This window comes from Bombina bombina, chromosome 6 (assembly GCF_027579735.1).
Source record: "Bombina bombina isolate aBomBom1 chromosome 6, aBomBom1.pri, whole genome shotgun sequence".
Classification (NCBI taxonomy): domain Eukaryota; kingdom Metazoa; phylum Chordata; class Amphibia; order Anura; family Bombinatoridae; genus Bombina; species Bombina bombina.
Window position 1 is genome coordinate 578,444,292 of NC_069504.1, and position 72,089 is coordinate 578,516,380.

The window sequence follows — 72,089 nt, forward strand, 5'->3', positions numbered from 1 at the left end:
GTTTGTAGAGTTGACGAAGAATATCTCTGGAAATTGGTGCATTTTTCTTTGCCTTAATAAACTTTTAAACCTTTTATAACTTATTTTCACAAAGTTGATTCTCTGGTCTCTATTTATTAGGCAGCAAATGCAGCTTCAGATCACCATCATTTAATGTCCATCTGAAACGGAAGTTAAGAAGCAAAGGTCGTAAGACAGCTTCTCCACCACCTACTGAAATTATCCCAATCCAAACGGGATGATTGATGGCCCCTGCTAGCGACCAACTGGCCACCAGATATGCTTGTGCAATGTTAAATGCTGACAACATATGCTGTCTGCATTTAGAGTGGTCGAGCAGACATGATTCACTACAGCGAATCATGTCCGCTCGCCTTTTAATAAATCTACCCCTTTGTTTTTTCACACCTCTTAAAGGGTCAGTATACTATAAAATTCGGATTATTATAGCCTTGGTGACTAAATAATCTAGATTTTATTTAAGACAGGAGGTGAATATTTTATGCACAATCTTTACTGACTTCCAAAACAGCAGCAAAGAACAAATAACATTGAAACAAAAACAATCAATCAGCTACAAGTAGATAATATAATCCCACAGCAACAGTAAATATCTTCCTCTTTTCACTGCCGAACAGAAGAAAGTTCTCAACATAAACAGGAGACGGACACCAAGAATCCATCGAAGATCTGTCTGATGTCAGTGACAAAATGGAAGGTAGGAGGCCTTTTACACTGAAAAAAGACAGTGGTATCACTGCCACTAAAAGGGCATGAATTTTTTTTAATTTATATATATATATATATATATATATATATATATATATATATATATATATATATATATATATATATATATATATATATATATATATAATGGGATGGGAAGAGGAGGGAAAATATTTGCCACCTGTCTTTAATAAAATCTAGATTATTTAGTCACCAAGGCTATAATAATCCAAATTTTATGGCAAATTCAGGAGGCTTCATATTTTATGCATTTTTAACGCCCAGAAAGGACAGACAGGAATGTGTGAGAAACTGGATTAAAATAGAACTGAGAAAAAGTAGAGGCAGAAGACCAATCTGCCACTGACAATAAATCCTGAAGATTGCAACCAGACACAAAGGCACAGGAAGTTGCAGCTCCTCTGACAGAGTGAGCTCCAAAAGAGGAGGAAACTCCTGCCTCCGTCATAATCCATCGAACCCATCTCGCCAAGGCAGGGGAAGAGACAGGACGAAGGGGAGGAACAAAAGAGGGCCCGACAAGGATCCACGAAGACTCTCAGTTTTGGACAAATATGCTTTAAGGCATAGGGCCACACAAAGTTGGGGTTCAGACAGAAAATACGGGTAAAACAAAGATTTTGAGGATGACTTTGTCCTGCGGGAAATGGAAAAGGAAATTCCTTCAGGGGAAAAAGAGATGGAATGAATATCCAGAGCCCTGATGTCAGAGACCCGACGAAAAGAAATCAAACAAAGCAACATGGTCATTTTCACAGATAATTGCTTAAGGGAAAGCAAAGTGTTATCAGGCTAATCTCTAAGAAAATATAAAACCAGATTGACATCCCAAAAGCTTGAATAACGAGATTGGGGAGGATTCTTAAGATGAATGGCCTTAAGAAGACAACAGACTAAATGGAGTTTGCCTGCAGGGATACTTTCAAACGGAAGATGACCCGCAGAAATGGCTGACCAAAAAAGATTAATAGTGCGGTAAGCCTTGCCCTGCGAAAAAAGTTCAGTTAGAAAATTTACAATCATGGGAGGAGAAGAAGAAAAGGGATCGACATCCCGCCCCATGCACCAATGAACCCAGATTACCCAGCCTCAAGCATAAGATTTCCTAGTACCTGGGGCCCAAGATTCATGCAAGAGGAGGGAATCGCGAAAGGCCCTTGGAAGACCAGGATCCCCTGAAATCTGCAAAGCCAGAAGGTTCAGGTGGCCCTGGATCAAGAGGGAATGCGGAGGATCCTGGGCATCCACAAGGAGATTGGGGAGGTTTGGAAGAATCCTGCGTTCCAAACAAAACCAATAAAAATGGGACGTTAAGTCTGAAAAAGCTTTCGAGCGAGTCCCACTTAGTTAGTTGATATAATGGACAGCCGAAAAGTTGTCCATACGTAACAGAATGCAACAATCAGTCATATTTTTCAAAAAACTGCGAACGGCAAAGAAGCCGGCTAATAATTCCAAGCAATTTATGTTAAGGTTGGATTCCTTCACTGTCCAAGGGACAACGGTAGAGGATGTACCACAAGAGGCACCCCAGCCTAAAAGGCTTGCAACGGAAGAGAGAATGAAATCTGGGGAAGATCCGAAAATCACTCTCCCATTCCAGGCCTCCATGTGTTGCAGCCACCTAGACATCTCCGATTGAAATTTGTTCATCAGAAATATCTGTTGTTGGTAGGAACGGAACTCTCAAAAACATTGAATCTTCAACCGCTGCATGACACGGTAGAGAAGGGGAGCCGGAAATATGGCCTGGATCAAGGATAGGAGTCCAATGATCCTCACCAATTGGTGGATGGAGATGGAAGCGACTCTTAGAGCTGATTAAATCTCTGCTTTGATACAATCTATCTTCTCTTGAGGAAGGAGAAGATGACCAAGGGTAGCGTCTATGAAGAATTCCAGAAACTCTACAAGTTGTAGAGGGGAAAGGCTCGAAACATAATATCTCATAATAGTGAGAAAGGGATCTCCAAATGATAGGCCTTTGGCTTGAGAGCCTGCCTCTTCCGTTGCTAGAACAGCCAATTTGGGGTCAATGTGTAGTAACGCAGCTCTGCTTCTCTCACTGGAGAAAGCCGCATTGGTGTTACCCAGTAAATAAAAAGCTTTAAAATCCCAATCCCTGACCATGGAAGGATCCAAAGAGGAACTGGAAAGATGGGCATTGTCGGCAAGAAGAAGAATCTGAGCCAAAGGGCCAGAAATGTCCAGGAGTTTATCCTGAGCCCCACAAAGGATCTCTCCAGTCCCTTCCTTGGATCCTTACTTTTCCTAGTCAGAAAGGTTACCAGCTAAGGGTAAACCTTGGGGGTGGTAGATTCTCTGCCTGGGAGCAAAGGTCTATGGCATTCTGCTCTGAGGAGAGCTCTTGATCTAAAGTTTGGCGAAGATGTCTCTGCAGGAACCTAGACAGGGAGAGACCACCCAGAAGAGGGGGATGCCTGATATGTTTGGGATTAAAAATGGGATTCCCAGCTGGATCCAAAAGATCCCCATCTGCATCTTCATATGTAAGAGTCCTCCCAGAGGGGCCTTTTTTGGCTTGAGGATGGGCTATAGGGGGATCTCCATCAGAGGGACTGCTCGAATCCCAATCGAGTTCCGGGCAACAATCCCTCTGATCCAGGTCCCTCCAATCAAACATTTCAGAATCTGTGTCCAGAGTTCCCTGATAAAAATCCTCAGGGTTATGGATTCTTTTACCCCGATTTACCTTTGGGGATGAGGTTCTGACGCCCCTATTGTTTTGCCCGGGGGAAGGGCTTTCATTTTGCGTGCTGGGTCCTTCCCTTTTTTAGAGGGAGGAATAGATTGGGAACACCACCGTCTTTTACGGTCTTGAGGGCACTCTTCCTTTGAATCAGAGGAAAGGGAAGAGTTCACAGGAGATTTTTGTCTAACGGGAATATATATAAACTACATTTCTGATTTAAATTACATGAGAAGAGAAAACATCGCCTGCTGACTGGAAGGCAGCAAAGAAAAGAGGAAGATATTTACTGTTACTGTGGGATTATATTATCTGCTTGTTGCTGATTGGTTGTTTTTGTTTCAATGTTATTTGTTCTTTGCTGCTGTTTTGTAAGTCAGTAAAGATTAAGCATAAAATATGAAGCCTCCTGTCTTGCCATAAAATTGTTTTTCCCTTAATGTGTTTCCAATTACTTTTTTTACCAGCTGCTGAGAATAAAATGTATGAGATTTGCTTTTTAAGGTTTATTTGTGTATATGAATTAGCTGATTTTGTGTTTTGAAGCCACAACCTAATAAAATGGGTTGAGCTTGTAGGTATAATCAGATCGTATTACTTTATCACATTGTGTACATATACCTGCTTCTTTATCTTATATCTGTCCATAAACCAATCACCAATACTGGGAGAGAACAATGGAAAATTAACATTTTATTAGCTTATCTCTTCTATAACCCACTGGGAGTGCAATTTTTTCTACTGGCTGTGTTTACACAGCTTGACCTTGAGGCCAAAAACTTCCAGGATGGGTGGGGATACCACAGGCTAAATAAACTATTACAAATGCCAATAGAAGGGTAATGCAAATACTTGTAAACAATTTAATACACTCCAGCAGGTAAAGTGGATAATTGGGAACAAATAAAAGGGGAGACATTTTTCGAGTAAACTGTCCCTTTAAGTATGCATGCTTTTTGGTTTGAAGTTTGAGGAAGTATAGCCATGAAAGTCCATGGTATCAGATGTAATGCAAATCGTTTCTTTATCTGAATATTGGTGAGTGTAATGCAACACAAAAAGTACCCTAACTTGTTTCTAAATGCATGTCACTCATTTGTAAACAACTATGCATGAGGTTATTATTAACCCTTTAAAAGAAAGTCAGAACTGCAATGTATAACAAGGAGAAATATTATTTGCAAACATCATAAACTTATAATTTCAAAGAAACCTTCAGTTTTTACTTTTTTTGCGAAAATGTACAAATTATTAGATGAAGACTAACCTTTTGAGAAGGCACAAGTGTTTGGTGTGAAAGATAATTTTAAAGACTTACAATTCTTTAAAATGAATTGATATATAACATTAATCTATTTTTAACATTTGCAGATGAGATGAGGGACGAGATCCTGGATGTTTAAGCTGAGCCTACATAATCTGATGCGTGTACAGAGACTGAACCAAATATTATAAATATGCAAGAAATGTTTGTTGAGAACATGTACCACTTAAAGGAACATTCCAGGCAAAATTGGAATCCATGTGGATGCATTTCAGTGAATAGAACCATTTGTGTAATTTACATTTATTAGCAAAAATGCTTCTAACAAAAGCTATAGCTGTTTCAAAAGTGTATTTAAATATGCACTGTGCTCCAGGGGGTCCATCCGATAAAAATCGTCGCCCGCAAAAGCCGGCGACGCCAATATTTGCGCGGGTTTGGTATCACATATACGGCGTAACCTAGAAGTTACGCGCGTATATTTCTGCCGTCGCCCGTAGTTTTTTGGGCTATAGGCAGGTATACCAAACCAGCGCAGTTTGGTATCCAATATGCAGCGTAAGGACTTACGTGGCGAAAATGGAGAAAACTTACTCCATTTTCACCTCGCCACAAAAAGCAGCCGTAAGAAGCCTTACGCTGACTATTGGAGCCCCGTAACTCCCTAAACTGGCTGCTAAAATAAACCTAACACCTAACGCATGCGCAATGTCTATCTCCCTGTCAACCGCGATCTTCTAAAATAAACCTAACACCTAACGCATGCGCAATGTCTATCTCCCTGTCAACCGCGATCTTCTAAAATAAACCTAACACCTAACGCATGCGCAATGTCTATCTACCTGTCAACCGCGATCCCCCCCCCCCCCCGAAATCCCTAATAAAGTTATTAACCCCTAAACCACCGCTCCCGGACCCCGCCGCCATCTACATAAACTAACCCCCTACTGTGAGCCCCTAAAACCGCCGCCATCTACCTTATCTATCCCCTAATTAGAACCCCTTACACCGCTGTCATCTACCTTATCTATCCCCTAATCTGACCCCTTACACCGCCGCCACCTATATAAAAATTATTAACCCCTAATCTAGTCCCCCTATACCGCCGCCAGCTATATTAATATTATTAACCCCTAATGTTAGCCCCTTACACCGCCGCCATCTCTATTAAAATGATTAACCCCTAATTTAATCTACCTACCCCGCCGCCAGCTATATTATCTATATTAACCCTAAGTATATTATAGTTAATATAGGTATTACATTATATATATTAACTATATTAACCCTAATTATATTAGGGTTAATATAGTTAATATAGTTACTATAGTATTTATATTAAATATATTAACTCTATCTAACCCTAACACCCCTAACTAAATTTATATTAAATTAATCTAATTCATTTATAAACTAAAATATTCCTATTTAAATCTAAATACTTACCTATAAAATAAACCCTAAGATAGCTACAATATAATTAATAATTACATTGTAGCTATGTTAGGGTTAATATTTATTTTACAGGTAAATTGTTAATTATTTTAACTAGGTATAATAGCTATTAAATAGTTATTAACTATTTAATATCTACCTAGTTAAAATAATTACCCAATTACCTGTAAAATAAATCCTAACCTAAGTTACAAATACACCTACACTATCAATAAATTAAATAAACTACAAACATCTATCTAAAAATACAATTAAATTAACTAAACTAAATTACAAAAAAAAACAAACACTAAATTACAAAAAATAAAAAAAAGATTACAAGATTTTTAAGCTAATTACACCTATTCTAAGCCCCCTAATAAAATAATAAACCCCCAAAATAAAAAAAATTCCCTGCCCTATTCTAAATTAAATAAATTTCAAAGCTCTTTACCTTACCAGCCCTTAAAAGGGCCTTTTGTGGGGCATGCCCCAAAGAATTCAGCTCTTTTGCATACAAATACAATACCCCCCCCATTACAACCCACCACCCACATACCCCTATTCTAAAACCACCCAAACCCCCCTTAAAAAAAGCCTAACACTACCCCCCTGAAGATCTCCCTACCTTGTCTTCACCACACCGGGCCGAACTCCTGATCCGATCCGGGCGATGTCTTCCTCCAAGCGGCAAAGAAGAATTCTTCCTCCGGCGATGTCTTCCTCCAAGCGGCAAAGAAGAATTCTTCCTCCGGCGACGTCTTCCTCCAAGCGGCAGCAAAGTCTTCATTCTTCCGGCGGCATCTTCAATCTTCTTTCTTGGCTCCGCCGCCGCGGAGCATCCATCCCGGACGACTACTGAACGACGAATGAGGTACCTTTAAATGACGTCATCCAAGATGGCATCCACCGAATTCCGATTGGCTGATAGGATTCTATCAGCCAATCGGAATTAAGTTAGAAAAATCTGATTGGCTGATTGAATCAGCCAATCAGATTCAAGTTCAATCCGATTGGCTGATCCAATCAGCCAATCAGATTGAGCTCGCATTCTATTGGCTGTTCCGATCAGCCAATAGAATGCGAGCTCAATCTGATTGGCTGATTGGATCAGCCAATCGGATTGAACTTGAATCTGATTGGCTGATTCAATCAGCCAATCAGATTTTTCTAACTTAATTCCGATTGGCTGATAGAATCCTATCAGCCAATCAGAATTCGGCGGACGCCATCTTGGATGACATCATTTAAAGGTACCTCATTCGTCGTTCAGTAGTCGTCCGGGATGGATGCTCCGCGGCGGCGGAGCCAAGAAAGAAGATTGAAGATGCCGCCGGAAGAATGAAGACTTTGCTGCCGCTTGGAGGAAGACGTCGCCGGAGGAAGAATTCTTCTTTGCCGCTTGGAGGAAGACATCGCCGGAGGAAGAATTCTTCTTTGCCGCTTGGAGGAAGACATCGCCCGGATCGGATCAGGAGTTCGGCCCGGTGTGGTGAAGACAAGGTAGGGAGATCTTCAGGGGGGTAGTGTTAGGCTTTTTTTAAGGGGGGTTTGGGTGGTTTTAGAATAGGGGTATGTGGGTGGTGGGTTGTAATGGGGGGGGTATTGTATTTGTATGCAAAAGAGCTGAATTCTTTGGGGCATGCCCCACAAAAGGCCCTTTTAAGGGCTGGTAAGGTAAAGAGCTTTGAAACTTTTTTAATTTAAAATAGGGCAGGGAATTTTTTTTATTTTGGGGGTTTATTATTTTATTAGGGGGCTTAGAATAGGTGTAATTAGCTTAAAAATCTTGTAATCTTTTTTTTATTTTTTGTAATTTAGTGTTTTTTTTTTTTTGTAATTTAGTTTAGTTGATTTAATTGTATTTTTAGATAGATGTTTGTAGTTTATTTAATTTATTGATAGTGTAGGTGTATTTGTAACTTAGGTTAGGATTTATTTTACAGGTAATTGGGCAATTATTTTAACTAGGTAGATATTAAATAGTTAATAACTATTTAATAGCTTTTATAGCTAGTTAAAATAATTAACAATTTACCTGTAAAATAAATATTAACCCTAACATAGCTACAATGTAATTATTAATTATATTGTAGCTATCTTAGGGTTTATTTTATAGGTAAGTATTTAGATTGAAATAGGAATATTTTAGTTTATAAATTAATTAGATTAATTTAATATAAATTTAATTAGGGGTGTTAGGGTTAGATAGAGTTAATATAGTTAATATAAATACTATAGTAACTATATTAACTATATTAACCCTAATATAATTAGGGTTAATATAGTTAATATATATAATGTAATACCTATATTAACTATAATATACTTAGGGTTAATATAGATAATATAGCTGGCGGCGGGGTAGGTAGATTAAATTAGGGGTTAATCATTTTAATAGAGATGGCGGCGGTGTAAGGGGCTTACATTAGGGGTTAATAATTTTAATATAGATGGCGGCGGTGTTAGGGGCTCACTTTAGGGGGTTATAGATATAATATAGCTGGCGGCGGGGTACGGGAGCGACGGTTTTGGGGTTAATAACTTTATTAGGTTGCGGCGGGGTACGGGAGCGGCGGTTTAGGGGTTAATAGCTTTTTTATTGTTAGGATAGTGAGGGGGGATAGCGGATAGAGGGTTAGACGTGTCGGGCTATGTTAGGGAGGCGTGTTAGACTTGTCGGGCTATGTTAGGGAGGCGTGTTAGACAGTGCGGGTGATTTAGACTTTAGTCAGGTTTTATAGGCGCCGGCAGTTTCTAATGTGGCGCAAGTCACTGGCGACTCCAAAAATCTGTACTTACGCAGATTTCTGGACATCGCTGGTTTGTGAGACTTGCGCCACTTTAGCAAGTGACGGCGCCGCATATTGGATGGCTCGAGTTGCGAGCTGAAACTGCGGGCGACGTGGGTTCCCTCCCTTGCGCCGCAAACTGCGATCTATATCGGATCGCGCCCCAGGATTTTAAACACAGCACTTGCTCAGGGAGTCTAATGGGCTTGTACCATCTGGTAATGACTCAATTTGTTAAATGCTGACATGATTCAAACCCCACTGTTGCTCTGAACAGCTGCAGTATTTAAAAACTTGCACACTGAGAATATCTAGCTATGCTTCACATGCACATGCAGAGAAAAATGTCAACACTAAAACAGTGATAACCTTTACTAGAAGCATTTTTGCCTATACATGTAAATTGCAACTATGTTTCTATTCAAAGATGTAATTCATCTATGTTCATTTAAATTGTGTTACCTTTAGGGTAAGCTAGGTACCCTCCTTAAGGAGCTATAGGTGTTTAACACTTAGCACTGGTGTTATTATACTGTTTCTTCATTTAACCCCTTAATGACAACTGACGTACCAGGTACGTCATGCAAAAACTAACTGTTAATGACAATAGACGTACCTGGTACGTCAGTTGTCTAACAGAGTGCTGGAAGTGATCACAATCACTTCCAGCAGCTCTGAGGGTATTGCAGTGATGCCTCGATATGGAGGCATCCTGCAATACCCCTTTACAAGCCTCCGATGCAGAGAGAGCCACTCTGTGGCCCTCTCTGCACCGGTAGTGATGGTGCCGATGGTGCCTTTGTCCGGTGGGAGGAGGGAGCGCGTGCGCGCGCGTGCACGTGCACAGGTGCGCGTGTGCACGTGGGTGCATGTGCGCGCATTAGCCACACTGACACCAATGAAGGAAGGGGGGAAAAAAAAAGTTACATATATTTTACATATAAAAGGATCTGGGAGGGTGAGGGGGTGGGGGTATTGTGGGGGGGGGCTGCTACACTACAGAAATAATTAAAAATACAAATAAAAGTTATAAATAAAATTAAAATAGTTTGGTTTGTGGGGCCAAACTGGGTACTGGCAGACAGCTGCCAGTACCCAAGATGGCGGTAATTAGGTAGGGGAGAGGGTTAGAGAGCTGGAGGGGGGATCAGGGAGGTTGGTGCTAAGGCAGGGGTCCATCACAACTAAAATATTTTATAATTTTTATTTAAAAAAAAAAAAAAAAACCTCTTTTATTTAGTACTGGCAGACTTTCTGCCAGTACTTAAGATGGCGGTAACAATTGTGGGGTGGGGGAGGGAAGAGAGCTGTTTGGGAGGGATCAGGGGGTGGGATGTGTCAGCTGGGAGGCTGATCTCTAAAATTAACCCTGCAAGCTCCCTACAAGCTACCTAATTTAACCCCTTCACTGCTGGGCATAATTAACGTGTGGTGCGCAGCAGCATTTAGCGGCCTTCTAATTACCAAACAGCAACGCCAAAGCCATATAAGTCTGCTATTTTTGAACAAAGGGGATCCCAGAGAAGCTTTTACAACAATTTCTGCCATTATAGCACAAGCTGTTTGTAAATAATTTCAGTGAGAAACCTAAAATTGTGAAAAATGTAAAGTTTTTTTTGCTCGCATTTGGCGGTGAAATGGTGGCATAAAATATACCAAAATGGGCCTAGATCAATACTTGGGGTTGTCTACTACACTACACTAAAGCTAAAATTAACCCTACAAGCTCCCTAATTAACCCCTTCACTCCTGGGCATAAAACATGTGTGGTGCGCAGCGGCATTTAGCGGCCTTCTAATTACTAAAAAGCAACCACAAAGCCATATAAGTCTGTTATTTCTGAAAAAGGGGATCCCAGAGAAGCATTTACAACCATTTGTGCCATAATTGCAGAAGCTGTTTGTAAATAATTTCAGTGGGAAAACTAAAGTTTGTGACAAAATTTGTGAAAAAGTGAACTTTTTTTTTTTTTTATCGCATTTGGCGGTTAAATTGTGGCATTAAATATACCAAAATGGGCCTAGATCAATACTTTGGGATGTCTTCTGAAACAAAATATATACATGTCAAGGGATATTCAGGTATTCCTGACAGATATCAGGGTTCCAAAGTAACTAGCGCTCATTTTGAAAAAAAGTGGTTTGGAAATAGCAAAGTGCTACTTGTATTTATTGCCCCATAAATTGCAAAAAAAGCAAAGAACATGTAAACATTGGGTATTTCTAAACTCAGGACAAAATGTATAAACTATTTAGCATGGGTGTTTTTTGGTGATTGTAGATGTGTAACAGATTTTGGGGGTCAAAGTTAGAAAAAGTGAGTTTTTTTCCATTTTTTCCTCATATTTTATCATTTGTTTTTTTAGTAAATTATAAGATATGATGAAAATAATGGTATCTTTAGAAAGTCCATTTAATGGTGAGAAAAACAGTATATAATATGTGTGGGTACAGTAAACGAGTAAGAGGAAAATTACAGCTAAACGCAAACACTGCAGAAATGTAAAAATAGCCATTGTCATTAAGGGTAGAAAATTGAAAAATGGTCCGGTCATTAAGGGGTTAAGTTTTGACCAGACTGTCCCTTTAAGGAAATGTGTTCATAATAATTTCAAAAGAATTATTGTATTGTGTGTATTGGATAATGTTCAATCCTCCAGGGCATTTATTAAAAAGGAAGTTTATGGACGATTTGCAGTAGATTTGTTCCTTTTAGAAAATGTAAATCATAACGTGTTTATGTAGAATTATGTTTTTTTGTTTTTTAAATGTTGTTATACTTTAAAGGGAAAGTCTAGTCAAAATTTAACTTTCATGATTCAGATGGGGCATGCAATTGTAAACAACTTTCCAATTTACTTTCATTTTTAAATTTGCTTTGCCCATTTGGTATTCTTTGTGGAAAGCTAAACCTAGGTAGACTCATAATTAATTTCTAAGCCCTTGAAGACCGCCTTTAATCTCAGTTCATAGTGACAGTTTTTTACAGCTACACAGCTCTAGTTCATCTAAGCCATATAGATAACGTTGTGCTCACTCATGTAAAGGTACCTAGGAGTCAGCACTGATTGGTTAAAATGGAAGTCTATCAAAAGAACTGAAATAAGGGAGCAGTCTGCAGAGGCTTGGATACAATTACAGAGGTAAAACGTATTTTAATATAATAGTGTTGGTTATACAAAACCGGGGAAAGGGTAATATAGGTATTATGTATATTTTTAAACAATAACAATTCTGAAGAAAACTGTTCCTTTAAGCCTTTTAGCCAAAAAATGATTCATTCTTTCATTGGAATAACTTATATATGGGAGATTTATGGGCGATTCTGGAAAAAAAAAAGAACTATGTCATGCAACACATTTTAATTTTACAAAGACACCTGTTATTTTTGTTTTTTCTTGTGCTAGCTGTACATATGAGTCACTGGGTTATGCAGGGCTAAATTTATCAGTCCCAAAAATATATTCATTGGAGACTAAGGCGCTGGTCTTGGTTAGCCTGCACACCAGCATATTTGCCAACCCTTTACAAGGGGTTACCTTGGTGCTGGTATACTCCTTATTTTTCAGGGCTAAAATTATACTCTGTCTTATACTAATTTTATGAAGAACATTTACCTTTTAGTTGTCCCAAAAGATGTTTTCCAAAGATTATCCAAATCTGCTTGATACGTTTCAATCAGTAATAGGATCCATTTCAGATTATCTCAGTGAATATCTTTCCACCAAAGGCTGACCTTAATTAAAAAGTACATGTGACGTAGTCGAGAATGGCCGCACAACTTTAGTGCTCCAGCTTAACCGTCCTCTGTGTGGCAATTTATAAAGCTTTTCTATGTCTTAAATTAAGATTATTTAAACTTGTGCAAAACCAACTAAACATCCGTTCATAAACTCTGCTAAACTTCTTGCTGAACAAAGTACAACTACAGAAGCTGCACTCAAAGAAAAAACACCTGTGGACAGGCAGGTTTCGCACCTGTGTAAAGCAACCGGCACTCCTCCATGGTATTAACGTTGCAGGAGGAGGAGGGGAGCAAAGAGCACCTTGCACAGCAGAAGGAAAGAAGCGAAGCTTACGCTGTATGGAGCTACACCCGCTGTGTGTTTGGTAGTAATTAAAGGAACAGAGACCTTAACACAGTCCTGGCCGTAGCCCTCAGGGAGTGATATAAGGCAAGAATTGGAGATATACCGCATGCGAAGCGGTCCTGCAGTTTGCAGCAGGAGGTAGTGGAGTACAGGTCCGGCGGTATACAGCAGGAGGAGGAGAGGATCCTCCGATCATAGAACTTTGCTACCGGCACGCTGCGTAAGGCTTCACAGTAGAAGCTGCACCTGTGGATAAAGAAACATGCTTGCGGACAGGCAGTACGTGGCATAACTAGAGACTTTACTACCATCACACAGCATTTACCCTCGCACCGGGGGAACGCAGGAAGGCAAGCCCCGGAGGTACACCAACAGTGAAGCGGTCCAGGGACAAACAGCAGAGTGCCCCCTAAGCAAGCCTCTGAACCGTACTTCCCATAAAGTGGACTCGGAAGGTGTACCATAAGGACTCGCGACCGAGAGCAGGGGCAGGAGAAAAAGGCAGCGGGAGGAATACGGATCCAGAGTAGAGAGGAATAGCAGACACTGAGACCCTCCGCACAGATAGCGGCACCCGGCACCCCAGTCAAGAAGGAAAACAGTCCACAAGATCCAGGTGAATCGAGTGGTCTTCTCACGATACCTTATTGGATTACAATTAACTAGAGCGGCATTAAGGCAGACAAAAGCCTAAAGTGGTCTATCTAAGCCGCAGAGGAGATACAGTCTTCTTCTTTCTGCCTGGTTTGGGAAGAGAGAGGACAAGGAGAGTGAGAAAGGGAAGGAAGAAGGAAAGAAAAAGGGAAAAAAAGAGGGTAAGGAAGTAAAGAGAAGAAAGGTAATGTTATCTTTTTCTTTGTTTCTTTGTACCTCTTCATCCTGGGACTGTTAAAACCCTATTAGACTTGAACTACTGCAGATTTGGGACATTACAGGCAGCAGAGTGGCCTAGAGTGGGGAATATATAAGACTGCTTAAGGGGCCCTTCTATTGATCTCAGCAGCATTTGTATTAGTTCCACTGCACTGGAATCAACACCCTCCTAGTGGGGGAAAGCTATCACAGATTAATACAAATTAAATTGCCTATAGCACTCTTAAAGCCTCAGGTATAAGTGTCCCATATACTTTCAGACTCCCAGGTGACACATAATAAATAGGGTCCAGAATGGCCTCAAAGAAAGCAGCTAAACAGGACAAAAATGGGAAATCTAATTCAGCTCATGCATCAAAGGTAGATTCTTTTTTTAAAGCTACTGAACTTTCCTTATTGAATCAATCCTCAGAACGGGTTTCACCTAATATTTCTATATGGTCTCCTGAACCCAATATACCCCTTTTAACAAAAGCTGATTTGCAAGGACTACCTACAAAAGCGGACATTCAAATTCTGCTGGAAGAAATCAGTCAGGTGAAATTATGTATCAAAACTGAATTCACTGCAATAAAAAAAGATATAGGGGAAATAGGGAATAGAGTAGCCCATTTGGAAGAAGACAAAGATGTATGGGCTAACCATATAGACACTATGTCTCAACAGATTCAGCAACAAGGAGAAGTTATCACGTCCCTACAAAATCAGATAGAGGACATGGAGAATAGGCAGAGGAGGTCTAATTTAAGGATCAGGGGGATATCAGAAGATATACACCCAGCAGACCTAGAAACATTCCTGTTAAAATTCTTCACTTCCCTAACAGGGGATGAAACATACTCAGATAGGACAATGGAAAGGTGTCATAGAGCTTTAAAACCGAGGCAAAATAAAGGCAAGCCCCCCAGAGACGTAATAATTAAATTTGCACACTTTAAGGATAAAGAGGCCATATCACAAGCGGCTAGACAACATCAAAATATCATGTATGAGGGTCATCACATTCACATTTTTACTGACATCTCCCCAAAGACTCTACAAAAAAGAAAAGAGCTTAGATTTCTTACTCTGCACCTTAATAACCTAAAAATTCCCTATAGATGGGGATTCCCCTTTGGACTAAGAGCCATAGTGGATGGGAAATCTGCGACCCTAAATTCCCTGCAAGATCTTAGAACTTTCTGTGATACCTTAGGAATCAGTACCCCAGTATCGGACAGATTAAACCAGGAGAGCGGGGAGAATACCATTCTATCTAATTTAAGGGTAGCACAGAGTCTAAAGGGTCAACAATGGATAAAAGTCCCAGTCAGGAGAAAACAGCCGGAAAAGACCAATACTCATGAAGAGTTAATTCCTAAATAACTGTGTTGTGATATCTCCAAATTCTAATACGTGATGACACAAATATTTAAGTTTGCTGCTAAGTGTTTTTTATAACATGTGACCCCTTTTTAAATACAAGGGGTTTCCCCCCTTTCCCCCCCCTTTTTTTTTTTTTTTTTTTTCTCATTTAGGTTTCACGTTAAGTGTATGTATAAATGAATAACATGGTGCACAGAATTTTGTACTTGGGGGTGCCCCTCCCTCCCTCCCCCCTTTGGGGGGGCAGGCGGGGAGGGACACCTTTGATATTTGCACAAGAAAAAGGGAAAGGAAAAATTTTGTCATTTTTGGATATGTATACACACGGGTAGTACAATGTTGTTTGTATTAAAATATGTTTTACGGCCTTAGAAGGGTATTCTCACAGGTAGGAATTTAGATTACAGGGTTAATATTTGGGCTTTGTCAGGTTCAGTTATAAATATGTAGTACAACGTACTGTAGTGTGATTTTTAGAATACCCTCCCCCCCCCCTTTTCGCCTTATGGAGGAGAGGACGAGGAGGGGTATTAGGGTATTTTGCACAAAAACTTTGTTTCATTGAAGTTGTTCACTTGAGATATGGAATTTGCATTTTAGCACCTAATGGGTTTAGTAGTAATTATAATAAGATGTATGGTTAAATTGGGCTTACATAGGCAGCACTATAATGTCAGGGTTTTTTTTTTTTTTTTCTTTTTCCTTTCACTTAGGTTTCACGTTAAGTGTTTGTATAATTGAATTACATAGTACACATAATTTTGTGCTTAAGTGTGCCCCCCCCCTCCCCCTTTTGGGCGACGGGCGGGGCGGGACACTATGATATTTGCACAGAAAATTTTGTCATGATGGACATGAATATACACGGGTAGTATAATGTTGTTTGTATTAAAATATGTCTTACTGCCTTGAAAGGGCATTATCACAGGTAGGAATCTGGATTACATTATTAATATTTGGGGCCATGTTAGGTTTAGTTATAAATATGTAGTACAATGTATAGTGGTGAGGTTTCTAGAATATCCTCCCCCCCTCTCGCCTCATGGAGGGGGGGATGGGGAGGGGTATCAGGGCATTTTGCTCTGAGACTTTGTTTTATTGAAATTACTCACTCTGGATACGGAATCTGTATTTTAACACCTAATGGGCTTAGAAGTAATTATAACTAAAGGTATGTTTAAAATGGGTTTATACGGGTAGCACAATATTGTAAGGGTTTTTTTTTTTTTTTTTTTTCTCTCATTTGAGTTAGAAGGCGATTTATGATTTATGTCCTTAGTAGGACATTCTCATAGAAAGGAATTTAGATCAGTAATTTAATATTGGGTTGTTATGGTCTGGGTAGCTATAAACATGCTGAAGAATGTATTTTTAGTTAGGCCTTTAGCATATCCCTCGCCCCCCCTCACACCTTAGCGGTGAGGGTGGAGAGGGGTTCTAAGGCCCTAGGGTATCCACACAAAAGCCTTGTCTTATAGAAACTACCTATATAGGATATGGAATTTGCATATAAACCCCTAACGGTAGTTATATTAGAGGTATGCCTAAATGGACATACATGGGCAACACAATATGGTTGACAATGTTGGCTTTTTTTTTTTTTTTTTTTCTCCGGGGAGGGGGGTTTTATGGACCTAATATAGCACTCTCGCTAGTTAAAGATATTTGTATAACTTGCTAGTTAAGAGTTTTATAATTAAAAGTATCAGTTATAGTAAGAAATCTGGTAGGGAGGCCCTAATCTCGCCATCCTGTAGGGATGAGATGGGACCAGAAGGCTCTAATCAATAGGGGGTAGCCTAGAGACATAGAATTTTTTTTTTTTAATAACGATAATTTTTCTGCATATTTGCCACAAGGGGAAATCCATCTGTCGGTTTAATTTTCCCTAAAATTAGGTTGTGGGTAAGGTGTGAATGGACTGTGTGTGTGAGTGCCCCCCCTTTTTTTTTTTTCCCTGCTTCCCTCTCTCCTCCTCTTTCTTTTCCTGCCCCTGTCTCCCTGGCACCCCTTTCTTCTGTACCTTTCTTCATATACATTCGCTGGAATTTTGCATTTACTTAAAGAATTAAGTTAGATAAAAGAAAGATTAGCCTATTATCCCAAAACGTGAAAGGTCTTAATAGCCCACAGAAACGTAATAAAGCCCTTCATAGCTTTCTTAAAGAAAAGGGAGATATTGTCTTTGTGCAAGAATCTCATTTCAATAAAAACAAAACACCCAATTTCACAAATAATTATTACCCTACCATTTACCAGAGTTCTAATAATTTAAAGAAAAATGGAGTCTGTATATTATTTCACAGAGATTCTCCATTCCAACTTATCCAAATGGATAAGGATGAAGAAGGGAGATTTATCTGTTTGGTGGGACTATTGTACAACAGACCAGTCACACTAGTTAATATCTATGCCCCAAACAGACGGCAGAAACTATTTTTTAAGAAGATGCATAATCGGATTCTGGATATACAGAAAGGTACCTTAATTATCGGGGGTGATTTTAATATACCAATGGAACCGGGGGAGGATTGCTCTAAATCCAATAGTAATATTTCCAAACATATCATTAACTCAGTTAAATCGAATCTTCTTTCTCTGTCATTAATAGATGTATGGAGGACACTTCATCCAACTATTAGAGATTACACTTATTATTCTCCACCCCAAAAATCTTATACACGTATCGATTATTTTTGGATTGACCAAAATAATTACACCTTAGTTCAAGAGGCCAAAATCCATAATATTACTTGGTCAGACCACTCTCTTATATCTATGCAGCTACGATGGCCCCAGAAACCAACAATTCCTTATCAATGGCGTTTAGATGATAATCTTTTAAAAGACTTTCAAATAAGACAGTCCATATTAAAATCTATAGAATCTTACTTTGACATTAACGTTATAGAAGATACCTCTCCAAGTACCTGGTGGGCCGCGCACAAAGCGGTAATAAGGGGTGAACTCATAAAACATAAAGCGAGAATAAATAGACAAACTAGAGAACACTATGCACAGTTAATGGATTCACTTTCCAGGGCAGAATACAAACATAAGAGGGACCCATATAATAAACAATTGTCTGATTCTCTTAAAAAAGATCGAGAAAAGTTGAATAGTTTCCTGGATAAAGGAGTGCAACGTAGAGCTCTACAGCTTAAAAAGGTATTCTTTAATGGAGGCAATAAAGCCGGCAGACTATTAGCTCGAGCATTAAAAAAAAGAACGCTACAAACATATGTATCTAAAATAAAAGACGGGAAGGGAACCCTTAAATCAGGGAGCCAGGACATCGCCAATGTATTTCAGAGTTATTATCAACAACTATACAACTTGGATACACAAAAGGAAGACAAAAAGTTATTAATAGATAAAGCCAAATACATTAATGAAACAAAGATACCTACTATAACGGACCCCCCAAAAAAAATGTTAGACGAACCTTTCACTTTAGAAGAAATTACACAGACCATTAAAAAATTTGCTTTGGGGAAAAGTCCAGGAATAGATGGATTTACCTCTATTTATTATAAAACATTAATGGAGACTCTTGCCCCAAAGCTTTTACTATACTTTAACTCAGCAAGTTCAGAACCACTTCTATCTAAAGAAATGCTTGAAGCTAAGATTATAGTCTTACATAAACCAGGTAAAGATCCTAATATTCCAACAAGCTATAGACCTATTTCATTATTGAATAATGATGTTAAAATTTATGCTAAACTCATAGCGAACAGAATTAATAAAATTCTACCGGAAATTATTAACATAGATCAAGTAGGCTTTGTGCCGTGTAGAGAAGCAAGAGATAATACCATCAAGGCACTATATTTAATAAAGTATGTTAAAATACATAAGATCCCTGCGCTTATGCTCTCACTAGACGCAGAAAAGGCCTTTGACCGGCTGGACTGGTCTTTCTTACGATTAACACTCAGTAAATTTGGTCTTGGGGAGAAAATTATACAACGTATCTTTCATCTTTATGTATTACCATCGGCTAGAGTAAAAATTAATGGAGTACTCTCAAAGTCCTTTAAGATTACAAATGGAACGAGACAGGGTTGTCCTCTGTCTCCGATATTATTTGTCCTCTCCATGGAGATTCTAGCTGCGAGAATCCGCTCTGATGTAAATATTTACAGGTATAAAAATAAGGGATCGTGATTTTAAGATATCTTTATACGCGGATGACGTATTACTAACAATATCAGACCCAGACAGGTCCATTAAAAAATTAGATCTGACATTGCAAGAATTCGGAAGCTATTCGAATTTCCTTATTAATAAGGAAAAGTCAGAAGCACTTAAGCTTGGAATTTCATTAAAAGTTTACCGTGAATGTAAGGCGAATAGTACATATGTATGGAGGGATGTCTCTCTAAAATACTTAGGGGTTCAACTGGCTGCCGACGATACACGCCTCTTCTCGGAAAATTACTCTAAATTAGCCGTTAAAATTCAAGAAGATCTTAGTTTATGGAGGTCTAAAATGATATCCTGGCTAGGTCGAATTCACACAGTAAAAATGAATATTCTCCCACGCATTTTATATTTGTTTCAGACTATCCCTATCAATATCCCCTATACTTATTGTCTCAACCTTCAGAAAATTATAAATTCTTTTATTTGGAATCAAACTAAACCAAGAATTAAAGCTTCTATACTCTATAAACCAAGAACAGAAGGAGGGTTAGGCGTACCAAACATCAGAAACTACCATAGAGCAATTACTTTACAAAGGATAATAGATTGGCATACAAATTACAAGAATAAAGCCTGGGTCCAATTAGAAAATAATATAACACCATTCCAACCAATGAATAAATTAATATGGTCCCCAAGTAAAAGTAGACCCCAAAAAATTTTGCAATTCCCAATGATTAAGCATATTTTTTCAACTTGGGGGAAAATTATAACAGAGTACCCCCATATCTCAACTACCCCTTCACCTCTTCTCCCAATAACTAATAACGTGGAGTTCCAGGGGGGGCATATAGCTAGTTATCCTAGTTCACAAAATTTAAATCAAGCCACACCGATATGCCAACTTTTAGAAAATGGGAAGCTCAAACCCCAACAGGAGCTGTTGAACTTAGCTAATGGCACTTTTGGTAAATGGTTAAAATATTTACAATTACAAAACTTTGTGGCACTTCACCCAGAGAAAGCTAAACTGGTCAGAAGTCTAACTAACTTTGAAAAAATCTGCCATAATGAGATTCCAATAAAGAATACTGTCTCATTTAGCTATAAACTTCTAAACACCTCAACAGATTTTACAAAACTTAGTTATATGCAAAAATGGGAATTAGAGACAGGGCGACAAATAGATGACTCAGAGTGGCGGTTAATATGCACTAATGTTGCAAGATCCTCCTCGTCTTCCAATATCCAGGAATTAAACTATAAGATTCTCACTAGATGGTACCTAACGCCAGTCAGATTGCACAGTATATATCCTAACGCTTCCAACCATTGTTGGAGAGGATGCGGCGGGTTGGGCAGCATGCAACATATATGGTGGGAGTGCCCCGGGGTAAAAAGGATGTGGGAACTAATAACAGGATATATCCAGCAGTTGAGTGGGAAGGAAGATTTCGAATTGGATTTATACACAGCTTTATTAAATAAACCCATTAAAGGCTTATGTAAAATAAGAGCCAAACTAATAACGTATATATTAAATGGTTTCAAATCTTTACTGGCTAGAAACTGGAAAAAACCACATGTCCCGGATAGGGAAATGTTAATTTCAAGAATTAATGAGTTATTAGTACTGGAAGGATATACTTATTTAAGAACTAACAGAGAAGAGGTCTTTCAGTCGATACAATTCTACTGGGAAGAATTAAAAAATACAAACCAAATTTAGGGAAGTGGGATGGTAGGGCGTAGGGGGTGTTTGGAGAGGAGGGGACGGGAATCTACGTATAACAACAAATCCTTTTTTTTTTTTTTTTTTCCTCTCCTGCTCATTCTTTATCTTTTATAGTGTTATGTGGGGTGTCTGAGTCTGGGATGTCTGCAGTAATTGTTGTTTTGTCAGGTATGTCTGGGTATAAAATCCAGATAGAGATGATATGTTTATAAAGATGATCCATAGATGCGTAAGATTGATGTAATCTCAGTTTTTTTTAAGTCTTTCTATAGAATCTATGTATCAATATTAAGCAAGTGTTGTTTTTCTTTTTGTTGTTTCTGTATGTTTTTTCTGTATTAAGTCTGAATTTATAATAAAAATTAAAAAAAAAAAAAAAAAGTACATGTGAAAATGAATGTACCTTCCAATACTAAGCACCAAGTCCCTAAACTACTGGGCTCAGTTCCTTTGTCTGCCTATGTCATGTCATTAACAAAAGTAGCATGCGTGTGAAACACATAAATAGAGTATGCTTATCCTCTAAAGGTCTTTGGCTCAATGAAGATGAAGTCAACACTCTTCAGGTGTGTTAGTGTCCTATGTTTGGAGTTTTCCCTGTGAGATCCCGCTACTGTTGCCTTCTGTGCTGTCAGCGATTGAGAGGATTTTTGGCGCACAGAGTGTTGAAATACCTCTCTTGCCCTGTCATGCGCAGACTTCTTTTGTCAGTACACAGGCCTACATAATCCCTGCAGCTGTGCTGCAGAGGAAGTGACAAGGAACACTACATGGCAGTGTGCTTATTGATGTAGAGAACATCAGAGACATTTAAAATATAAAAATAAACCGTAGTTGGCACATTTGTCTAAGTGCATTTATAAGGGACCTCCAATCATGTACTGTCCATTGTAAATGTATGTATGTGTGCTGGGCATTAGTACTGAACACTGACCCATTTGTGATGCCACTTTGTGGCCTCCAACTGTGGCCATACAGACAAGTGTCGGAGGATATGTTAGTTGTGTATAGATCCAGGATACTATGCAAACATGTTCAAAATGTGCATGTTGCCATTGCACACAAAGTGGACTTTGATAGAATGAAAGTGTTAACGGATCTGATATGCCATTTGGTGTTCCACGGTGGCTGCAGAGCAATATGGGTGTATTGCATTGTTCCCCACATGTAAGGTATGCCCCTATATTCTATTAGTTCCTCTTGAGATCAATTCAAGTGTCCTCTGTGTGAGGGAATCCTATGACAGGATGTCACTTGTTGAGGATGGCATTCATAAACTTCCCGATTACACTAGTGAAAGTGTCTTGAGTTATCCTTTATGACATGGTATAAACTAATAATGTGCTGTGTTTAGATACTCTAGATGTCATAAACCTCAGCATCCATTAGTGCACACACTCTGCACGTGTGGGTAAGACGATGGTCACATATGATTGTGCTGAGATAGAGTTGTCCAAGAGCAAGGGAACATGCAAATTTGGGATCCATTTTTGCAAAGCCAAATAGCAAAGTCAATGAGGCCTACTTATCAAGCCGTCAACTGTGCTGCATTCGACGGCACCAATGCGCTCGCCTTACATCACCTAACATCACGGCCGCTGACCTGAATACGCTCTCCATATTTATAAAAAAAACTGTCAAAAAGCCACGCGCCAAGTAAGGGGCTATGAGCAGCGAACTGTTGTTAACTAACAGTCATCAATCTCGCTGCTATTCGGCTTTTTCCCAGGTTTATTTATTGCCCGTCACTAAACACCACCACTATACTAAAATGTTTAACCCCTATCCTGCCGCTCCCGGACCCCGCCGCAACTAAATAAAGTATTAACCAATATCCCGCCACTCCCGGAGCCCACCGCAACTACATAAATATATCAACCCCTAAACCCCTGGCCTCCCACATCACTACTACTTACCAAACCTATTAACCCCTAAACCGCCAGCCCCCCCCACATCGCCATAAACTAAATTAATCTAATAACCCCTTAACCTAACAACCCGCTAACTTTACATTAAATATTAACTCATCTCTATCTTATAATAAATTTAAACTTACCTTTAGAATTAAATTAAACTATATTAAACTACTAATTAACCTACCCTAACTATTATACTAAAATTACATTAAACTATATTAAACTATTAATTAACCTACCCTAACTATTATACTAAAATTACATTAAACTATATTAAACTAATAATTAATCAGGGCATGTCCGGACTAGCGCCTAAGATGGCCACTTTCTTAGGGGCTCTAATCTTAAGAGCTACTATCCGTCAAAAAATCTAAATTATTTCACACCTTCAAGTATTGGGATTCTTCTCCTGCACTGAAGGACACCTATATCATATTTATAAGAGCTCCGTCCTGAACCGGACGACTGGACCTTTTCACAGAAACCTAGAAGGACACATCCTAGCACTCCTCCCCGGTTATCGGGTACACAAAGATCACTCTCTCATCTCCAGCCACTCTACGCATCCCAACTATGGAGAACTCTAACAATGAAATACTAGCCCTCTTAACAGAGTTTGATAGACTGATGTTGCGTCAATTTCATAGCCTGATCACAATGTTATGCCCTGAACATGAGCACATACCTACTTCAAACATGGCGGAGATGGAGGAGTCAGCTGAACGACATGCACAACCTAAGAATAGTGCCTCTACTCATGATCCGCAACAATCATGAAACTCTCATGTTCGCTCTCCTCCTGTCCCAGAGGATGCGGCCGGCCCTGGGGGAGGGGGGGAGAGTAGATTGTCGATCTCTAAAAAGCACTCTTCAGAAGCTAACACGGAAAAGCAGGCCCCAGTCTCTAATGGCATCGAAAGTAACTGGAAAACCTTAGTAACCTATAGTCTCTCCTCGAGCTGGCTAGATGACTGTGATAGTTGACTGTTTAGCAGGAAACAACGAAAATCTCCCCCTCACATAACTACCCAACAGCACATACAGCCTATTCTGCACCTGAGATTGGCGCAAGTATCGGATACTGAAGTTTGGCCTATACCTACTGTATGCACAGTGTATCCATGGTTCAAGGGGCTCAGTGTTTTCATGTTTGCTGCTTCTCATCAAAGGGCCGATCGTGGTCAGTACAAGACTTCCACTTGCTCCAGCAGAGGAGTTGGCTAGCAGCATTAGGTGTTTAATTTAGAGAGTCGGTACAGCCAAGAACGTTTGTCAACAGGCTATTTAGACACTCTCTCTGAGCTCATTCATTGGGACTTACAGTTAAGTTCTCTGTTTAATATTTTCGTTCTCTGGGACACTTTTATACTAAAGAACCAACCGTGATGAGGGTTGAGTGTGGGACTATGACTCTCTCCTGATAGGTTCCCCCCTTGCTTATATTGTTGCTGTTGTTCTATCAGTTAGAAGTGTACCTTGTTGGTTTTAAATTTTATCCCAGAGTTATCAGAGGTTTAGCCGTACCTTACTGACTTCATATGAGAGACCAATACAAATGTTCTTATTAGCATTTTATCACTCAGCTAACATCTTTACTAAAGAATATATAACCTCTGTTGATGTTTTAGTGGTATACTTAGCATGTACTTAATGTTGTACCTAGGTTTCTTATACATTCTCTCACACATAGGCATAATCCCTTCTAACATTACCCCCTACTCATTTTGATCTCACAGTCATTCTGCTGCAGCTCCAATGACAAGAGACTAGCACTGCCCCTTTCTTAACAACATAGTACCTAAGTAGTTTGCAAAGGTTCCTTCATCACCCATCTAGATATAGCTAACACTATACAGAAGACAGCACCTTCCCCCACCCAATTGCTCAGACTACAATTTAGCTTGTCCCCCATATTTCCCTAAAAGGGGGATAAGATGATTCAACTACAAGTCTGAAGCAGATTACTCTTTGTATTAAGTGCCTATTGATTCTCTTATGGTTACCCAGTCCTATGTTTCATGACTTGACAACTTGCTGACCCATCCAGGTTTCTCATTATTAGACAGTGCTTATGTTGTTTACAAAGTGATACCTTTACTATAGATAGTTACAAAGCTCCCCTAGATATTATAGAGGTCCGATCTGCATTATGAGGTTCCTAACCTGTCTCATTAACTGTGTTAAACAGCAGAATTCTTTCTGGCATCAATTATAGAAAGCCACATCTGGGTCGTGTATGCACATCCACTAAGCACAACTAACTAACATACGGCTAGATTTAGAGTTTTGTCGGTAAGGACCCGCGTAGCTAACGCCCGCTTTTTTCTGGCCGCACCATAAAAATAACTCTGGTATTGAGAGTCCACATAAAGGCTGCGTTAGGCTCCAAAAAAGGAGCGTAGAGCATTTTTAACGCAGCTTCAACTCTCGATACTAGAGTTGCTTACACAAGCGGCCAGCCTCAAAAATGTGCTCGTGCACGATTCCCCCATAGGAAACAATGGGGCTGTTTGAGCTGAAAAAAAACCTAACACCTGCAAAAAAGTCGCGTTCAGCTCCTAACGCAGCCCCATTGTTTGCTATGCGTAAACACTTCCTAAGTCTGCACCTAACACCCTAACATGTACCCGAGTCTAAACACCCCTAACCTTACACTTATTAACCCCTATTCTGCCGCCCCCGCTATCGCTGACCCCTGCATATTATTATTAACCCCTAATCTACCGCTCCGGACACCATCGCTACTTACATTATCCCTATGTACCTCTAATCTGCTGCCCTAACATCGCCAACCCCTATATTATATTTATTAACCCCTAATCTGTCCCCCACAACGTCGCCTCCACCTGCCTACACTTATTAACCCCTAATCTGCCGAGCGGACCTGAGCGCTACTATAATAAAGTTATTAACCCCTAATCTGCCTCACTAACCCTATAATAAATAGTATTAACCCCTAATCTGCCCTCCCTAACATCGCCGACACCTAACTTCAATTATTAACCCCTAATCTGCCGACCGGAGCTCACCGCTATTCTAATAAATGTATTAACCCCTAAAGCTAAGTCTAACCCTAACACTAACACCCCCCTAAGTTAAATATAATTTAGATCTAACGAAATTAATTAACTCTTATTAAATAAATTATTCCTATTTAAAGATAAATACTTACCTGTAAAATAAATCCTAATATAGCTACAATATAAATTATAATTACATTGTAGCTATTTTAGGATTAATATTTATTTTACAGGCAACTTTGTAATTATTTTAACCAGGTACAATAGCTATTAAATAGTTAAGAACTATTTAATAGTTACCTAGTTAAAATAATTACAAAATTACCTGTAAAATAAATCCTAACCTAAGTTACAATTAAACCTAACACTATACTATCATTAAATTAATTAAATAAAATACCTACAATTACCTACAATTAAACCTAACACTACACTATCAATAAATTAATTAAATACAATACCTACAATTACCTACAATTAAACCTAACACTACACTATCAATACATTAATTAAATACAAAACCTACAAATAACTACAATGAAATAAACTAACTAAAGTATAAAAAATAAAAAAGAACTAAGTTACAAAAAATAAAATAATATCTACAAACATAAGAAAAATATTACAACAATTTTAAACTAATTACACCTACTCTAAGCCCCATAATAAAACAACAAAGCCCCCCAAAATAAAAAATGCCCTACCCTATTCTAAATTACTAAAGTTAAAATCTCTTTTACCTTACCAGCCCTGAACAGGGCCCTTTGCGGGGCATGCCCCAAGAAGTTAAGCTCTTTTGCCTGTAAAAAAAAAACATACAATACCCCCCCCCAACATTACGACCCACCACCCACATACCCCTAATCTAACCCAAACCCTCCTTAAATAAACCTAACACTAAGCCCCTGAAGATCTTCCTACCTTGTCTTCACCATACCAGGTTCACCGATCGGTCATGAAGAGCTCCTCCGATGTCCTGATCCAAGCCCAAGCGGGGGGCTGAAGATGTCCATGATCCGGTAGAAGTCTTCATCCAAGCGGGGCAGAAGAGGTCTTCCATCCGATTGAAGTCTTCATCCAGGCGGCATCTTCTATCGACATCCATCTGGAACGGAGCGGCAGCATCCTGAAGACCTCCGACGCGGAACATCCATCCTGGCCGACGACTGAATGACGAATGACGGTTCCTTTAAATGACGTCATCCAAGATGGCGTCCCTCGAATTCCGATTGTTCCGATCAGCCAATAGAATGCGAGCTAAATCTGATTGGCTGATTCCATCAGCCAATCAGAATATTCCTACCTTAATTCCGATTGGCTGATAGAATCCTATCAGCCAATCGGAATTCGAGGGACACCATCTTGGATTACAGGCAAAAGAGCTGAACTTCTTGGGGCATGCCCCGCAAAGGGCCCTGTTCAGGGCTGGTAAGGTAAAAGAGCTTTTAACTTTAGTAATTTAGAATAGGGTAGGGCATTTTTTATTTTGGGGGGCTTTGTTGTTTTATTAGGGGGCTTAGAGTAGGTGTAATTAGTTTAAAATTGTTGTAATATTTTCTTATGTTTGTAGATATTTTTTTATTTTTTGTAACTTAGTTCTTTTTTATTTTTTGTACTTTAGTTAGTTTATTTCATTGTAGTTATTTGTAGGTTTTGTATTTAATTAATGTATTGATAGTGTAGTGTTAGGTTTAATTGTAGGTAATTGTAGGTATTGTATTTAATTAATTTATTGATAGTGTAGTGTTAGGTTTAATTGTAGGTAATTGTAGGTATTTTATTTATTTAATTAATTTAATGATAGTATAGTGTTAGGTTTAATTGTAACTTAGGTTAGGATTTATTTTACAGGTAATTTTGTAATTATTTTAACTAGGTAACTATTAAATAGTTCTTAACTATTTAATAGCTATTGTACCTGGTTAAAATAATTACAAAGTTGCCTGTAAAATAAATATTAATCCTAAAATAGCTACAATTTAATTATAATTTATATTGTAGCTATATTAGGATTTATTTTACAGGTAAGTATTTAGCTTTAAATATGAATAATTTATTTAATAAGAGTTAATTAATTTTGTTAGATGTAAATTATATTTAACTTAGGGGGGTGTTAGTGTTAGGGTTAGACTTAGCTTTAGGGGTTAATACATTTATTAGAATAGCGGTGAGCTCCGGTCGGCAGATTAGGGGTTAATGTTTGAAGTTAGGTGTCGGCGATGTTAGGGAGGGCAGATTAGGGGTTAATACTATTTATTATAGGGTTAGTGAGGTGGGTTAGGGGTTAATAACTTTATTATAATAGCGGTGCGGTCTGGTCGGCAGATTAGGGGTTAATAAGTGTAGGCAGGTGGAGGCGACGTTGTGGGGGGCAGATTAGGGGTTAATAAATATAATATAGGGGTCGGCGGTGTTAGGGGCAGCAGATTAGGGGTACATAAGGATAGCTTAAGTAGCGGCGCTTTGCGGTCGGCAGATTAGGGGTTAATAAGTGTAGGTAGCTGGCGGCGACATTGTGGGGGGCAGGTTAGGGGTTACTAAATATAATATAGGGGTCGGCGGTGTTAGGGGCAGCAGATTAGGGGTACATAAGGATAACGTAGGTGGCGGTCGGCAGATTAGGGGTTAAAAAAATTTAATCGAGTGTCGGCGATGTGGTAGGACCTCGGTTTAGGGGTACATAGGTAGTTTATGGGTGTTAGTGTACTTTAGAGCACAGTAGTTAAGAGCTTTATAAACCGGCGTTAGCCCAGAAAGCTCTTAACTACTGACTTTTTTCCTGCGGCTGGAGTTTTGTCGTTAGAGTTCTAACGCTCACTTCAGCCACGACTCTAAATACCGGAGTTAGAAAAATCCCATTGAAAAGATAGGATACGCAATTTACGTAAGGGGATCTGCGATATGGAAAAGTCGCGGCTGAAAAGTGAGCGTTAGACCCTTTTTTGAGTGACTCCAAATACCAGAGTTAGCCTAAAACCAGCGTTAGGAGCCTCTAACGCTGGTTTTCACGGCTAACGCCAAACTCCAAATCTAGGCCATAATTTGGGGGTATGTGAATATGTACACATTCTTTGGTTTTAAGGTTTACATGGCTATGAATAATACTTCTCATGCTCTACATCCAACTACTTATAAGGTATTCACATTATCCTATCCACAAGAGAACTAGCTTTTTCATTTAAATTAATGTGGTATAACCTTACATTTTGCCCTCAGATTGATGCTATAATAGCTTAACTCTCATTCTCTAGGAGGGAGTTGGATGTACGTGGCTGGTCTCTGCCATTACTATATTTCACACCTATTGTTGTCGCCATAGAGTTAGTCCTGTGTACAGTGATGTAGTTCCTAAATTTACCCCAGATTGCTTTCACTTTATTAGTAGATATTAAAGGAATATATATGGTGTAAGGTTCGAAAATCTTGGGAATACCATATGAGCATAGCTTAAATGGTTAATTTCTTTGGCACTCTCATTGAAGCCCCATTTAACATAACATTTGTCCTGGAATATTATGTACCATAACTGTTTTTAAGTAGGTATTATAATTGGTTAACTCAGAGAAAGGTTCATTGATCGTATTTATTTATGCTATGGGCTCTGGGTAACTCTTCTTCACAAATTGTTAGTATACATATTACTAATTTCATGCACTTATACACTCATATTTGTTTGATGTGTTTTCATGGTGGACCTAAGGTAGATAACAGAGATGTATTTTTGGAGTTTTACTATTCAACTCAAGGATCATTAAGGATTCATATATATTCCACATTATCTTGCTATATCAATATCCCACAATATTCTGTTCATTTCCATCATATGAGGCTAATTTTTATGGGGGTTCTCAAGAAAATCTCTATATGGCATACCCCCTTTCCAGCTTTCAAATATTTGTAAACCCTCTTTTATCACAGTTCATTGGCTTTATCATGCACCTAAGAAAAATCCACTACTAATGTACTACATTATATCGATGTTGCTATTTTATAAAATCCCTCCGGACACACACCCCCCTTCCCCCTTCCCTTTTTAATTTTTAAGTAGCTATTCTTCGTTTGAATGATTCGTCCCCCCTTCCCACCTATTTTGAACGGCTCTCGCCCGTTGATCCTCCCTTCCCCCCTTATGTGCTATGGTCCAAAAGTGGCCAAGTTGAAAGCTTACCCCCAACATCTAGACATCACATAATAGACTAAAGAGGATCTCTTTTTATAGATGTGGGGCACATTTCCCATATTATATATTATAAATTGAAGTTCCATTTTATTGAGTCCAAACCTTCTTCCCTACATTTTGTAAAAGCATTATGTGTGATTCCATTTTAATATATGGACCTCACACTATAGATCTCATCACCTCCGCTCCAAAAATTAACATATGAGACTTACTTTATACCCCTTGATTGTGGTAACTTTTATCTATCCCTAGTATCACATCTTTACCATTTCATGTGCATACTTTTTTGTTTGAACATTAAATGGGGTTATGAAGACGCAATCTTGATCTTATTTGATATTCTCTATGTGAGTGTAATATATATTCTGCTTTGATGTAAATTTTTGTTCATGGACGATCTTTGTACGTTACCTTTTGTTTCTCACAACTTCAATAAAAAAATTTGTTTAAAAAACAAACAAACTAATAATTAATCTACCCTAACTATTATACTAAAATTACATTAAACTACAAATTAAATTAACTATATTACAAATTTAAACACCTAACCCTACTCAAGTTATTTAAATCTACTATTAAATATTACTAAGTTACAAAAAACTAACAACTAAGTTACACAAAATAAAAAATACTAAGTTACAAACAAAAAATAAACACTGTTACACAAAATAAAAAATAAATTATAAAATATTTTAACTAATTACACCTAATCTAAGAGCCCTATGAAAATAAATAGCCCCCCCAAAATAAACCCCCCAGCTTACAATAAACTACCAATGGCCCTTAAAAGGGCCTTTTGCGGGGCATTGCCCCAAAGAAATCAGCTCTTTTACCTGTAAATAAAAATACAAACACCCCACAACAGTAAAACCCACCACCCACACAACCAAACCCTCCAAATAAAAACCTAATCCAAAAAACCTAAGCTCCCCATTGCCCTGAAAAGGACATTTGGATGGGCATTGCCCTTAAAAGGGCATTTAGCTCTTTCTCAGCCCAAACCCCTAATCTAAAATTAAAACCCACCCAATAAACCCTTAAAAAAAACTAACACTAACCCCCAAAGATCCACTTACAGTTTTTGAAGACCTGACATCCATCCTCAACAAAGCGGCAGAAGTCCTCAGCGAAGCCGGCAGAAGTCTTCATCCAAGCGGGCCGAAGTCTTAATCCAAGTGGGCAGAAGTCTTCATCCAGACGGCATTTTCTATCTTCATCCATCCGGCGCGGAGAATCCTCTTCAATCGACGTCTTCTGGAACAATGAAGTTTCCCTTTAAATGACATCATCCAAGATGGCGTCCCTTCAATTCCAATTGGCTGATAGAATTCTATCAGCCAATCGGAATTAAGGTTAAAAAAATCCTATTGGCTGTTGCAATCAGCCAATAGGATTGAGCTTTGATCCTATTGGCTGATCCAATCAGTCAATAGAATGCAAGCTCAATCCTTTTGGCTGATTGGATCAACCTTAATTCCGATTGGCTGATATAATTCTATCAGCCAATTGGAATCTAAGGAATGCCATCTTGGATGACGTAATTTAAAGTGAAACTTCATTGTTCCAGAATACGTCATAAGGAGAGGATGCTCCGCGCCAGATGTCTTGAAGATGTGAGCCGCTCCGCGCCAGATGGATGAAGATAGAAGATGCCGTCTGGATGAAGACTTCAGCCCGCTTGGATGAAGACTTCTGCTGGCTTTACTGAGGACTTCTGCCGCTTCGTTGAGGATGGATGTCGGGTCTTCAAAATCTGTAAGTTTTTTTAAAGGGTTTATTGGGTAAGTTTTAATTTTAGGTTAGGGACTTTGGGTAGAAAAAGAGCTAAATGCCCTTTTAAGGTCAATTCCCATCCAGATGCCCTTTTCAGGGCAATGGGAAGCTTAGGTTTTTTAGATAGGTTTTTATTTGGGGGGTTTGGTTGTGTGGGTGGTGGTTTTTACTGTTGGGGGGTATTTATATTTTTATTTACAGGTAAAAGAGCTGATTTCTTTGGGGCAATGCCCCGCAAAAGGCCATTTTGAGGGCCATTGGTAGTTTATTGTAGGATAGAGTTTTTTATTTGGGGGGGGGCTTTTTTATTTTCATAGGGCTCTTAGGTTAGGTGTAATTGGTTTAAATATTTTATAATTTATTTTTTATTTTGTGCAATTTAGTGTTTTGTTTTTTTGTAACTTAGTGTTTTTTATTTTGTGTAACTTAGTTTTTTGTAATTTAGGCCTTGATTTGGAGTTTGGCGGTAGATGGGCTGTTAACGCTACGCGGGCTTTTTTCTGGCCGCACCATAAAATTAACTCTGTATCGAGAGTTCAAAAAAATGCTGCGTTAGGCTCCAAAAAAGGAGCGTAGAGCATTTTTACCGCAAATGCAACTCTCGATACCAGAGTTGCTTACGGACGCGGCCAGCCTCAAAACGTGCTCGTGCACGATTCTCCCATAGGAAACAATGGGGCTGTTTGAGCTGAAAAAAAACCTAACACCTGCAAAAAAGCTGCGTTCAGCTCCTAACGCAGCCCCATTGTTTCCTATAGGGAAACACTTCCTACGTCTGCACCTAACACTCTAACATGTACCCCGAGTCTAAACACCCCTAACCTTACACTTATTAACCCCTAATCTGCTGCCCCCGCTATCGCTGACCCCTGCATATTATTATTAACCCCTAATCTGCCGCTCTGTAAACCGCCGCAACTTACATTATCCCTATGTACCCCTAATCTGCTGCCCCTAACACCGCCGACCCCTATATTATATTTATTAACCCCTAACCTGCCCCCCACAACGTCGCCGCCAGCTACTTACAATAATTAACCCCTAATCTGCCGACCGCAAAGCGCCGCCACCTACGTTATCCTTATGTACCCCTAATCTGCTGCCCCTAACACTGCCGACCCCTATATTATATTTATTAACCCCTAATCTGCCCCCCTCAACGTCGCCGTCATCTGCCTACACTTATTAACCCCTAATCTGCCGAGCGGACCTGAGCGCTACTATAATAAAGTTATTAACTTAACATTAACATCCGGACCGGCAAACATCTTCATCCAAGCGGCATCTTCGATCTTCTTCCATCCGGTGCGGAGCGGGTCCATGTTGAAGCAGCCGACGCGGATCCATCCTCTTCTTCCGGCGTCTCCCGACGAATGACGGTTCCTTTAAGGGACGTAATCCAAGATGGCCTCCCTTGAATTCCGATTGGCTGATAGGATTCTATCAGCCAATCGGAATTAAGGTAGGAATATTCTGATTGGCTGATGGAATCAGCCAATCAGAATCAAGTTCAATCCGATTGGATGATCCAATCAGCCAATCAGATTGAGCTTGCATTCTATTGGCTGTTCCGATCAGCCAATAGAATGCGAACTCAATCTGATTGGCTGATTGGATCAGCCAATCGGATTGAACTTGATTCTGATTGGCTGATTCCATCAGCCAATCAGAATATTCCTACCTTAATTCCGATTGGCTGATAGAATCCTATCAGCCAATCGGAATTCGAGGGACGCCATCTTGGATGACGTCCCTTAAAGGAACCGTCATTCTTCGGGAGACGCCGGAAGAAGAGGATGGATCCACGTCGGCTGCTTCAACATGGACCCGCTCCGCACCGGATGGAAGAAGATCGAAGATGCCGCTTGGATGAAGATGTTTGCCGGTCCGGATGTCCTCTTCTTGCCGGATAGGAGGAAGACTTTGGACCCTCTTCTGGACTTCTTCAGTGGATGTCTAGCCCCCGCTTGGGTTGGATGAAGATATCGGAGCCAGGACCGATCGGTGATACCCGGTGAGGTGAAGACAAGGTAGGAAGATCTTCAGGGGCTTAGTGTTAGGTTTATTTAAGGGGGGTTTGGGTTAGATTAGGGGTATGTGGGTGGTGGGTTGTAATGTTGGGGGGGGGGGTATTGTATGTTTTTTTTTACAGGCAAAAGAGCTGATTTTCTTGGGGCATGCCCCGCAAAGGGCCCTGTTCAGGGCTGGTAAGGTAAAAGAGCTTTTAAATTTATTAATTTAGAATAGGGTAGGGCATTTTTTTATTTTGGGGGTCTTTGTTATTTTATTAGGGGGCTTAGAGTAGGTGTAATTAGTTTAAAATTGTTGTAATATTTTTCTTATGTTTGTAAATATTTTTTTATTTTTTTGTAACTTAGTTCTTTTTTATTTTTTGTACTTTAGTTAGTTTATTTCATTGTAGTTATTTGTAGAAATTGTATTTAATTTATTTATTGATAGTGTAGTGTTAGGTTTTATTGTAGGTAATTGTAGGTATTTTATTTAATTAATTTATTGATAGGGTAGTGTTAGGTTTAATTATAACTTAGGTTAGGACTTATTTTACAGGTAATTTTGTTATTATTTTAACTAGGTAACTATTAAATAGTTCTTAACTATTTAATAGCTATTGTACCTGGTTAAAATAATTACAAAGTTGCCTGTAAAATAAATATTAATCCTAAAATAGCTACAATGTAATTATAATTTATATTGTAGCTATATTAGGATTTATTTTACAGGTAAGTATTTATCTTTAAATAGGAATAATTTATTTAATAAGAGTTAATTAATTTCGTTAGATTTAAATTATATTTAATTTAGGGGGGTGTTAGTGTTAGGGTTAGACTTAGCTTTAGGGGTTAATACATTTATTAGAATAGCGGCGAGATTCGGTCGTCAGATTAGGGGTTAATAATTGAAGTTAGGTGTCGGCGATGTTAGGGAGGGCAGATTAGGGGTTAATACTATTTATGATAGGGTTAGTGAGGCGGATTAGGGGTTAATAACTTTATTATAGTAGCGCTCAGGTCCGCTCGGCAGATTAGGGGTTAATAAGTGTAGGCAGGTGTCGGCGACGTTGAGGGGGGCAGATTAGGGGTTAATAAATATAATATAGGGGTCGGCGGTGTTAGGGGCAGCAGATTAGGGGTACATAAAGATAACGTAGGTGGCGGCGCTTTGCGGTCGGCAGATTAGGGGTTAATTATTGTAAGTAGCTGGCGGCGACGTTGTGGGGGGCAGGTTAGTGGTTAATAAATATAATACAGGGGTCGGCGGTGTTAGGGGCAGCAGATTAGGGGTACATAAGTATAACGTAGGTGGCGGTCGGCAGATTAGGGGTTAAAAAAATTTAATCGAGTGGCGGCGATGTGGGGGGGCCTCGGTTTAGGGGTACATAGGTAGTTTATGGGTGTTAGTGTACTTTAGGGTACAGTAGTTAAGAGCTTTATGAACCGGCGTTAGCCCATAAAGCTCTTAACTCCTGCTTTTTTCCTGCGGCTGGAGTTTTGTCGTTAGATATCTAACGCTCACTTCAGAAACGACTCTAAATACCGGAGTTAGGAAGATCCCATTGAAAAGATAGGATACGCAAATGGCGTAGGGGGATCTGCGGTATGGAAAAGTCGCGGCTGAAAAGTGAGCGTTAGACCCTATTTTGAGTGACTCCAAATACCGGCGGTAGCCTAAAACCAGCGTTAGGAGCCTCTAACGCTGGTTTTCACGGCTAACGCCAAACTCTAAATCTAGGCCTGTGTGTTTTTTTTTAAAGCGCTTTATTGAACAAAACATAATATAAGATACATGTCGAATGATATACATATGTCAAAGATGCAAATACAGGCTTACAAATATTGCCTGAGTGCAAAGTACAAAACATTTACATTATATATCCATATATTGGTTGTACATGAAATCAAGTTCTGACTGTCGAGCAAGTTTTGCATGTCTGTGACTACCAGGAAAAAAAAAAACAGAAAGGTTAGGGCTATTTCAACATGTACTCTCAATGTTGAGGAAATACCAGATCATTAACATAGATGTAGAATGTTATATGTTTAGCCACTAGTATATGTTTCCTATGCTACACTCTATGAAAAATGTAGTGATTGGAAATTATTTGTACTAGCCCTTACAAGTCAGAGAAGTGCATGTGTACCCCAGTTAAGGGGAGAATCAAGCAGTAAAAAAAAAATTTTTTTTTCTTCTTTTTTTGATAGTCATAAGGGGGATATTAAAACGAATATCCCCTAGCTGGTTTAGTATATGGACAACCAAAAGGAAACTTCACATAAAATAGAGAAGAGTCAGAAAGAGAAGAGAAGAGAAGGATAGAAAGATAGAGGAGAGGGGGGGAAAAAGGGAGGGGATGGGGTGGGAAAGGAACCTCAAAAGGGTGGAAGGGATAAACTGACAGTTGAGTTTAGATGACGGTGGGGACTAATTGGACGACTAAGGGGGTTGGAGGAACCACTTACTCCAGATCGCCCAGTAACTGTTCATGCGATCAATTGTATTATAAAAGCCCCTTTCCATAGAAGCCAAGTAGTCAATGAGTTGAGTGACCTGGGTTATGGTCGGGGCCTCTGACTTTTTCCATGTCCTGGCAATACAGACCTTAGCTGCAAGTAGGATTGTAGCTCCCAGAATTTGTTGAGATCTCTAGAGGTTCTGAAGTCCTACATGGAGGAGGACCAGGACCGGGGTCACGGAGAGTGACACACCTAAGTCTGAGCTTCAATTAAATAGAATATCAGCACTGCTGTTTCTTGTCCAAGTGCTCGAGTGACAGGGGTAAAAAAATGCTATTTCCCCAAATGTAATGTAACAAATGTAGAGTCACCAGCACTGTATTTTATATCTTTATTAGGAATCTAAAAAACAGCAACGTTTCGGGGTATTAACCCCTTAGTCATGTTATTAATACATACACTTTGTATTTAATTTATACTCTATACTTGGCACCAAACTGACCTCTCACGATCCTATGGCGCCACCTGCTGGCCATCTTCAATACTGTCAACAGTGTACAATATCAATATTAAAAACATTAGGATACACCACTCAATTATTTCAGATGTCTTATTACTACATTATTACCACATTATTTCTCCTGCACCTATTTTATTCTTCTGACTACCCTCAATGATTCTGCTCATTTTAATTTAATTTAATAAAATGTCTCTCTACATTATATTTTTTTTTTTTTTTTTTTTTTTTTTCAACAAGCTTTATTGACAAAGATAAAGGTTTAACAAGTGCCATGGAATACATCCGGCGTTATACATTTGAATCAGTAAAAGAATAAAAATAAAGGAAAGAACATAAGGTAGAAACAATGCCATCAGATGATCAGAGTCCTGAGGGCCATGGCAATGCGTACCCGATAATGGTATTTCAGTAAAACAGAGTAGCTTGTAGAGTCTCTTTTTTTTTTTTTCCATAACCTGTGGACAGAATGTCCACTAAACATTTGAACTTTGCTATATAACATATTTCAGCTTAACAGTCCTTGCAAATGTAAAACACTTGAATAAAAGATAACCATCAGTTAAATAATGATTGAAAAGCAAGATTAAAGTTCCAGTGAACCAAACAGGACATAGGCCCGAGGCAAAATTCCAGATGTATCTAACGTTTTTCGCGCCATTTAAAGTGAATTAAGCAGATTTAAGCAGACAAAGCTACCCCAGCAGTAGAGTTATGTGGTTGGGGGGGATTTCTAGTATATGTATAAATATATGTCTCCCAGAATAGGGACATGGCACAGTAGAAGTCCATCCTATTTGTTTTCTGATAATGAAATTTTTCTAGGGACAGGAGAAGTGTAACATTTTGTGACCAATCTCTCTGTGTTGGAATACAACGCTGTTTCCATAACCTAGGAACCAGTTGCTTAGCCCCGCTTAACATGATATATAATAGAACCTGTCTATACTTACATTTGATCTTAGGCGGGTTGTTAAATAATAGCGTTAGAGGGTTAAAGGGGATGTCTGTTGAAAGGACCTTTTGTATTTCTTTATGAATGTTCTGCCAAAAGGGTTGGAGTATAGGGCAATCCCACCAAATATGGAGGAGTGACCCTGTTTGTTTACAGTCCCTCCAGCATAACGGGTCAGACTGAGGATAAATCTTGGCTAACCTGCCAGGATAGAGGTACCATCTTTCTAGAAGTTTTAAGTTCGTTTCTGTGATACTCATTGAAGAGGGTGCTTTTCCCATTTGTTGAAATATTATTCCCCAGGTCCCTGGAGAGACTTCGTGCCCGAGTTCAATTTCCCATGTTTTAGTGTATGGCGGTAGGTGTTTAGAGTGAAGGGCAATGAGCATTTTGTATATCTTAGAAAGGGAACCCTTCGCTAGTTGTGAAGAGTGGCATAATGTTTCAAAGGGGTTTAAGCCTCTTGTCAAGTTGGGCTTGTCTTTGTGACAAGAGAGGAAGTGAGATAATTGTAGATATTCAAACCATTTGTTAAAAAAAACAATGTTTTTGTCTGCCAAGGCTATTTTGGGTAGGATGGCTCCCTTTTCAATAACTAAGTGACAGGGTAAACCTGTTGTCAGTGTGTATGGTTCGTCTAGCCATTTCTGTGATAGCGGGGGAAAGTCAGTGTTATGTAGTAGTGGGGTTAGTGGTGAAGGGATGGTAGAGATACCTTTCTGAGGGCGCGTGAGGTGATCCCATGAGGAGAGTGTATCAAGTACCAGTGAGGGGGTAAGCGGTGGTAGAGTCCTGCATTGTCTATATGTCCAGCACATAGAACCTAAGCTTCTCGTACTGGTTAAGTCATGCTCAAGCCTGACCCATTCCTTATCTGGATTGTTTTTGCACCAATCGACCACTCTGGTCAGTTGTGCTGCCTGTAGATATAATAAGAGGTTAGGTACTCCTAGTCCCCCTTCATCTCTATTCCTATAAATTATGCTTTTAGCTATTCTAGGACGTTTGTGTGCCCATACGAATCCATTTATAAAGGATTGTGCGAAATGTATGTACTGCGGAGGAGGCTGTATGGGTATTGTCTGAAACATGTATAGAAAGCGTGGTAGAATACTCATTTTGAAGGCTTGTATCCTACCAAGCCAGGAGAGGTGTTTGTTACGCCAGGCCCCTATATCTGTTCTGATGGAGGTCAGGAGGTGATGGTGGTTTAAGTGAAGTAAGGATTCTCTCGATTTTGTTAAGCGGATCCCTAAGTAATTTATAGAAGTTTGTTGCGACCGGAATTGGAATTCTTTAGTGATCTGCTGGGAGGTCTGGTCAGTGATATTTATGCCTAAGAACTCCGATTTCTGCATGTTAATTTTAAAGTTAGAGAGGGAGCTATAAGTTTCTATAATCGGCAGTAGTGCCCCTAGGGAATGTAAGGGGGAAGTTAGTGAAAATAAAATGTCGTCTGCATAGAGAGTGGATTTATATTGGGTATCTGCAATATGTATGCCATGGACTCCCTCCTCTCTCCTGACCCTGGAGGCCAAAACCTCCATGGCCAGGATAAACAGAATGGGAGACAGAGGGCAGCCCTGTCTCGTTCCGTTTAGTATGGGGAATGCGTCAGATAAGGAATCGTTCAATTTGATTCGGGCTTTCGGTGTCTGATAGAGGGCAAAAAATTTTTCGATAAGTTTTTCACCCAGTCCAAATTTAAATAATGTGGATTTGAGAAACAGCCAGTCTAGCCTATCAAAGGCCTTTTCAGCATCGATGGCAAGGAAGATTGAGGGGATATTTTGTGACTGGGTGTATTCAATCAGGTCTAATATTTTGATGGTGTTGTCTCGAGCTTCTCTACGGGGAACGAAGCCCACCTGGTTTAAATGGATTAATTGTGGGAGAAATTTATTAAGTCTGGAGGCTATGAGTTTTGCGTAAAGCTTAATGTCTACATTTAAGAGGGAGATAGGACGAAAGTTAGAGGGGCTATCTGTGGGCTTTCCAGGTTTGGGGATCACTGAAATATGTGCCTCCAGCATGGGAGGGAGGAAGGGATGTTCCTGGTCCACTGAGTTGAATAAAGCGCATAAATGCGGGAGTAGGTTGGGTGCAAACTTTTTATAATAGGCGACGGTGAACCCATCAGGACCCGGGCTTTTACCCGAGGGTAAGTGTTTAAGGATAGTCAAGAGTTCCGTCGTATTAAAGGGCTCCTCAAGTTCTGCCGCCTGTGCCTCAGTGAGTTGTGGCAAGGGGGTATCTAAAAGATATTCATTTATAGCGCCTCTAATGTCCGTGGGGTGGGCGGATTTGGGGAGGTTGTAGAGTCTAGAGTAATACGTCTCAAATTGAGCAAGAATTTCAGGAGTGGTTTGTACTGTCTGATTTGTAGGAGATTTAATTTGATGTATGAAAGTTTTAAGTTTTTTAAGCTTTAGAGAGCGTGCGAGAAGTTTGCCCGCCCTGTTGCTTTCAAAGTAGAATTTCTGCCTGGTCTTTAGGGCCAATGCGTTGGCTTCGCTAATTTGTTGATCATGTACTGTTTTCCTTGCCTTCTCTAGATCAGCTAATATCTGAGGGGAAGAAGGGTTTCGTTTGTGTTCATACTCAAGTTTGGCTAATAGGGCAGTGGATGTTGCATACAACTGGCGTGCTCTCTTTCTGGCTTGTGCTTGGTGTTTTATGAATTCCCCTCTAATGTAGCACTTGTGGGCTTCCCATACAACAAAAGGGTCTGTTTCTGGTATAGAATTAAATCGGAAATACTCCTGTAGGAGTTTCTCCACATTGGTAGTGAAGTCTGGGGAGTGCAGTAGTTTCTCGTCTAGTTTCCATTGAAAGGTGCTCTGTGGTGCTGATGGCCAATTTAGTGTTGTTAGTACTGCCGAATGGTCTGACCACACGGTATGGGAGAGTCTGGAGGACAGAACGTTAGTAAGGCCTCTCTGATTAGTAAGGAGGTAATCTATTCTACTATAAGATCTATGAGGGGCTGAGAAAAAGGTGTAATCCCTCCTCTCAGGGTTTTTAAATCTCCAAGTGTCGAATAGTGTTTGTTCAAGCATAAGTTTCCAAAGTTGTTTAAGTGTGTTTTTGGAGATTGTGGGTTTAGGGTTTGTGGAATCTAAGTGTGGTTGAATAGGAAGATTGAGGTCGCCACCTAGATATAACGCTCCTATTGTGTAGTCTAGAATTTGTGTGAAGCATTTTCTGAAGAACGGGAGTTGTCTAGTGTTGGGGGCATATAAATTAATCAGCGTCACCGGGGAGCCATATAGTAGGCCAGTCACACATAAAAATCTGCCCTCTGTGTCCGTATAAGTATTTATAGGGGTAAAGGATATTTGTCTGCTGATAAGGATGCTCACCCCATTGCGTTTGTGATCAAATGAGCTGTGAAAACATTGGGTGAAATAGCCTCCAAAGTATTTTGGTTCTTTATGCCTCAAAAAGTGTGTCTCTTGTAAAAAGAGAATATCCCCACCTTTTCTACGCAAATCCCTCATTGCCAATGAGCGCTTCTGCGCAGAGTTTAGGCCCTTAGTGTTTTGGCTCAATAGAGTGATTGTTTTAGTGTTTTCTCTCATAATGGTGTTGTGTTTGGTTCCCATGGGGAGGAAGGTGTCAATGGTGGTGTAAATAAAGATGTGTATGTAATACAGTGCAAGTGTAATTTTCTGGATAAGCCAACGGGCCCACGTCTGTTACATAGCAAAAATAACCTAAACAAAAACAAACAATAAAGTATACATTGTCTCATAGAATTTCTAGATGCTAATAAATGCATTTTAATAAGTAGTACTTAAGGGGAGGGATTATAACCCGCTCCATAAAAAAGGTATTATACTGTGAAATCTAACTAGTGCTCGGTTGCATGGAATCATTGCTACTTATAAAATGTGGCAAACAGTCCCGGGGTTAACATGCAAGGAGAAAAACATAGTAAACCTTTAGACCTGTAGTCTTGTTAGCAGTGCAAACATATAAACAGTTAAAATTATACATTACCCATATGATCAGCTAGAATACCAGGCCAAACTACTAACAGCTTATTCAAAGTGTGAATAGGGTCAGTTCAGGAGGAGAACTTGCTAAGATGTATCCTTAGAGGACAGACCAGAGGGTCTGGCCTGCAGTTTGGGCTTAGATCTGGAGGATGCTCGTTGCCAGTCTCCAGCAGCAGAATTTGCTGGCCTCTTTTTAGGGGGTTCAAGAGTGTCCTCTGCCAGAAGACCTTCTGGGGGTTCAATTTCTAGTGCAAGGCAAAATGCACTAACGTCGTCCAGGGTCCTGCAGACTAGCTTTCTGTTTCCATGTAGCACATATAGGTGGAAGGGGAAACCCCACCTGTAGAGGATTTTCTTCTGCCGAAGGAGTGATGTCACGGGGGCGAGATCTCTTCTCCTTTGTAATGTCCGTTGGGACAGGTCCTGATAAAATTGAAGGACGACCCCCCTAAATTTCACAGGTTGGTGCTTACGTGAAAGATTCAGGAGTTCTTCTTTTTCTCTGAATTCTTTGAACTTCATGATGATATCCCTTGGGGGGGCCGTGTCCGGTGGCTTTGGTCTAAGGGCCCTGTGGGCTCTGACCCAAGGTATATCAGTGGATGGAGAGGTGTTCCTAAGGTGTGCGAATAGTGCTGGAAAGTAAATTGGGAAGTCTTTAGGTAGTACCGACTCGGGCACACCTCTGATTCTTAGGTTTTTGCGACGGCTTCTATTCTCCAGATCTTCAATTTTGTCGAAGAGATCTGCTATAAGAGTTGCGTGTTGGCTTGTAGAAAAAAGTGTGTCGAGTTAATTTCTTCTTGAAGGTGGTCTGTAAATTCTTCCAAAGCCTCCACTCTGTTACCTACAGAGTGAAGGTCCTGTTTTATTTCTGCTATCTCTTCACGGATGCACGAGCGGATTATGTCCGCAATGTCCTGTTTGGACGCTAATGTAGAGAGGATGGTGTTTGGAATAAGTGTGCCTTCCTCTGCACCTTCCATATTTGGTTGTGGCGTCTGAGCCCTTTTCAGTGGTGATTTACTGATCTCTTCTCCTATAGCAGCTTTTGTGTTTGTGGGAGAGAAATACTGGGCGACCATGCTGTCTCTATGGCTGTGCGGTTTGGGTAATTTGTTGGGTTTGGTAGAGCGCTTAGTGTTCATTTTGTCACACTGAACGCAAAGGAATAAGTATGCTTGATGCCCTAATCAAAGACAAATGTGATGGTGCTTTACAAACAAGAGTGGTATACAGTATGGTCAGCGAGTTGCATTACAACTTCCACCGGTGTAGATGGTAAAATGAGGGCAGATGTCACTTGGTATAATAGCAGCCCAGGGGGAAGAGCAGTCTCCACAACTAACGTGACAGCCGCTGTAGCTTTAACCGGTATGAAGTATGCATTTGTTTCACTTTACTTTACTTTATCAGGGCTCTGGTGTTGCAGTGCAAACTGTATCTCACCCTTTTTAGAACAGTCCTCTATGATGGCGTCCGCCCTCCCTGAGCAGCGTGATGGCGGCCCCTTCAATTCGCGCCCGCTTTCTTTGCGGACTAATGTGTCACACTGTGAGGGAATAAAGTTGTCTCTGCTGCTTCGCGCATTTGCGCTCCGTGATGCTGGGTAATGAGATGAGGTTTACTCCATAGCGATCGCTAGGCTGGTTCCGTTCCGGCACAGAGGCCTGTGATCTGTCGGGTAGTTTCCGAGTGCGTCACTAATACTGAACGTGATAGTGCCCGTCTCTACATTATATTTTAACCCCTTGTTTTGTTTATACTAGTGGCAATTTTCATATGTCATTTTATTGCACTGCAATGTACTCCATTATAGATAGACTATAAAAAATATGATAAATCAAAATCCCTGTTTAAACCTTTTGGTGTGAGTGTGTCAAACTTATTTATCCACCACATTTCTCGCTGTTTTAAAAGATGTTCCCTATTCATCCCATTTCTGGGAATTTGGACTTGTTCTATTATCTGCCATCTTAATTGACTTATGGCATGACCACTTTCTAAGAAAAGTTTGGATTATGGGGCCTCAAGATTTTTCTTTCTGATATTAGAACGATGTTGACCAAGTCTTTCTCTGATTTTTTTGTGTCGTCTCGCCTAAATATATCAGGGAGCATGGGCACTTGATTAAGTACACTACATAGTTGCTGTTACATGTATGGTATCCTCTGATACTGTAGCGCTTCCCGCTATGTGGATGGTAAAATATTGAACCTCTAATTGAATTACACCTAGCACAATTTAGACAAGGGTAGTTACCTTCCCTTTTAGTACCTATGTATGTCTGTTTCTCCCCACTGCTTGGGCCTATATCTGATCTTATTAAATGGTTCCTTATGTTCCTCACTCTTCTGTAAGCCACCAATGGTGGCTCTTTAAATTGATCTATATGTTGGTTGCAATCTTTAAGTACATGCCAATTTCTCTTTATAGCCTTATTGATGATATTACTATATGAACTGTATTGAGATACAAATAACAATTTATTTTTACTGTCACTTTTGATTCCCCCCACCATGGGGTTTTTTTACCTCTTCTACCTTTTTTTTTGACCAATGATTGTGGATAGCCTCTATTCAGGAACTTTTTAGCCATTTCTTTTAATCTTATTTCTCTTTGGGCTTCATTATTGACTATCCTTTGTACTCTAACAAATTGGCTTTTTGGTAATGATTCTATTAATTTTCTGGGGTGAAAGCTATCATATTGAAGGAGTGTGCCGTAGGACCGGGAGAGGTCAGTTTGGCGATGAGTATAAATTAAATACAAAGTATATGTATTAATAGTGCCCATGCCCATGCTCCCTGATATATTTAGGCGAGACAACACAAAAAATCAGAGAAAGACTCAGTCAACATCGTTCTAATATCAGAAAGAAAAATCTTGAGGCCCCCATTATCCAAACATTTCTTAGAAAGTGGTCATGCCATAAGTCAGTTAAGATGGCAGATAATAGAACAAGTCCAAATGCCCAGAGAGACATTTTATTAAATTAAAATGAGCAGAATCATTGAGGGTAGTCAGAAGAATAAAATAGGCGCAGGAAAAATAATGTGGTAATAATGTAGTAATAAGACATCTGAAATAATTGAGTGGTGTATCCTAATGTTTTTAATATTGATATTGTACACTGTTGACAGTATTGAAGATGGCCAGCAGGTGGCGCCGTAGGACCGTGAGAGGTCAGTTTGGCGCCAAGTATAGAGTATAAATTAAATACAAAGTGTATGTATTAATAGCATGACTAAGGGGTTAATACCCCGAAAGGTTGCTGCTTTTTAGATTCCTAATAAAGATATAAAATACAGTGCTGGTGACTCTACATTTGTTACACCTAAGTCTGAGAGCAGGGAGAATGTCTCCTTCCAGAAGGGGGCAATTTTTGGGCACGACCACCATATATGTGCATCAGAGCCCTGTTGACCACATTCTCTCCAACACTGTGAGGAGGCCGGAGGATATATCTTGGTTAGCTTGAGAAGGGTTAGGTACCATTTTAAAAGAACCTTGAAATATGTCTCCAGATGTGATATGCAGTGTATGGATGATTTAGTAATTGTAGTTGCATGTTCTACCTCTATATATGTGATCTGAACATTCAGTTCACACCCCCAGGCTTTGATCTGCCATGTCATATCCTCACTATAATCGCTGAGGAGGAGTATATGATAATTTCTGAGTGGTTTTATTACTTTATGTCCCGATTTCCAGCGTTTTTCAAAATTGGTACATTCTCTCATATTTGTTTTAGGAAATCCCCAAGCCTGACAATAGCCTAACATTCTATAGCTTTCGAACATGAGCCACTTAGGGGCCATCCCGATTCGCTCCACAATTTGCTTGGAGGTTAGTAACCTCTTTTGTTTGTAGAAATCTTCTACATAGGTAATATTCCAGGAGGACCACTCCTGCTTATGAATATCTGGAAGGCCCATCAACAATCCTTGGAGGCTATGAACAGGTGAGGGATGTGGGGCAATTCCCTTATGATTTCGGAGTCTATGCCAGGTCTGGCAATAATAAAGAATTATACTATTCGTAAGTAGCAAATCTGAAAGTCTATGTTTAGGGATCCATATCAGATCTTTTAGATGTAGGTTCTTACGAATAATGGCTGCCTCTAGAAGGTACCACGCTGGCTTCTCATTCTCATTACTCCATCCGGCAATATGAGTCAACCGAGTAGCATCATATGGTATGTGTATATTTGGAAAAGCTATGCCACCTTTGCTGAGTGACAACTGGAGGATACGATTCGCCACTCTCAGTAGCTTCCCCTTCCATACATAGTTAAGGAATAAAGAATGAATCTGAGAGAGGTATGTTTTCAGGATCGTGTATCTGTCCCATCCAAGAGATTTCTCTGAAGTCCCACCTCTGTTAAAGCCTTTTGATTTCAAAGTTATGTTTAATAACCTTATTTATATCAGGGCCAAGTAGCACACCTAGGTTTTTATTAAGATCTGTATTCTAAGTAAAGGAAAAGCGGGTCTTGAGGTTGAAAAGAGTCTCTGATTCAATGTTAATTGCCAGGGCTTCTGTTTTAAGTATATTCACCTTATAGAGGCTTAACCCCTTAATGACCAAGGACGTACGCCACACGTCCTCAAAAAAAATACAGTTAATGACCGAGGACGTGTGGCATACGTCCTTGGTCTGGAAAGCAGCTGGAAGCGATCCTGCTCGCTTCCAGCTGCTTTCCGGTTATTGCAGTGATGCCTTGATATCGAGGCATCCTGCAATAACCCCCCTTGGCCATCCGATGCAGAGAGAGCCACTCTGTGGCCCTCTCTGCACTGGATATTGGTGGCCGGTATCGTTGGTGGGTGGGAGCAAGTCTGGGAGGCGGGTTGAGCGGCCATCGATGTGCCGAGTGGAGGGAAGAGGGGCGGGATCGGGGGCGGAACCGTCGGGAGCGCGCACGGAGCGCGCACGGAGCGCGCACGTGCACGGGGGGGGTGGCGGGCGGGTGCGTGCACGGGGCGGGAGTGGGAGGGAACCGCTACACTACAGAAAAATAAAGCTGGTAAAAGCTAAAAAGTATTTAAAGTTATAAATAACAGCTAAGGGATCTGGAAGGGGTGGGGGGTTGGTCTTGGGGGGGGAAGCTACACTACAGAAAAGGGCATTTTTTTTAAAAAAAAGGCACATTTGTTACAAAACTGGGTACTGGCAGACAGCTGCCAGTACCCAAGATGGCGCCCATTAAGGCAGAGGGGGAGGGTAAGAGAGCTGTTTGGTGGGGGATCAGTGAGGTTGGGGACTAAGGGGGGATCCTACACAGCAGCATATGTAAATATGCCAAAAAAAAACATAAAAAAAGCCCAAGTATAGCTTTTATTTTAGTACTGGCAGAGTTTCTGCCAGTACTTAAGATGGCGGGGACAATTGTGGGGTGGGGGAGGGAAGAGAGCTGTTTGGGAGGGATCAGGGGGTCTCATGTTTCAGGTGGGAGGCTGAGCTCTACACTAAAGCTAAAATTAACCCTGCAAGCTACATAATTAACCCCTTCACTGCTAGCCATAATACACGTGTGAAATGCAGCGCCATTTGGCGGCCTTCTAATTACCAAAAAGCAACACCAAAGCTATATATGTCTGCTATTTCTGAACAAAGGGGATCCCAGAGAAGCATTTACAACCATTTGTGCCATAATTGCACAAGCTGTTTGTAAATGATTTCCGTGAGAAACCTAAAATTGTGAAAAATGTAACGTTTTTTTTTATTTGATCGCATTTGGCGGTGAAATGGTGGAATGAAATATACCAAAATTGGCCTAGATCAATACTTGGGGTGTCTACTACACTGCACTAAAGCTAAAAGTATCCCTAAAAGCTCCCTACATGCTCCATAATTAACCCCTTCACTGCTGGGCATAATACAAGTGTAGTGCGCAGTGGCATTTAGCAGCCTTCTAATTACTAAAAAGCAACACCAAAGCCATATATGTCTGCTATTTCTGAACAAAGGGGATCCCAGAGAAGCATTTACAACCATTTAAGCCATAATTGCACAAGCTGTTTGTAAATAATTTCAGTGAGAAACCAAAAGTTTGTGAAAAAATTAGTAAAAAAGTGAACGATTTTTTGTATTTAATCGCATTTGGCGGTGAAATGGTGTCATGAAATATACCAAAATGGGCCTAGATGAATACTTTGGGATGTCTACTAAAAGAAAATATATACATGTCAATGGATATTCAGAGATTCCTGAAAGATATTAGTGTTCCAATGTAACTAGCGCTAATTTTGAAAAATAATGGTTTGGAAATAGCAAAGTGCTACTTGTATTTATGGCCCTATAACTTACAAAAAAAGCAAAGAACATGTAAACATTGGGTATTTCTAAACTCAGGACAAAATTTAGAAACTATTTAGCACAGTGTTTTTGGTGGTTGTAGATATGTAACAGATTTTGGGGGTCAAAGTTAGAAAAAGTGTGTTTTTTTTCAATTTTTTCCTCATATTTTATAATTTTTTTTATAGTAAATTATAAGATATGATGAAAATAATGGTATCTTTAGAAATTCCATTTAATGGCGAGAAAAACGGTATATAATATGTGTGGGTACAGTAAATGAGCAAGAGGAAAATTACAGATAAACACAAACACAGCAGAAATGTAAAAATAGCCTTGGTCCCAAACGGACAGAAAATGGAAAAGTGCTGTGGTCATTAAGGGGTTAAGGTGCCAAAAAATTTCAGGGTCTTAAAGACTTCTTCTATTGAGGAGCTTGGGTTAGTTAAAAGAATAGTTAGTTCGTCCGCGAAAAGAGCACTCTTCTCGATATGACCACCTATCGTGACCCCTTCTATTTTCTGAGACAGTCTAATCTCTTGCTCTAGAGGTTCCATAGCCATAGCAAAAATCAGAGGAGAAAGAAGGCAGCCCTGGCGGGTGCCATTTGTTACGGGAAAGGTCCTAGATCTAAAACCTACTCCTCTAATAGTTGCAAAAGGCGCAGAGTATAGTACCTGGACCATTTTAATGAATTGTGGTGGAAAGCCAAATGACCCTAGAACCTGCCATATATAATCCCATCAGACCCTGTCAAATGCCTCTTCAGTATCTAAAGACAGGGCCACAACAGGAAGTCCTGATTTAGCAGACTGTAGAAGTTTACGAGTGTTATCAAGTCCTTGTTTGCCAAAGGTGAAGCCCACTTGGTCTATCTGTACAATGGAGGGTAGTAGATGAATAATGCTGTTAGCAAGCAATTTGGAATAAAGCTTAACATCTAGATTTATCAGCAAAATAGGCCTATATCTGGCGCAGTGGAGGGGGTCCTTATTTGGCTTCGGGATTGCTATTATAGATGTTTTGAGGAACTCTCTCGAGAAACTACCAAGTTCTGCCACCTCAGTGAACAAAGAACGTAGGAGGGGAGCTAAGTGCTGCTTAAACATTTTATAAAAGGAGCCTGTGAAGCCGTCAGGTCCAGGAGATTTGTTCGGCTTAAAGCTGGCCAGCAACATTATAAATTAATGGTAAACGGGTTTAGGAGTGAACTCCTCACGTCTACGGAAAGCGTAGGAAGCTCAAGAGTATCAAGAAACCCTTATATCTTATCTGGGGGAAGTGTGTCAAGGTTTTCCGTGGCAGAGAGATTGTAGAGCTTCAGGTGCTAGAATCTTGGCTCCGTTGACCTCCAAGGCCTGGATCCTGGAGTGGGCCGTTCTAGCATTAAGTTTCCTTGCTAAAAGCTTGTTCGCCTTATTACCCTTGTAATACATTATTTGTTTGAACTTTGCTAAATTGGCTTTGACTCTATCTAGTTCTAGCTGATGGATTTGTCATTTGAGAGTAGTGATTTCATCTGATATTAAAATGGTGGGATTTTTTTTTTTTTAGTTTTTTCCAAATTCCTTAACTTCACAACTAGTTGGCCAGAGGGCCCCCTTTTCTTTTCATATGCCTGGCGTATTTGGAAATGCAGAACCCCCTAATGTATGCCTTGAGTGCCCCCGAAATTGTTTGAAATGAAGTCTGGCCCGGTTTATTATATTTTATGAATTTTGGGGGTCAAAGTTAGAAAAAGTGTGTTTTTTTCAATTTTTTCCTCATATTTTATAATTTTTTTTATAGTAAATTATAAGATATGATGAAAATAATGGTATCTTTAGAAAGTCCATTTAATGGCGAGAAAAACGGTATATAATATGTGTGGGTACAGTAAATGAGCAAGAGGAAAATTACAGATAAACACAAACACAGCAGAAATGTAAAAATAGCCTTGGTCCCAAACGGACAGAAAATGGAAAAGTGCTGTGGTCATTAAGGGGTTAAGGTGCCAAAAAATTTCAGGGTCTTAAAGACTTCTTCTATTGAGGAGCTTGGGTTAGTTAAAAGAATAGTTAGGTCGTCCGCGAAAAGAGCACTCTTCTCGATATGACCACCTATCGTGACCCCTTCTATTTTCTGAGACAGTCTAATCTCTTGCTCTAGAGGTTCCATAGCCATAGCAAAAATCAGAGGAGAAAGAAGGCAGCCCTGGCGGGTGCCATTTGTTACGGGAAAGGTCCTAGATCTAAAACCTACTCCTCTAATAGTTGCAAAAGGCGCAGAGTATAGTACCTGGACCATTTTAATGAATTGTGGTGGAAAGCCAAATGACCCTAGAACCTGCCATATATAATCCCATCAGACCCTGTCAAATGCCTCTTCAGTATCTAAAGACAGGGCCACAACAGGAAGTCCTGATTTAGCAGACTGTAGAAGTTTACGAGTGTTATCAAGTCCTTGTTTGCCAAAGGTGAAGCCCACTTGGTCTATCTGTACAATGGAGGGTAGTAGATGAATAATGCTGTTAGCAAGCAATTTGGAATAAAGCTTAACATCTAGATTTATCAGCAAAATAGGCCTATATCTGGCGCAGTGGAGGGGGTCCTTATTTGGCTTCGGGATTGCTATTATAGATGTTTTGAGGAACTCTCTCGAGAAACTACCAAGTTCTGCCACCTCAGTGAACAAAGAACGTAGGAGGGGAGCTAAGTGCTGCTTAAACATTTTATAAAAGGAGCCTGTGAAGCCGTCAGGTCCAGGAGATTTGTTCGGCTTAAAGCTGGCCAGCAACATTATAAATTAATGGTAAACGGGTTTAGGAGTGAACTCCTCACGTCTACGGAAAGCGTAGGAAGCTCAAGAGTATCAAGAAACCCTTATATCTTATCTGGGGGAAGTGTGTCAAGGTTTTCCGTGGCAGAGAGATTGTAGAGCTTCAGGTGCTAGAATCTTGGCTCCGTTGACCTCCAAGGCCTGGATCCTGGAGTGGGCCGTTCTAGCATTAAGTTTCCTTGCTAAAAGCTTGTTCGCCTTATTACCCTTGTAATACATTATTTGTTTGAACTTTGCTAAATTGGCTTTGACTCTATCTAGTTCTAGCTGATGGATTTGTCATTTGAGAGTAGTGATTTCATCTGATATTAAAATGGTGGGATTTTTTTTTTTTTTAGTTTTTTCCAAATTCCTTAACTTCACAACTAGTTGGCCAGAGGGCCCCCTTTTCTTTTCCTATGCCTGGCGTATTTGGAAATGCAGAACCCCCTAATGTATGCCTTGAGTGCCCCCGAAATTGTTTGAAATGAAGTCTGGCCCGGTTTATTATATTTTATGAATTCAGTAAGCACTTTTGTAAGGGAGTCTTTGAACCCCGGTTCCTCCCAAAGGGAATTTGGGAACCTCCATGTGTGTCCCCCCTTATGAGTCTCTGCCGGAAATATATCAAAGGAAACCGCATCATGATCTGACCATGTGCAGATGTGAATACTAGAACTAGTAACCTTGTTAAGAAGCCTGGCATCCATAAGAAAGTAATCGAGCCAGGAGTAAGACCTTTGTGGGTTGGAGAAGAAAGTGAAATCCCTGTCCTCAGGGTGGCAGGACCTCCAGACATCATATAGTTCATGTCTCAGGGACATGGATCGAAATTTAGTCACTGTAGAGCTGGTATAAGAATCTATGGATTTGCCAGAAATTTGTTTTTTGTCTAGCTTGGGGTCCCAAATTACATTAAAATCTCTCCTACCACGATATGTCTTTGTCTTATCAATTTTGCTTTGTCTAAGACTTTATTGATAAATTGTATTTGCTGTTGGTTTGGAGCGTATAGATTCACCAGAGTATATAATTTTTTATTAATTTTACATACACATATGATGAATCTACCCTCAGGGTATATTTGATCAAATTGAAGGTCCTTGTGGAGAAGTATCACAACTCCTCTGTAACTTAGTGTTTTTTATTTTGTGTAACTTAGTTGTTAGTTTTTTGTATCTTTGTAATTTTTTATTTTTTTTTATTTTTTTTTTATTGAGGTTAACATAGCTTATACATAACAGTCTCCTCAACCAGGTTACAGGTAATGTTATACATTATACTGACATGACATATCATTCCAAGCACCTCATTTTCTTATATATACAATAGTTTTGCAATGTCCCCCACCAAACAGGTCCAGTCAAGGGACCAGAAACTGTAAAAAGCCATTGAGGACATGGAAATGGGAAACATAGTAGAAAATGTAGCTTCAGTGTATATGTAGTATAGACAGACTGTGGAATAAACATACATTATCAACATAAGGAAGTGTAAGGAGGGCACCACAATTACTCAGTTGTATAGGCCATCGATAGAAGTGAGGTGTCAGACCATTCCTTAGTTACTATTATAAGCTTAATTATAAATTAACACTGAACATGTATAGAACTATAAACATTAGCAAAACTATTATTCTAAATAATCTTCAGGGAACCAGAAAATCCTAACCGGAGTTAAGTTTTCTGTATTAGAACCCCGGGAGCCTTTATACCTAAATGTGGAGGAAAACTCAGTCAAGGCTCTACGGGAGACTGCGTAACTCTGCCAAAAGGAAATGCAGGGGAAGAAATAAAAAAAAATATTCCGCCCTAACTGCACAAAATAGATGGGGGGCGGAGACTAAGCCAGTAATAGTGAATCTTGTGATTGCTAATTCACATACCTATTATTTAAGTCTACCTTTGCAAGTGGGGCCATGTTTTCAAATTGTACAAACGGATGCACAGTACTAAAATATTGTCAATGCATGGTAGAGAGATAACAGTAGTCAGAAGAAGCAGCATACTACGCAAATCAGTGTAAACATTCACCGCTCCCTTAATTGAGGACCTACACTTCTACTCTTAGGCACAATTCAACTGCATATACAGTATTAAAAAGAAATAACCCATGCAGATATACCCAGATATAAAAAGCTGGCCAAACTCTCTCCAGGACTTGGATAGTATATTTCAGAAGAGTATGGGTGCTAAAATCATACTGTACATAGAAATAGGAATGGAGCAGCCAAAAGAACAAAGTCTCTGAGCTGCTTTCATTAAGTATAGATCCAATCAATCATGTATAGACAGCATATGAAACAATATGTACATTAGAGTGGCGTTTCTGGTGACCTTACTAAATATATAATATCAGACACCTAGCCCAAGAGCTGCAGCACAAGAAAGCCCAAATCTAACCCCTCCTGCAATACGGTATAATTATCTCTTACTTCCATTAAACTAGAATGGCAATACAAATGTGTATACTTTTATATAAAGATTTCTGCCAGGCTGATGGTCTAAGGCAATCAGCTAACTAAGAAAAGCATAGGTAGGAAAGTTACAAATATAAGATCTGGGTAATTACAGAGCACGTTTTCATGAGGCCAGCGCAAAAAAAATAGGAAAAGGCATATCAATAAAGTGTCCATGCTCAGGAGTTGCATTAGGATAATCAATCTATTCTGTTTGCATGTATGTAAAGTCTCCACACAAAACAGAACTATTCACCCGGCAATATAGATATATTTACACAGAGGGATTAGCAAAGTGGCACAAGATATTGTAGAACCTAATAGGGGTACTAAAATTATTAGATAGCTGGAGTACTTTCACTAGCACCACGGAATTCCCGCTAGGTCCTCATATAGTGTAACCAACAATAAGACTCAGCTGCAGAATCCACACGTCTTCGGATAGAAAAAATCTTTATGAATGCAGATGTCTAAGCTTCAGACAGTACAAAGTTATTCAATAGTTCCAACATCAATCTTAGTTAGGAGCATAAAAGAATGTTGTCGCAAGCCAAACGTTTGGCATTCGCTGCCTCAGCAAAATTATTAACCAATACCTGCTCTAAATGATCGTACCAGTCCAAGTATGGGTTGAATTCCAAACCAGGGATTCCTGGGGGAACAATGGCTCACAACCCGGCACGTCTGCAAGATCTGGTGGTGTTCCCAGCAGGGATGCTGTAACAGGCGCGCTGAGCTGATGACTGAAAGAAGCAAGCCTGGAAATGTTCGAGCGCTGTGATGCTCTGTATTGCCTGCTACTACATGCGAGTGGCCATATTGCGTATCCCACCATGCGTGTAATCCACTCGGCTCGGCAAAGAGAGAGTGAAGCTCCATCTCAAGGTTTGTATCTGGCGATGTCAGTGGTAAGGAGCGCGCCTGAAGAGCTGCAGGTACTATGTCACGCTGTGTCTCCACTCTCCTGTACTTCTTTGTGCTCCACTGCGATGTTGTCGCTCGGTGTACTTGCCACTCGAATCCTGTCAATAAGGGCATCAAGCCTCTCGCACCTCCTCCTCCCATATTTCTCCAGCAAGTCTCTTAAGTCAGTATACGATGCTTGGGTCTCCATGCTGGGCAGTAGTGTGCTCTGTTAGACACGTGAGTACACCAAAATGGCACTCCAGTGTGTAACAGGCAGTTCCAAGACAGTTTTTCAGCGCAGGATTAATCACAGTTCTACTGAATGTCTATCAGCATGTCTTAGGCTTCTCCCTGCATTATTACCTTCCAGTTACAAAGTTCCTTTTTAGGGTTCCTGCTGTCAAAAGGGCTTTCTTAGAAGCTGTAAACACAGAGCTCCCAACTTATGCAACCATCTTACTTGCTGGGCAGCTCCGCCCCCCCATCTTTGTAATTTTTAATTGTAGATTTAAATAATTTGAGTAGGGTTAGGTTTTTAAATATATAATATAGTTAATTTAATTTGTAGTTTAATGTAATTTTAGTATGATAGTTAGGGTAGGTTAATTAATAGTTTAATATAGTTTAATTTAATTCTAAAGGTAAGTTTAAATTTATTATAAGATAGGGATGATGTAATTTTAATGTACAGTTATCTGGTTGTTAGGTTTAGGGGTTAATAGGTTAATTTAGTTTATGGCAATGTGGAGGGCTGGCAGTTGAGGGGTTAATAGGTTTAGTAAGTGGTAGTGATGTGGGAGGCCAGGGGTTTAGGGGTTAATAACTTTATTTAGTTGCGGTGGGCTTCCGGGAGTGGCGGGATAGGGGTTAGTAACTTTAGTTGCGGCGATGTCCGGGAGTGGTGTGATAGGGATTAATATATTTATTTAATTGCAGCGGGTCGGGGAGCGGCGGGATAGGGGTTAATAACATTATGTAGGTTGTGGCGATGTCGGGGCGGCAGATTAGGGGTGTTTAGACTCGGGGCTTATGTTAGGGTGTTAGGTGTAAACATAACTTTTATTCTACCATAGAAATCAATGGGATATCTGGCAGCATCAAACATAAGCTTTCGCTGCTTTCAGACTCCCATTGATTCCTATGGCATCCGTGGCCTCCAGGGTGGCGGATTAAAAAGCAGGTACGCTGGGCCGGAATAGTGGTGAGCTTACCTGTTAGAAGTTTGATAAATGGCAAAAGTTGTCAGTGCTGAATTTGTATTCGGGACATCTGTAATGACGTAAGATCGATCTGTGTCGGATTGAGACAGACGGATCGTATGTTATGTCACAAATTTCAACTTTTGCCGGTCTGTAGGCTTTGATAAATAAGGCAAATCAGGCTCGCCACAATTACGCTGCGAAATTCCAGCATATCTGCGGTTGACGGCTTGATGGATAGGCCTCTCTCTATATGTCAATCAAAAGACCACTGCTACACAATAGTGATCAAAAAGGCAAGAGAAGCCTAATAGGCCAAGTTGGTAATTTGGGACATATTGGTTGTAATATTTGTTTAATTTATAGTACACTAGACCTATATGAGCACCTTAGTAATGATTCTTGACCATATTCAGCCTGAAATGTATTGAAAACATAGAAGAACAATTAGTTAACCAGAGGTTAACCAGCAACTTATAATACAAGTGCAGAATAGCATTTTTGTGGCCCATTGTAAAGATAGGATGCGTAATTTTTCAAAAGATTGTGAAGCTTAGGGCTAGATAACGATTAGTGCTCTTACAGTTCTGTGCAAGCGTAAAAGGGTTTATCGCGGCTCTTTGCACATTTGAAGTAGCATGGTATTATGAGTTGAAAGTAAGTGTGTTCACTTGAGCGCAATTTAATTTAATGCACGTCGGGACAGCGCAACCTCTGGTTAACTGTTACATAAGACAAGAAAATTGCACAAAACATTAAATGGCATTTAAAACTACAGTTTCATTCATAATAACATTCGGCTAGATTTAGAGTTTTGTCGGTAACGACCCGCGTAGCTAACGCTGGCTTTTTCCCCCCCGCACCTTTTAAATACCGCTGGTATTTAGAGTTCACAGAAGGGCTGCGTTAGGCTCCAAAAAGGGAGCGTATAGCATATTTACCGCCATTGCAACTCTCAATACCAAAGGTGCTTACGGACGCGGCCAGCTTAAAAAACGTGCTCGTGCACGATTCCCCCATAGAAAACAATGGGGCAGTTTGAGCTGAAAAAAACCTAACACCTGCAAAAAAGCAGCGTTCAGCTCTTAACGCAGCCCCATTGTTTCCTATGGGGAAACCGTTTCTAAGTCTGCACCTAACACTCTAACATGTACCCCGAGTCTAACCACCCCTAACCTTACACTTATTAACCCCTAATCTGCTGCCCCCGCTATCGCTGACCCCTGCATATTTTTTTAACCCCTAATCTGCCGCTCCGTACACCGCCGCAACCTACATTATACCTATGTACCCCTAATCTGCTGCCCCTAACACCGCCGACCCCTATATTATATTTATTAACCCCTAATCTGCCCCCCACAACGTCGCCGCCAGCTACCTACAATAATTAACCCCTAATCTGCCGACCGGACCTCACCGCTACTATAATAAATGTATTAACCCCTAATCCGCCTCACTAACCCTATAATAAATAGAATTAACTCCTAATCTGCCCTCCCTAACATCGCTGACACCTAACTTCAAGTATTAACCCCTAATCTGCTGACCGGACCTCACCGCTACTCTAATAAATGTATTAACCCCTAAAGCTAAGTCTAACCCTAACACTAACACCCCCCTAAATTAAATATAATTTAAATCTAACGAAATAAATGAACTCTTATTAAATAAATTATTCCTATTTAAAGCTAAATACTTACCTGTAAAATAAATCCTAATATAGCTACAATATAAATTATAATTATATTGTAGCTATTTTAGGAATAATATTTATTTTACAGGCAACTTTGTAATTATTTTAACCAGGTACAATAGCTATTAAATAGTTAATAACTTTTAATACTTTAAAGGCACTTCAAAGAGTAAAGTCCAGTGAGTTCAAGCCTTTCATTTGGTATGGATTCATGTTTTGCCTGCACCCTGGAGGTTGCTGTTGTTGAGTGAGAGTGCATGAAAAATTTATATAGATAGATAGATTGCATATTTTGACTTTAAAAACATTGCTTAAAGAAGCATAACTATATTTTTTCATAGATTTGTTTCATTACAGCCCATAAAATGTATATTTCACAGTTATTAGTGTATAAAGCAAGATGCTATGTCACTGACATATACCTATTAGCATGAATATACTGTAAGAACTGTATGTTCTGAAACAGTTCTCCCTAAAGGGCTGCAATAATCCTACAGAAAATCAACAGCTGTCAGATCTAATTGGTTGGGTATATCATATCATAATTCTGCTCTGGGTAACATAGAAAGCAATTGACAGACATCTACTGTCCCAGACTGCCTTGATCACGTGACTGCCAGGAGATATACTATTGTATCACTAGTGATTGATTTTATGTCAAAATAGTCACAAATGCCAACATATAAACACCAAAAGAGCAGCCATGTTATTATTTATTTATATCAGTTATTATATTTTACACTTTCAATTAAGTACTAACAGTGTTTGTTCTGAGATCAGGTTTTGTCACTTTTGGCTGAGACTACATTAGTTTACAGAATTATAGTGCTATGTTTATCATTTAGGAATTGTGTTTTGTTAACACATGCCATGAACTAATATATTGTGATAATTTATAAGCCTTACACTTATGCTTTAGGAGTACCACAGGAATACACAGGTTCGCAATTATGCTGTGTGAAAACAGTATTTGTCAGTTTCTGTGGAGCTTCAGTAAGTAAGTCTTTACTATTGCAGAACTGTTTTATTCATGAAGAAAAAAATACAGCCTCTGTAAACTGTCTGCTGTTTTATTCATTAGTGTATCACATAGCTTGTGATAAAAATAGTCATTATGTAAATGTATTAAGATTTAATACTAAGTAAGACTATTTAAAAAGATTAAAAAGTATACAAAACAGTTAAACATTAAAGAACCATTGAACTTGACATTTCAACAACGAATAAAGGGCTAGATTACAAGTAGAGTTGTAATTTTGCCGTTTGTGGGCGTGCGATAAATAACCAGCCATAATAACTGGCTGATTATTGCTAACTCCAGCTTGCGGAAGCAATTAACAATTATAAAATTAACCAGAGATAAGACCCCAAATGCCCCCAAAAGAGTGGTGTGTATTTTATTAAAAAATAAAAATTCTAGCTTTTGGGAGCTAAAGTTGGTGGGTGTTCACTGAAAAGTGCCTTTACATTGCGATCTATAGGAACTGTGTGTTCCCAGTAAACATATATGTATATTCTTATATACATATATATGTATGTGTTAATGTGTGTATATATATATTTACTGGGAACAGTTCCTATAGACCACAACTTACCCCTTTCATTGTGCTAGTTCTCATGCTGTGTCTCACAGCCTGAGAACGAGGCTCCCATTGGAGCCTTTGGAAGCACGCTCTTGTGTTCGCATTGCTCTCTACTTGTAATACCAGCGCACATAAGCATGCACTGGTATTACTCAGTGGAGCACAAATATCGCTTTCACAAATTCATTATTGCAAGTGAAACATTTTTGCAACATACATTCATTATGTATTTTTCAACTTTTTGTTGTGAAATACATCTAAAAAAGGGTTGATCACTTTCTCCCAGAGAGGCTTGTGTTAATACTTTAAGGCAATTTATGCAAGCTTTTGTTTACATTTCCCTCCCTCCCTCCCTAAGTTTCTATGGTGTCACATGCTTTTAAAAGGTGGATTATCAGTTTAGCATCAACAATCATGATAGGCAAATCATTCTTTGCAATATTAACTAAGTTGAATCAATGCTAAACTATACCAGAGTGCAGACTACCCCAGGCTGCACATGTGCAAATACAGTTTGCGCTATATCTAAATATTAGTTTGTGATTGGTTAGCAGGGGTTCTTTTGATCTGGGGGACAGGGAAATCAGTGAAAAGAATTAACATAAAACAATATACTAATTTGACAAAATATAGCTGCATTTCATTGCACAATTATTGTTATATATGAAGGCTTATTATCATGTAGTTTACAATTTGTGTTTAGTATCCCTTTAAATAAAAACCTGGAAGTGGGCTGCACTCTTAAACCAGAGTGTGTACACATTCCATGCCACTAGCAACACTCATAGCACTGGGTACTCAATATCACCCACAGTCATCTGTATTTGCAATCAGTGACTCAGGCAGTTAATCACAGACAAAAGGATTGCTTCCATTGCGTTGTTAAAAATGGAGCCGTAAACTACCGAAGTTCCCGACAGCTAAAAGTAATTTACGGCTCCATTTTAGTAACAGGTTTCCATTTAAATATTTTGCGCATTGTGTGCCGTTGCTCTTTTTGTGTAGATTTAATTTAACGTTGTGTTAACGTTTAAACCCGGCATTGGATTTCTTGAAAACCTATCAAATTTACGTTTAACGTCTGTGCTCCTTACCTGTAATCACTGCTAAAGAGAAACAAAAAGAAAGATACACTTATTTAAAATACATATTTTTTAACTATAAACAAATACTATTTTTTATTGTAATTATAGTTTCCACTTTATTAATATATGTAACATGTATTGCTGCCCGAGGCATAGGTCTAGTTTGAATTCTGTAGATACGTGCTTGCATATATTTTTAATTTTTTATTTATATTTTTTTAATACATACTGATATTTCCATAAAAACATAAGTGCAACTATTCCTACACATGGGACAACAAACTAGTTGAGCTGGGTGTAATTTTTCCTAATGTATTGACAGCCTCTGACAGTGTTTGGGCTTTTATTGAAAACTTGTAATAAGTTATCACTTAACGGCTTCTAATACTTTCTATGGGCACAATAATATTTTCGGCAGCAGGAGTCCGGCTGCCAAAATTGAGGTATAAAGCACCATTGGAAGCAGTTGATAAACGAAATTGCTTCCAAAAGCATATTTATCGTTTTGCGAGCTCACGCAAACCTAATTATGGTTCATTGGAAGCAAGCCCATACTTGGGTGCAAAGCCTAATTGGAGAAATAACATAAAAATATCAACATACAGAATAGTCACTTGGATGCACACAGTTATGTTAAAAGCATAAAAATTGTGAATTTGTTATAGCATCTGACCAAATGGTGACAAGCCCAGGAGAACCCAGGAAAAATATTAAAAAAGAACAAATATGAATATTTAAATAAATAAGAAATATATTTAAGAACATCTTACAGTTATTAAAGGAATAGAAAGGTAAAAATTGAAATGTGCATGAATGAATTTCAATTTTAAAAGTTATGCTACGTGTGACTGGAGTATCAGGATTCAAACACCATGCCTTCTCCGAGAGCTGGTTGGTATTTGTATTGTATTGCATCAGTGAAGAGACTTAAAGGGACAGTAAACCCAAAAAATGTCTTTCACGATTCAGATAGAGAATACAATTTTAAAAAAACATTCCAATATACTTCTATTATCTAATTTGCTTCATATCCTTTGTTAAATAAATAGCAATGCACATGGGTGAGCCAATCAGACAAGACATCTATGTACAGCAGCCAAACAGCAGTTACTGAGCCTATCTAGATATACTTTTCAACAAAGTATATCAAGAGAATGAAGCAAATTAGACAATAGAAGTAAATTAGAAAGTTGTTTAAAATCGCATGCTCTATCTTAATCATGAAAGAAAAAAAATTGGGTTTAATGTGCCTTTAACCCCTTAAGGACCGGGCACTTCAGACAAACACTTCCCCAAAAGACCAGAGCATTTTTTTGCCATCACTACATTTAAACAGAAATAGAGCCTTTTTTTTTTACCTATCAAAACTATATATTTTTTTAGTAGACAACCCAAAGTATTGATCTGGGCCCATTTTGGTATATTTCATGCCACCATTTCACCGCCAAATGCAATCAAATAAAAAAAATCGTTAACTTTTTCACAATTTTAGGTTTCTCACTGAAATGATTTACAAACAGCTTGTGCAATCATGGCACGGATTGTTGTAAATGCTTCTCTGTGATCCCCTTTGTTAAGAAATAGCAGACATATATGGCTTTGGCATTGCTTTTAGGTAATTAGAAGGCAGCGAAATGCCGCTGCGCACCACACTTGTATTATGCCCAGCAGTTTAGATGTTGATTAGGTAGCTTGTAGGGTTAATTTTAGCTTTAGTGTAGTGATCAGCCTCACACCTGACACACCTCACCCCCTGATTCCTCCTGACCCCTCCCAAACAGCTCTCTTCCATCCCCCACCCCCCAAAGGTCACCCCCATATTAAGTACTGGCAGAAAGTCTTTTTTTATTATATATTTTATGCAGGGTAGTATCCCACCTTACCTCCCATCCTCCTTAATTCTCCCCAAACAGCTTTCTAACCCACCACCCTCTACCTATTTGCGACCATCTTAGGTACTGGCAGCTGTCTGCCAGTACCCAGTTTGCTGCAAAATAGGCAATTTAAAGAAAAAAAATATATAATACTAATTTTTCTGTAGTGTAGCTGCCTCCCCCCTCAATATCCAAACCCCCCTCTCCCTCCCAGATCCCTTTTTCTCAAACTATCTCACATATGATCCCCCCTCATTGCACCTCCTCCCTCCTTCCCCCTTAATCACGCAGCTGGAGTTTTTTTTCTTCCCTGTAGCATAGCCGAGCGGTCCTGCCCACTCCCGCCCTCCTCCCACCTGCCTCCCTTCTTACGCTCCCACCCACCCACCAACAATCTGTCCAACCGCTGTCCGATGCTTCGGTAACTCTGCAACTCTATTTCTGCAGAGCCCCACTCGTGGGGTATGCAGAAATAGCGCAATCTCGCAATTATGAGCGTAATCGTGGCAGAGAGAAGCCCAGGACTGCCGCAACGTACAGGGTACATCGCTGGTCCTTAAGGGCAGAACGATGTTAAGGGGTTAATTTATGTTATATGAAGAAAAGAGATATAACAATCCTAATGGGTCTCAGTAATGCTTCTCCTAAAAGATATATAACCTCCTCAAGTCTATATAAAAAAATTAACTAAATTACTAAACCCAAACCCCCCTCCCAGATCCCTTTTTCTCAAACTATCCAATATATGATCCCCCTCATTGCCCCTCCTCCCTCCTTCCCCCTCAATCAATCTGCTGGAGTTTTTTTTTTCTGTATCATAGCCGAGCGGTCCAGCCCACTCCCGCCCTCTGCCCACTTGCCTCCCTTCTTACGCTCCCACCCACCAACGATCGGTCCAACCGCTGTCCAATGCAGATTGATCCGACTGCTGAAAAAGAAAGATCCATCTTGAGGGTTAAAAGAAGTAATCTGTGTAAACAGAACTCCTGACACCCACATAGTGGGTAACTACATAGATTGCGATCTTCTACGGAGTTGCACATCACTTACCCTCACTGGAGCTCTTTGAGGATTTTTGGGACCACCGGAGTGAGATCCCTTAAAGAACAGTACTTGTTACTGTGGAAGTCTTCCTTTTGGACACGAATAGGTGAGTGATATTCTCACAATCCCAAAACACTCATAGGCATTTGAAATTTTTTGGACAGTATCAAAGAAGGTATAATTTGCACAAAGTGACGTTCCTTATTAAGTTTGAGCATGCAAAGAAGACTGTTCTCTGAACTTAACAGGATAACAGGATTTTCACTACATCATAAAGAGACTGTCACGCTCCAATGGATACTCTAAGATACTTAGCACAGCTAAGATTTTAATTGCCTTATTTGAGACCTTACCTCTGCAAGCACACAGCTTTCCTGCAATATTGCACCTTATCCTAAACTCTCGAGTTAACAATACTCACTTTGTTATATTGCATGCAATAACCGATTATTGATTTAAAGATGTTTTAATTTAAATGTACTTATTTGTTTATTATATATGAATCAATTATGCTTCTGTATTAATTCTTTGTTTTTAGCGACACATATTTGTTATATTATCCTATTTCAGTAAAAAAAAAATTTTTTAGTTATCATCTAAGTTATCATATATCATTCTACCTATCCCAGTAGCTTAGATTCCTGCCAGGTATCTATCAAGCGCTCTCCTATACTGTTTAGTAATTTAGTTAATTTATGTTATACAAGCTACTGTTGACTCTCTGACAAGGTGTTTGAATGCTGGTGCAAGGGGTCCTCACTACATATGTACACATGCGGCTGAACATTTTTACATTTTACTAGAAGCACTTTTGCTAATTGAAGTATATTGGAAACAAGATTTTTTTAATTTAATATTTGAATACACCTATGCACATTTACATTTTGAGCTTTTCATCCCTAAGGAATATAGTAATACAGATCAATAATAAAATAAAGTATTACAAAAATACTCAAAGCTTCAGTGCTGAAATCTATGACTAAACTGCACAGAGTGAATACTGTAATGTTACTTCACTGTACTGTAAACTACAGGGCCGATTTATCATGTTTCTGGCGTACATGATCCGCTGTAGCGATCATGTCTACCAGACATCGATAAATGCTGTCTGCATTTATCATGTCACAAGCAGTACTGGTGAACTGCTTGTGCAATGCCGCCCCCTGCAGATTCGCGGCCAATCGCCCGCTAGCAGTGGGTGTCAATCAACCCGATCGTATAAGAGTGTGCGGATTGCTGTCCGCCGCCTCAGAGGTGGCAGATGAGTTAAGGAGCAACAGTCTTAAAACCGCTGCTTCTTAACTGCTGTTTCCGGCGAGCCTGAAGGCTCACATGGAAACAGATTATTGGGCCCCATTCAGACCATAATAAATCAGCCCTTATATCTCCATTTTAAAGGTTACACTTCTTATAGATGGGTAAAATCAGAACCACTGGAATAGAATGACTGACCTCTAAAAGGAGAAAATAAATTTGTTAAAGGTTTAATCTTAAAATAATTTAATCATTATCTGAAAGTGAGCTGTTCTGAGTTTACTATGTTGCCCTTTAATGTCACTGTTTAGTATTCCCATAAGAAAGTTCCCTGTTTATCATGTTAAGTAGAAAGTCCAACTTTTATTAAGTTTGTCTGGTTAAAAATGATAAAGTGGCTGCTTGTCTTTTAATATAATTAGCTCAGTTCAGAAGGGAAAAAATGCCACCAATCTCTAGATCAATAGTGAAAGTAATTGAAATGCTCAGCTATATAATGATTTTAACATCTAATATGATTAGAGCATGATATTACTAATTTGCAAGCTTTAAAATATAAGAATACAAATAAAATGCTCCGTGCTACATAGATATTCCAAATCAACCAATTGCATTCAAATATTAACTCTACGAAAATGTCAGTGACGGCGGAAACATACGTTTAGTGTTAACTGTTTCTTTTGTTGAGAGGAGAATTAGCATATCATTTGAGGTTATGCAATTTTTTTAGGTGATGCATGTGTTTATATATATATATATATATATATAAAGCTATTCTCAGACACCTAGATTACGAGTTTTGCGCTAAACAGGGTTTGAAGCTAACACCCCAAAAAAATGTGTTATTGCACTCTCCATAGTGCTGCCATTACGAGTTACTGAAAAGCCTCCTTGTGCTGTACGTTACGGTGCATTAAAGGGCAGTCTAGTCCAAAATAAACTTTCAGGCTCGCCAAAATCACGGGGCCTCAAGCTCCATACGGAGCTTGATAGATAGGCCCCAGAGAATGTAAGTTTAAACAATTTTCAAATTTACTTTTAGCACCAATTTTGCTTTGTTCACTTGGTATTCTTAGTTGAAAGCTAAACCTAGGAGGTTCATATGCTAATTTCTAAGCCCTTGAAGACCGCCTCTTCTCTCAGGGCATTTTGACAGTTTTTCACCAATAGAGGGTGTTAGAACATGTGTTTCATATAGATAACACTGTGCTCACGCACGTGGAGTTCAGGTGAGCCAGCTCTGATTGGCTAAAATGGATGTCTGTCAAAAGAACTGAAATAAGGGGGCAGTTTGCAGATGATTAGATACAAGGTAATCACAGAGGTAAAAAGTGTATTTATATAACTGTGTTAATTGTGCAAAACCAGGGAATGGTAATGAAGGGATTATCTATCTTTTTAAAAAACAATAAAAATTCTGGTGTAGACTGTCCCTTTAAGCTCCATACCCCACAAAAGCCAAGGTCTGAGTTTACTTGCTCGTGCACGCTTTCCCCCATAGACATCAATGAGGAGAGTGTTAGAAAATAAAACTAACACCTACGGTCGCAGAATGGAGATCACCATAAAGCAACCACATCGATGTCTATGGGGAAAAGAAAACCATGTCTAAACCCTAAAATAAACCCCAAGTCTAAACACCCCTATTAAAGTTATTAACCCCTAATCCGCCGCTCCGCGACATCGCCGACACTAATACAAATTATTAAGCCCTATTCAACCGCTCCCCGACATCGCAATACTAATAAAAGTTATTAACCCCTAAACCGCCAGCCCCCCACATTGCCAACACTAGAATAAAGTATTAACCCATAAACCTCCAGCCCCCCATATCGTAACTACTAAACTAAACCTATTAACCCCTAAACCGCCGGCACCCGCACATCGCAAAACACTAAATGAAACTAGTAACCCCTAAACCTAACACCCCCCTAACTTTAAATTTAAATTACAATATAGCTATCTTTAAAAAAATTAAAACTTACCTGTGAAATAAAAAAAAAATAAGTTTAAACTATAAATTAACCTAACATAACTATTCTAATAAAATAAAAAAATACTACAAATTAAAAACCTAAATTAAAAATGTAAACACTACAAAAACATTTAAAAAATCTAAAATTACAAAAAAGTAATAAACACTAAATTACAAAAAATATTAACGAAATTATCAAAAATAAAAACAATTACACCTAATCTGATAGCCCTATAAAAATAAAAAAGCCCCCCAAATAAAAACACCCCCTAAACTACAAAAAATACCAATAGCCCTTGTCAGGGAGCAGCGGTTCAGGGGTTAATAGTTTTATATAGTGTCAGTGATGTCGGGGGCGGCGGATTAGGGGTTAATAGCTTTATTTAATAGTCGCGATGTGGGTGGGCGGCAGATTAAGGGTTAATAAGTTTAATATTATTTGCAATGCGGGAGGGCGGCGGTTTAGGGGTAAATAGGTAGTTTATGGGTGTTAGTGTACTTTGTAACAGTTTAGTTATGAGTTTTGTGAAACATTTTTGTTTTGCAAATCCATAACTACTGCTCTCAGGTGGCGGTATGGATCATGTCAGTATAAGCTGTAACACAAGCATTTTAGCCGGACTGCACAACCTGTAATACGACGCTATGGAAAATCCCGCACTCAAACGTAATTTTTTTGAGTGCGGAATGGACGCTGTGCTACAGGTTAAAATGTTTGTGGTATAGCTATACTGCCGCGACTCGTAATATGCGTTCCTGGCCATTTCAGCGTAATGGCCAATTTTTCAGTGTTAAAAGCCATACCGCAAAACTCGTAATCTAGCCGTTCGTGAGACAAATTAAATAAAAGGATCCTGCACACCTTAGCTGAATTCAGCTGTCACACTGTTGGAATATGCTTTCTCTGCCTAGGGAGATAAATCTAACATAACCTACTAAGGCTAAAATATTAAGAAATAGTCGATGGACGCCATATGATCACTAGTACTCTGCCATAAAATATCCAAAGTAAAATTACTTAAAGGGCCATTATACACTCATTTTTTCTTTGCATAAATGTTTTGTAGATGATCTATTTATAAAGCCCATAAAGTTTTTTTTGTTTTTTTTAAATGTATAATTTTGCTTATTTTTAAATAACATTGTTCTGATTTTCAGACTCCTAACCAAACCCCAAAGTTTTATTTGAATACCGTCAGCAACCTTCTCCAGCTTGCTCCTGTTTGTGTAAAGGGTCTTTCATATGCAAAAGAAGGGGGAGGGGGGGGGGGAGTGTCTTATTTCCCACTTGCAGTGGGCTTTCCAGCTACCTTTTCAACAGAGCTAAACTAAGTACGTTTTTTAAACCATTTTATACTGGAATTTTATATCAGTATCTGTGCATCTTATTCTTTATAGTAGTGTCTATTACATGCAGTTATATTAAAATGAGTGTATACTGTCCCTTTAAGCCTACTACTGGTACTGGAAAACGTTACCAATGCTGGCACTTGAGAAGGACGTATTGCAAGGTTCTGATGCTTATGTGCAGCATACAATCAGGTTTGACATGTGATACAGGGTTGTAGAAAAAACAAACAAACATTTCTGCTACTGATGATGCCAAAGATACTGTGTGATGTCAAAGGTGCATGTAGACCAAAGGCACATGTTAAAACATCAAAAAGTATTTTTATTATAAAATTGTTTTTAGGATATAGTAAATTGTTTTAAATTTGTAGCGTTGAAACATTCCTTCAGAGCCCCATTAAAATGCAACACGTTTCTCCCCTGGCAGAGCGGTTTCCTCAGGCATAAAAAAGTAATGGTATATCACATAGCAGGCATGCTGACCTTTAAAACCACAAAATAACCAATCAAATGTTTCAGTTGCAAAGAACACATACCTGTTTTGGGAAACCGAGCAGTTACCTGTTGCAGCTCCCTAATAGCAGATCCTATTGGGTGTAAAAACACACACCTACCTATTTCTAATTGGTCTGCAGTTATTTTCATCTTATATGTTGCTCATATTGTTTATATATATCAAGTGTACAAAAATTCCTACGCTGATCTTAAGTGTATAATAAAATAGCAAAAAAGTACTTTAGTGGCGTCACTAGGGGGGTGCGGGGATGCGGGCCGCACCAGGGTGACACCCTCCAGGGGGTGACACCACCAAAATATATATATATATATATTTTTTTTTTACATTTTATTGAAATTCAAAGAAATACAATGTAGAGATGCATAGATATTTTTATTAGAGGGGCCAGCATTTGTGAACATTAATGGGACTGGGGAATTTGTAGACACTTAATTTTTTTGCCCCTTGAGCCAGCGCTGCAATTTCCACAAATAGTTTTCCCGGCTGCTTTTGCTTGTTTGTACTTTGCTCCTCCTCTGCCCAATTTCACTATGAATGTTGTGGGCATGCCGTGGGGCGTGCAAAGTTCCGCTGCTAGCCTAAACCTGCCTGCCTATCTGTGCTCACTGCTCAGTGATGTGTGGAGCAGTGGAGTCACTCACTGCTGTGCTGTCTCTCTAAACGGGAACTGAGAAATCATGAGGGGGATGCCTGGCACCTGACCGCATGACTGTCTGACACTGTCTCTAAAGTGAAGGAGACATGTATGATGCCCACCAGATGGGTACGGTTACGGTACACTAAGTGCACACTGAAGAGGTAGGAGGGGAGGGCGGACAGGGGTCTGGGGGTGGGCAGAGAGCAGAGGTGCTTGGCCATAAGAAGCGGTAGGCATGCGGCCCGGGGCACTGCACTGACAGACTTGGAACAGAGTCAGAGAGCAGAATTTTCATAGTTTGCTCACCTAAACCTTTTCTTTAGTGATTTATTTTTTAAGTACTCTGTTTATCTTTCATTTGATGCTCTGCTGAGCCAGGGAGCAGCTCTAGGCATGAGATTTATAATTAATGCAGTGCAGTTTACATATTTTGTATGTGTGTGTGTCTGAGTGTTTTATGTATGTGTGTGTGTGTGTCTGAGTGCTTTTGTGTGTGTGTCTGAGTGTTTCTGTGTGTGTGCCTGAGTGTTTTTGTCTGTGTGTGTGTCTAAGTGTTTGTGTGTGTGCCTGAGTGTTTTTGTGTTTGTGTGTGTGTGCCCAAGTGTTTTTGTGTGTGTGTGTGTGTCTGAGTGCTTTTGTGTGTGTGTCTGAGTGTTTTTGTGTCTGTGTGTGTCTAAGTGTTTGTGTGTGTGCCTGAGTGTTTTTGTGTGTGTGTCTAAGTGTTTGTGTGTGTGCCTGAGTGTTTTTGTGTGTGTGTGTCTCATAGTGTTTTTGCGTGTGTCTGAGCGTGTTTCTAAGTGTGTCTGAGTGTGTCAGAGTGTTTGTATGTGTGTGTGCCTGTGTTTTTGTGTTTGTGTGTGTCTGCTTTCTGGGGGTGGGGTTGACACCATAAGTTACCGCACTGGGTGACACCAACCCTAGTGATGCCACTGAGTTAGGTGACCACATCACTTGGAATAAAATTAGAGGTAGCCCTTGCCTTACAAAAGTCTGTCCACCCCTGCCGTAAGCCATGAAATGGCCAAATCTAATTTAACAGGGAGTGAGCCATGTAGTAGGGGGGTGGGGTAGCCTTGACTGTCTGGTATCCGTGACATATACTATTCACCTTAGACATAAAGAGTCTATACACTTCCATCAAACACGAAAGTGGTATGAGGTAATCCGTCAATTTTTATCTATGGACATACAGAATAAGTCAAAACAGATGTTTTTGAAGAACTGCTTAGAGTAGTGTTGTATTACAATTATTTTCTATTCATGGACACTTGGTACATCCAAAAGAAGGGAACTGCTATGGTGTCTAACTTTGCCCCGTCATATGCCAACCTATACATGAATCACTTTGAAGAAAAATTTGTTTATAGTAATCACTTATTTTTACAATATGGCGCCATCTGGTATCGTTTTATTGATGATGTGTTTGGCATATGGTGGGGCAATGAAGACACCCTTTAACAATTTGTAGAGGAACTTAATCAGGAAGTTAATAGTCTAGAATTCATGTTGGTTGCCAGTAAAGAAAGTATAGTATTTCTGGATACTGTGATATACAAGAAGAAACGGATCATCATACCCTTCCTAGATATGACAGTTTCCATAATCAAAGACTTAAGAACTCCCTCCCAATGAGTCAATTAATGAGGGTGAATATAATTGTTAGTGAAGATACTATGAGAGACAAGATTAAATAAAATGGGAAAGAAATTCCTGGAAAGAAGATACCCTAAGGAGCTAATTGAGAGTGAAATCCATAAAATATGCTATGAATGGGGATAAAAATAATATAGTTAAAAAGACAAACAATGAGAGATTAATATTTGTATCCCAATTCAATAACTATAGTGAGAGAATATCTTGCATTATTAGAAAGCATTGGCATATTATTCAGACATGTAATAAGGATGTTGAAATATTTCAGAAAACTCCTATTATGGTACACAGGAGAGTTAAAAAACCTCAATGACCTTTTAGTGCAGTCAGACCTGGGCCCTAAACATATCAGGAAAGAAAGATATATCACTGAAAACAATAAAGGATGTTATCCATGCCTAGGCTGTAGCAATTGCCATTCTGTCATTAAGGGATGTGAATTTGTCCACCCAAGTGGATATAAATTTAAATTAACCCCTTAAGGACAAGGCCGTTTTTCAATTTCCTTCCCTTAAGGAAAAGGGCTGTTTTTACATTTCTGCAGTGTTTGTGTTTAGCTGTAATTTTCCTCTTACTCATTTACTGTACTGTACTCACACATATTATATACAGTTTTTCTAAAGATACCATTGTTTTCAGCATCTCTTATAATTTACCATAAAAAAATTATAAAATATGATGAAAAAATGGAAAAAATCACACTTCTTCTACATTTGACCCCCAAAATCTGTTGCACATCTACAACCACCAAAAAACACCCATGCTAAATAGTTTCTAAATTTTGTCCTGAGTTTAGAAATAACCAATGTTTACAGGTTCTTTGCTTTTTTTGCAAGTAAGTAATAGGGCAATAAATACAAGTAGCACTTTACTATTTCCAAACCATTTTTTTAAATCAAAATTAGAGATAGTTACATTGGAACACTCGACTAGATTACGAGTTTTGCGTTATGAGGGGTGCGGTGCTAACTTGCACATTATTGTCACCGCTCCCTTCCCTACAGCGCTGGTATTCCAGGTTTTTATAAACCCGGCATTAACAGGCAAGAAGTGAGCGTAGAGCAAACTGTGCTCCATACCGCACTCCAATACCAGCGCTGCTAAAAGCAGCGGTGAGCTGTGTTTACATGCTCGTGCACGATTTCCCCATAGACATCAATGGGGAGATCGGCTGAGAAAAAGTCTAACACCTGCAAAAAAGCAGCGTAAAGCTCAGTAACGCAGCCCCATTGATTCCTATGGGAAAACTAAATTTATGTTTACACCTAACATCCTAACATGAACCCCGAGTCAAAACACTCCTAATCTTACACTTATTAACCCCTAATCTGCCGCCCCCGACATCGTCGACACCTACATTATACTTATTAACCCCTAATCTGCCGCTCCGGGCATCGCTGCCACTATAATAAACATATTAACCTCTAAACCGCCGTACTCCTGCATCACAAACACTAGTTAAATACAATTAACCCCTAATCTGCCGTCCCTAACATCGCCGCCACCTACCTACATTTATTAACCCCTAATCTACTGCCCCCAACGTCGCCGCCACTATATTAAATTTATTAACCCCTAAACCTGTCTAACCCTGACACCCACTAACTTAAATATAATTCAAATAAATCTAAAGAAAACCTACTATTAATAACTAAATAATTCCTATTTAAAACTAAATACTTACCTATAAAATAAACCCTAAGCTAGCTACAATATAACTAATAGTTACATTGTAGCTATCTTAGGCTTTATTTTTATTTCACAGGCAA